The sequence below is a fragment of the Plectropomus leopardus genome, chromosome 17, assembly GCF_026936395.1.
Source record: "Plectropomus leopardus strain MGB_pleo_1.0 chromosome 17, ASM2693639v1, whole genome shotgun sequence".
NCBI classification, from domain to species: Eukaryota; Metazoa; Chordata; class Actinopteri; order Perciformes; family Serranidae; genus Plectropomus; species Plectropomus leopardus.
The window spans coordinates 5,111,336-5,183,424 of NC_142192.1; the positions used below are offsets into that span (position 1 = coordinate 5,111,336).

General features: G+C 39.1%; 1 protein-coding gene and 1 pseudogene across 1 annotated transcript; both read right to left on the minus strand.

Annotated features, from left to right (window-relative positions):
- Positions 1–370: 370 nt before the first annotated feature.
- Positions 371–42,199, minus strand: LOC121957715 (hippocalcin-like protein 4). The gene is made up of 4 exons (XM_042506460.2): positions 42,016–42,199; positions 14,055–14,230; positions 9,859–10,074; positions 371–9,715 (listed from the first exon to the last, which is right to left on the minus strand). Exons 2-4 carry the CDS (start codon positions 14,214–14,216, stop codon positions 9,518–9,520), a joined length of 576 nt encoding a protein of 191 aa, XP_042362394.1. The 5' UTR covers positions 14,217–14,230; positions 42,016–42,199; the 3' UTR covers positions 371–9,517.
- A 17,156-nt stretch (positions 42,200–59,355) lies between these two features.
- Positions 59,356–67,776, minus strand: LOC148186589 (uncharacterized; annotated as a pseudogene).
- Positions 67,777–72,089: the final 4,313 nt, after the last annotated feature.

Genomic DNA, 72,089 nt, shown 5'->3' on the forward strand with positions numbered 1-72,089 from the left:
GAGAAAATTAATTTCCGCAGTCATTAAATTTCCCTGCGAGTCAGCACTCTCTCTCTCTCTCTGTGTGTGTGTGTGTGTGTGTGTGTGTGTGTGTGTAAACATGTGTAGTAATACCAGCGTAAGAGTGTGTTTATGTATCCGTCTTCTTGCCTTGTGGCCTCAGTTCAGTTACCATGAGAACAGCATAAGTGGTGACATCACTGCAGCAGTGTGACATCATTGCTTGGCAGTGACTCATACTCTTGGCTCACTGTTGTGTGTGTGTGTGTGTGTGTGTGTGTGTCTGTCTGTCTGTCTGTCTGTGTGTGAATGTGTGAAGATGCGATCGGAGGAAACGTACGTTCCAATGCAAGACAACAACAACAACAAATCTGGACATCCATGTGTTTTATTCTATGTAACAAAAATAATTACATTGCTTTGTTCTAGGAGCCTAACAATATTGAAAAGAAAAAAGAAAAAAAAACTCAGACGGGACAAAAAGACGTTTACATGAACATCATAGAGAAATGTTGAAGAATAGAATTCTATTGCCAACCGAGCACAAATGATCCCCCTTTCAAAATAAAAGTAGGTTCATATTCAGCTCACACAGCTTTCTGAGAACTGCTGATCATATGTGATCAAAACAGCATCGCTTTACCTGATACAGCCGATCATATTTCAGTTTCCTCGCGCGAAACAATCCCCGTCTTTGGCACAAAATTTTAAGAGCAAATATTGAAATTTTAGACCGCATCAAAACAAAACAAAACTTATTTGTAATCTCAGAGAGTAAAAGACAAAGTGGCTCTCTGGCTCTTAATCGATGCTTAATTAGGATGGACAGAATCTAATCAGCGGAGGAGCGCACAGATCAACACGTTGTGGAGCCACTTTGTTAGCCAATCTTCTAATCAAACTGTTTTACTGTTCAATGTAAAATAGGATGATTAATCGAGCCTGTGACGATAACAGAGTCAAAAACAGGAGAGAACAGAGCACGCGAAGCTGTACAGACGACTGTTTGTACACAGCAAACAATTTGAAAGACCTTTGTTCCGGTTCTCAACCTTGATCTTGTGTTTTTCTCAAAATAGGTGTCAAAAATATGCCAGTGGAGTGAGATAACCTCACTTGAACAAAAGCCCATATGTGATGACTTTGTTATGATTATATATGGCATCTTTCAAATTTCTCTTATGGCCAACACTCCCAACAGAAATGTTTTAGTACTTTAGAACTCTGTCTTTTTTAACATTAGTAAGACACTTTTTGTACTGTAATGCAGCTTTAAAGCTGCATTAATACTTTTTGTTCGTTGGTTTTGTCATTTAGGATCTGGATACTATTTTAATGTAAGGTGTGAAGAGGGTTCAAGACATCGAACACATCCAAAAGTTTTAGTAGTTTTTTTACTTTCACACACTGTTGTTTGCTTAATTAAACTTTCACATAAAAGACCTTTATTCTAAAAAATGAAACTTATTTTCTGAAAATGCTCAGTCTCTTTCATTTATGTTGATTAATACTTCAGAAAATTAACCCTTTGAAACCTGAAGCAACATCACTTTTCTTGTGCTGCTTTAAAACACCTTTCACAAGTATTTAAACATGAACTCTTAGCAATTGGTGTAATTTCTTTCAAAAACATGGAGAAAAGGGCCAGTGAGCAACTTGGTAAGAAATGTTTCACGGATTGCAAGAAATTGGTATATTTAGAAATTGACTTTTTAAAAGTTAAGAAAAACAATCTAATGAAAAAAGAAAAAATGACATTGACACATTGACAATGAACATTGTATTTATAATTACCATAGTTATATATTTGAAATTATGTCACAGAATTATTAAACATTTGAAGCCATATCCTTTTTTGTTTTTTAACTTGCCTTTTCTTTTCTTTTTTCCCATTAATTTTCTGGGAAATTCTTTTACATTTTACCAAATTCTTGCTAATTTCTAGGGGGAAAAAAGAAAAGAACTAGGAAAAAAATATTTCGAATGATCAAAATTAAATATTTTACTGTTATATTTAATAATTATGATACATTTTAAGGACTTTTTCAGGCCATTTCCTTGTTGTTTTTTTTTTAATTTGCTCTTTCTTCTTTTTTTCCCCCACTACTTTTTAGTTAATTTCTTGTACTTTTTTTACTAAATTCTTGCAAAGTTCTAGGGAAAAAATCCTAGGGAGAAAAATATTTATAATTATCATCATTATATATTTAAATTTATATTTTAGAATTATTATACATTTTAATCACTTTTTACAGGCCATTCCTGTGCTTGTTTGTTTGCATTTTTTCCTTTTTTTTCACAATTTAAAAAAATAATAATTTATTGTTCTTTTTACTAAATTCTTGCTAATTTGTAGTGTATGGGGTGGATCTGTGGAAAGTTTTTTTTAAAATAATTATCATAATTTTATAATTAAAGTTATATTACAGAATTATACATTTTAAGCACCTTTACCTGGCCATCTCCTTGTTTGTTTGTCCTTGTTTTTCCCTCATAATTTTTGGGGGTAATTTCCTGTACCTTTCCTAATTTCTTGCTAATTTCATGGGTCATTTCTTTTTTTATTGCTCATTGCCTTCGTCTTGTGTTTCTGAGCGAAATCATGCCAATTTTCTTGGGTTTCAAAGGATTAACTAGAAAAAAAAAGTTTGAAATTATCACACTTCACTCTCAGACATCTGTACTTTTGAGAAACACAGACTGTCACACTGAACAATCAGTGTGTTTACATTATATAACATTGTCAGTTTTGATCTCGAGGCATTACATAAGAAACAAAGCTGTACAGTAGATGAGTTGTGAAGAGATATTATACCTCCATCCACTGGGTGACACTGAGACACAGGACAGTCGTTTTTCTTATTTTGTATCAGTGGCACCGCTTTCTACACACCTGAGGCTTCCCCTGCTAATAAGTCCCATCATCTCTGTCATGTGGTGAAACATCTACGTGAGTATTACTTGTAGAACTGCAACAGTAGGCTACAGCAAACAAAACGACACGTCCCATTTCAGAGACAGTACAAACCGTTTATACCAGCGGACCACGAAAGCAAGTGTAGGTGAGGGTAATAATACTCAGTGCTTCGGTGTGAGGGTGTACACTCTTTACAAAGTTAAACTAGACTGAGGCATCTCTTGTTACACAAATGATACAAATACAAAACACGTGCGGACGCTCGCAAAAGTGTCCCGACATACAGCGCACACTGAGCTTTCACAAGCACTCGCACTTCTTACTCAGGCTCACCTTATCACTCTTACACACACACTCACACAATCACACACACACACACACACACACAGTAGCTGTGTCATCATATGAAATTAGGTCTAAGCTAGTGGTACATTTACATTTACATATTATATTTGTTTATATTCATAAATACGATTACAGTCGTATCATAATGTACATTTAGTTTTATCATTACATTAATCCCACACAGGAGGCCCGTGCTTTAGCTTTAGGGAGGGTGCATGTTCATTGGCTGGCTGAGAAGGAGGAGATGAATCCGATTGACTGACAGGAGGGGAGTCAAATGTTGCCGCAGTGCAGAGATGTCAAATATTTTTGACAGATCCACGGGAAAAAAACTGACCCGATGAGTCAGATTTAATAATAACACCTCATGTGATACAGTATAAAGTCTTTTTTTAAACTTGTGGGATTCCTCAGTGAGGTAACTCACCACAAAGTATCTAATAGCTTACTGACTTTTGTAAATGGTAACAGAGAAGCTATTTGCTGTAATGCAAAAAAAAGGGGCCTCTTTCCTTCATCTTTTTCTCTCAGAGTACATAGGTATAAACTGCACGGGCTTCCAGCCCTGTCGTCAGAAGGAAATTGTTCATGTTGTACATTTATGCAAACCACAGATACATTACTTTTTTATGTTTCATAAGTATCGTATCAATGTTGCGAAAGTCACACATTCCTAATTTCATGTCTATGAGCTGACTTGGTCATTGGGAGGTGGAGGATGGCATGGCATGTAGGGAAGATGCTGCCAAGTTGCAGACCACTGTTTGAAACCTACAACAAAACTGGCAGTTTTATAGCAAGAGACTGCCGCATTTTACGCAGCTTTTGTGCCACCGAAACAGTTTTTTAGCAAGACATTGCTGTATTTTAAGCCGAGACTGTGCCACCAAAACTGCATGTTTTTTTTTTTTTTTAGCAAAACAGCCTGTTGTTAGTGATGTATCACTGCATTTCAAGCTGTGATTTTTCCAACAAAACAGCCTGTTTTATAGCATGACAAGCAGTAATGGTGCCTCCAAAACAGCCTATTGTCTTAGTGAGACTGCTGCATATCAAACAGCAATTGTTGGACCAAGAGCAGCTGTTTTTTAGAGATGTAGGCAGGATCTCTAGAGGCGACCGTGCCTCCAAAATAGCTTGTTTTTAGCAAGTCATTGCAGCATTTTGAGCTGCAATTATGCTGGCAAAACAGACTTTTTCTAGTGAGACCGTTGCATTCCAAGCGGTGATTGTGCCACCAAAACAGACTGTTTTTTTAGCCAGATGTTGCTGCATTTTAAGTGGCAATTGTGCAACCAAAACAGCCTGTTTTTTTAGTGAGACACTGCCGCATTCAGAGCTGTGTTTGTCCCAACAAATCTGGTGTTTTAAAGCAATACACCACTGCATTTCCAGCTGCAATCATGCAACCAAAACTGTGTTTTTAAGCAAGACATTGTATTTCCACTGTGATTGTGACAACAAAACTGGGGATTTGAAGCCAAAACATAATTTTTTTGCCCGCTCTGCCTTTGTGCTAAGCTAACTGTCTCCTGGCAAATGAAAGTGGTCTCTCATCTAACTCTTCATAATTAACACGTAATTAGCGGATGAAGAAAGTGCAACAATCTATCTGTTGAGAAAATTTCTTGTGGATGACCACTTTGTTATTTTTAAGCTGATCCAGTGAAATACAAACATGATTATAAACTATAAGCTGGGAATCACTGACAGAATTACATTTTCCAGTCGTCAGCCATGATTCACATCCACAAATCGGTAACCACATGTAGACACACACCACCCAGGCTTCCTCGTCAACCTTTTGCTCTTTTTCAAATTGATTTTAGATCTGAGCTGAGTTCAGCAAAGTTCCTCTCCCTCCACCTATTATCAAAGCACTTCCTCTCTGACATTTAGGGAGGAAGACGACGAAAAGGGGATAGAGCAGGACTGTGAGGAGAGAAGAGAGATTTCAGCTTTTCATGTGAAACAACAATGAATCACAGAGGCAGGTGTGGCCTTTCTGAGAAATACTGTTTCTGTCATACAGCCTGCAATTACTGCCCTGATTATTCCCACTCCACACTCTTCCAGTGGCTCCTCCTGGAGCTCTAATTGCTGGTCTTAGAGAGGCCAGATCATGTTTAATATTATTCTTTATCTCTTTACTATTTTTGGTTCTGTTTAAATCACGCATGTGTCAGAGTGCTGACACTTTCCAGAGTTAGCTGCCTAATGGATCCCTCAGAGCCGATTTTCTTTTATTGGTGCGGCCACAAATCATACTTATTCAATGCACAAATAGCATCTGTAATAATGAAGAAATGCAATAACTCATTTAAATGTAGTTAAAGCCTCTGCTATAATTAAATCTGTTAATAAAATGATTACCAAAAATAGTGCTAGTGTTTTTCTTAATTAATTTTCTATGATCTATTACAGATAATGAACTTAACTAATGATTACTATTGATGAAAGAGAGAGTTATTTCATTGTAATTTAACCGTATTGGTGATCACTAAATATCTTAGACAGCTTAAATCTAAATCATTCAAAGCACTGAGAGAATATTTTTACTTTGGGTTTTATACATTTTTCCGACCAAGGTAAAAAAAAAAAAAAAAAAAAGGTCATGTTATTTCTACAGCGAGAGTTCAGTGTGTGCTGTTCTCGCTGTGCTCCCCTCGGTGTTTTGAAGTGGGCAGCTCTCTGAACGAGGTGATGTCTCTTATTTTTGTAGACCAGGAACAGACGAGCAATATTTGAATCAGAATATAGTGACAGCTGTGGGGGTTTTCTTGCATTGCTGGGTCACATCTGATCAAAATGCACCCACACAGTCCTGGTGAAGCAGGTTAGTGAAGAGTTTCGATGCCAAACTCTTAATAAATAGAAACTAAGGATGTTTTATTTGATTAGATTTTTTCAAAACTTTAACCTGCCCTGTAGAATTGACGCCCATAATGTTAATGTCACATGAGTTTGACAGTGCACAATGACCATATGTAAGGTTAGAAATAAAATTACTTCTGGTTTTACATGAAATGTATGTAGTTAAGTGATTTAACATTGCAATAAAACATTGACTTTTGGTGTAAGACAGGACTGACCTGTGATGTTGAAGCAGTTTTAATTCCAAAGTCGTCAAATGCAGCCATTTTTTGCAAAGCTTTTGGTGTAAGATTCTGAAGCCAAAAGCCACTTTTCGTGTCTGTATGATACACCACTGAATGTTATCAGCTGACAATGCAGCTAGACAGTACTGTTCACACTGTTATGATTCACCACCACATGACCAGATTGCACCTGCCGCGTACACATGTTACACCACTAGATGGCGTAAGGTTGAAATGCTGCTGGTGACAATGTAATAAAAGGTGCACGAAGGTCTTTATAGGGTGGGTGGGAGAGGTGGTGGATGGATCCAACAAACCCTGGACTTTCATGTAGGAGTCCAGTGTTTGCTTCCTATGTCAACGTGATGGTTTCTTTTGCTACACCTTGCCATGTGCCTCCTTCCCCTGATCCTAATCATCTGTGCCAGCATGTGCAACTGTTGACATCTCGGTGTTAGTTGCCATGTCCTTATGTTGCCTAAACACAACCACGTGCAGCATCATCCCACCATGTGCTTGTGCTGACATCATGGTCAGGGCATCCTGCAACATCAACAGCAGATGCAGAGGGATATCTAGAGCATAATATGTAGACGCGGAAGTCCACTGCAAAGCGGCAATATGGGACGCCTTGGGATGAGAATGTGTTGGTTCTCTTCTGTGATCACTACATCAGTTGCTCAGCATTTAAGTGTTGCTGGGATAGTTTACATTCAACTAAGTTTAAAGCCCGGTGTGTCTCATCAAGATGCTAAAAGTTGCCTGTGGCACGCAGAGGGGTGTGTCAAAGCATAGGTATTTGATGCCCTAGGAATGAGGCTGGCCTGTCTGTGTGCAATGGCAAGCATTACAGGAAACAGTTTAAGCATCAATTTGACTCTCTGATGAGGAGTGTAGTGTGCACCAAAATCAGTGACTAGCAGACGTATCCAAACAGGAAGTGTAGTGAGCATGTTTGATTTGTTGATGTTGTATGTTAGTTATCTTGCAGGGTAACTTGCAGTGGTTGACACAGCACTAGTGGTGGTGAAAAATACACTATCTGCAACAATGTTGTGTGTGTTCCTGTTTACAAAAACTGCACACTTGGCCATGTTTGCTGACAAAACTCTCATTATGCTCACTCTGCTTTCTGTGCTGACAAGTCCACTCTGTGCTGGAGGTTTCAAGTTTCTTTTCAGGTGTTGTGTCAAAGTCTGTTGCCCATACGTCTTTCCCATATTTGAGGATTATTTTTAGCATTAGTGATTTACTCTATCTTGACTGCTGTACATTTGAATTTCAGATTGCAGGAAAGTGCACAGAAATCACCCCTTACCACCTAACTTTGCAGATACTAGGCAGTACAGTCAAGGTCAGACATTTAAGGGGGCATAAAGTTAGAAAAAACACATTTTTGAGTGGAGGGGAACATTAAGATTTGAAGTTTTCAGGGGCTGAAAGCCACAGTGTGTAATATTTACAAATTGCTGATTCTGGTGTCCCCAAGTGTTGAAAATTAACACTGGGAGACAGCAGTGCACTGCACTAGAAACTACACACTGTCTGCCAATTTATGACATTTCATTAAAAAAATAGAAATTAAATAAAAAAATTCACACAGTGACTTTAATTCCAAAAAGCTGACGTCAACTTGATATTTTATGCTATTAATAATGTGGAGATTAATGTCAAATGTTTATTTCCTGTTGCCTCAGCACACTTAAACTACAGCTGACATTCAAATAAAGCTAAAATAATCACAGAGAGCCATAAAGAGAACACGGTCACTGCTGGAGAAAGGCCAGATTACATTATGTGGAAGGACGGGGCTTTATCCTAACCCAATAACATGTCCTTTGAATAAAACACATGTAATCATTTGGATAGGATATTGATTTTGTGAGCACGTGTGGAAGAGCATTAGGCGCAGCCACAAGTCACAGAGCAGCACATCAGTATGCGTCAGCATGCTGCTGGAGGCAGCCGTCTGAGACATTCATCACCTGTCTGCCTCGCACTCAGAGGGCACAGCGTGCGGACGCCACGCCAGAATCTGTCGGGAAATACTTTAAGTGCCATTCAGCTGTTGGTGGTTGTTGAGGAACAAACGGCACACGCGCAGAAACACACGCAGAGGGGGCAGCTGGATCTGAGCTCGTGGAGTGGGTTTTGCTCGGACAATGTTTGCGCACACTTTCTCACATACCCACACACATATGGGCACCATAACACACACTCACACACAGCTCACGCTATTGTTCATCTACATAATTCTTTCTCTATAGGCATAACATTTGCTTTGCCTCGTCGCTCTCGATGGACAAACAACAGGCGCATTGTTTTGTCTAATGCCATTCCTTTCCCTTCAGTGGCATCGATTCTCTCATTTAACTTTGAGAAATATGGCAAATAAGCATTTGTTGATGGTCATTGAAATCCATGTTAATTTACAAAATTTGCAACCTACTTTGCAAATTTAAATCAAAATTTTAAGATCTTGGGGTGACCTCTAGCTCACCTGGTAGAGTGTGCACCCCATGTGGCTAAGCTTCTGGAGCGGCCCCGGGTTCAGCCTGTGGCCCTTTGCTGCGTGTCACTCCCCCCTCTCTCTCCCACCTTTCCTGTCATTCTCAGACTGTCCTATCAATAAAGGGAAAATGCCCCAAAAAATTATCCTAAAAAAAAAAAAAAGTCTTAAAGAGTGGGCAAGCCTGAATACAAATTACAAATGAAAAATTGGGCAAATACGTGTTCTAAAAAGATAGCTGATCTTTGCACCTAAGTCACTTTGCAGTTTATTGCACTGCAGGGTGCTTCGGTCTGTGCAGGTGGAACTGCAGGAATTTCCTCTTTTCACAGATCATATTGGATGTTTAAAGACACCCAGATAGACTGAAGCACAAGTGAACTGCAGCAGAGAACTGCGCAGCAGGGCAGCCTGGGAGAAAAGAATGGCATCAATCAGGGGTCCACTGTGTTCCAAACATGGCTCACTGCCACAAAAAAAAGGAAAAAATCTTCCCTACCTCCTCCACCTCCTCCTTCTCCCCAAACTGCAGCCCTCCCTTTCTTCCCAAACCCTTCTCTTCTCTCATCCTCCTTCCTTCTCTTGTTTCAGTTCAACTCTTCCCCATCCCTCCGCTCCCTCCCTCCATTCCTCCACCCATCCCTCTCTCTACTTCTGCATGTCACACTGCAGCAGTAGGACGATGGAGGGGTCAGACTTAGCGGCCTCTTTAAACTCTTCCAGGGTGATCTCGTCGTTGTGGTCCTTGTCCATCTTGGAGAAGATCTTGTCCACGCGCTGCTGTGGGGTCAGCCCGTCCTCGTTCATACGCATCATGATCACAGTGCCGACCATCTTGTAGATGGCCTGCAGAGGGGACAAAAATGTTACATTTTCTCTTTAAACTCATAAATAACATATATGATTTCTCCTTTTCTAAGAGCCAGTAAAAATATCCAAATCTAATACCAAAATCAAACATTCTCAGGCGCAAACTCACAAACACTCACCTCAATGATCTCCAGCATCTCCATGCGCGTGATCTTTCCGTCCCCGTCCAGATCATACATGTTGAAGGCCCAGTTGAGTTTCTGCTCAAAGCTGCCCCTGGAGGTGATGGACAGGGCGCAGATGAACTCCCTGAAGTCGATAGTCCCGTCGCCGTTCTTGTCAAATGTCCGAAACGCGTGCTGGGCGAACTTTGAGGCATCACCATATGGGAAGAACTGGAGCATGAAAAAACAGAAAAAAAAGGTGGCAGTTACATTTGATGTTATGTTGACTCAAACGAGGGAAAATTGTGTGCCTCTCCACACCAGTCAAGCTCCACATTTGGGATGATAACAATTAATTGATGATCGATTAATTGGTCATTCATCATTTAATCGAATGCGTGAAGTTTAATTGATTAATCGATAGGCTCAGAAAAGCTGTCAAAGTATGAGCAATATGTTGCTGCGAGCTTTGACTGAAGATAAAACACATCTGGTATTGCTGGAAATAAGCAATGTTTTTTTTTTCAAGTAACGATTAATTGATTAATTGATCATTAATTTTACCAATTAATCAATTAATGAAAGTGCTTCCTATTTGCAACCCTATTCCACATACAGTTTGTATTAGGGCTGGGAGATATGGAAAAAAGTCTTATCACAATAATTTTTTATGATATTTTTTATGATATCTGTCGATATCAATATATATCACGATATAAATCAGATCACTGTTTCTGTCAAGCTTAAAGGTTCCCTTTGACTCCTAAGTGAGATATGAAGATGTCATAGTTCACTGACACAGTTTCATTTGACCATGGTGTGTTGGAGTATAATAAACATATGATTTATTATTATTTATTAAACTTTCCAGCATTATATGAAAATTAAAAGCTCCATCTTAAACGAACTTCAGGAAAATTTAAGCATATTATGCTGATAATAGGCCGACTTCTCCTGACTGCAGGACTCTGACTTCAACTTCTGTCAATCTTGTGTGAAACTTCTGTGCTATTAATCATTTTACTTGGGAATTAAAAATTTTTGAGTAGGCCTACTTCTCCTATAGCTGCCAACAGCCTGCCAACATTCCCTGTTAGAGAAAGGTTGAAAATAAGGTAATGTGCCTGTGGCCCCAGGCCTCCAAAACATTACATCTGCCCTTGGTAATAGTAACGAGAGTCCATCCAAAGAGTCCATCCAAAGTCTGACTAAACATAAAACTAACACAAAGTAGTCTGTCTAAAGAAGTCACTTTCCAACTCTGCAAATTTGGCTGTTTCAGACACCTTGGTGCTGTGAGGAGAAGCTGTGCTCTGTTTGTTTGTCTCACTGCGCTGCTGTCAGACCATCAGCTGGTTTGATCCGCGATGATGAAACGCTGTGGAGGCACATACGATCCGGTTGTCAAACACTCAGCTACATTCTCGAGTCAAAGTTGTTCACTGCATTTGGTTCGCCGCTGCGCTATTTTTATTATCATTGCTGTTCGTCTTGTCTGTCAAAACATGGCAGGAATGCATTCTACCGATGTTCTATCGACTATGTCTCATATTTCAATCAAGGAAAAGTTATTTCGCGAAATCTGATTTATTTTCCCTGTGTGATCCAGATGTAACTGTTTAATGACAGTGTAAACAGCACAAATCAAATCTTTTCTCAGATGATAGTCATCTAATTGTAGTTTTTCTTCTCTCCTGCGGTTTGACTGGATGCTGTCTCACTGGTTGGGAAAAAAGTTAATCTAGGGAATGAAGTATTGACCTGCTGGGAATGAATAGTGTTAAAGGTTTTATTGAAATCAATTATTTTGTGGCATACCTTTTAAATAACACACTTTTTAATCTTTGTGTTTGGGGGAAGATATTCAAGTCATAAGGCTCTAGTAGAAGTGAAGTCACGAGTCATTGGTGTCTAAGTCCAAGTCGAGTTGCATGTCGTCTTTGATTTTTTAAAGTTAAGTCTAAAGTTATCAAATTTGTGACCTCTCTGTTTTGTGGCGTCAGATCTCGAACAAACCGCAGCCCGCAAAGTTTGTTTAAAAGCTGTTGCAACTGAAGGTAGCAGCATGAAGAATTTATTTTAACATGTTATTTTTTTGCTGGGTTTTAGTCTACGTTCATATGATATCAGAAGGTCGTAGTTTCTGAGCTGGGAAGTAATTCTTACAACCGTTGTGTTCATGTTCTTTGAGGTTGTAAAATGGGAACAACATGAAAGCTACAAAGAAGATGGGTTACATTTAAGTGCTAAAAGCATTTAAACAAGAGGTTGACAGCTGTTTATTCATGACATTGAAAACTGAAGGAAACAGATAGGGGGAAGCCATGATTTCAAGGATACGTGAGTATTTTATTCATGAAAACATCTGCTTATTAAAAGCAGTTGGGGATATGAGGGGGGATGCTATCTTAAACAACTGATAATATTAACATGTAAATTCAAAAAAAAGGTTCCTACCAATGACCAAATATTGACTTTTGCCTGCCATGTTTATGCATTTTTGACATCAAGTCAGCAACTCAAGTTATAAAATAGTCCCAGAGTTCTTTTTTTCCGACATGAACGACTGTTCATGTGAATTTTTCCAGTGGGAAAGTCGTCATTCCGATTATCACATAAAATTAAAAATAGGCCTTGTTTTCGACATCTTCTTTCACCTGAAGTTATACACAGTCAGCACCGAGTCAACCCCAAGCTCTTCTTCCAGCAGTTTTTCAGGGCGTCATTATAGGGGCAGTTTTTGCAGTGGAGATGTGCACCAGTTGGCGAGACCGCTTAAAACTACCCCCGAGTTCCTGCAGTGGAAATGGGCCTACAGAAATGCTGCAGGGTGCTTTTGGTATCGATATCACATGCCCAGGAGTATGACAGAGCTTCAGCGTTTGACGACTTGGAGATCAGAACAAACTGTTTATAGTACTGTATCTTGGCTCTAATCCTCTGGTTCTGACAGTCAGGAGCCGATGTTGTTTCGTTGAATCTTGGAATTTCCAGCTCAGCTCCTACAATAAGTCTAAAATACAGTGTACACAAAACTGTTACATTTATACTGTTAGGTGCAAAAAATGCCCCATTGAAACCCAATATTTTTTTAGATTTTTTTGAATGATGATTGATGAATCATTCATTCATCATTATGAATGATTTTTGAAAAGTGCATATTGTGTGCAGAGAGTTATTAGTGTAAGTATTTCACACTGCATAAAAATAATAATGTGTAAAAATTGACATTGCTGCTATTTATTGACAAATCCTAGGCTGTGATCATAAAAAAAAAATACTTTGCTTGTAGTATATTTAAAAAATAATAAATTTTTCTTCTTTCCTTTTTTTTCCCTCTAGAAACATAGTGGCATCATGACAAAAACCTGGCCTTTAAAGGGTTTGACATTTTGAAAATCAATGAATATTTGATATTTATGATTAGGACTAATGTTGAGTAATAACTCAATTCAAAGGGTAATAACTCAACGAAAGTAGCAATTTTCATGCATCGTATTTTTTAGAGCTTGATTTTGAAGAGCACATTTTGAGCTCAGAGTGTGTAATATTAAAGCAAGCCCTAAGGGTTAAAAACACATTTTAGAGATAAACTTCTGCAACTGGAGACTTTACAAAGAGGAATTGAGCCTCTAATGCAGGTTAAACTTCAATCCATCCTTTTTCTGCCACTTATCTGTGGTATTTTTACTGCCTGATATGATGATACAAAATTAGTTTAGTTTCTCATTTCATTTTTCGACAGTGACAGATTGCCTGCTACAGCTGATGTATTTGTATGTGAATAAGAGGATAAATGAAACCGATTTTAAAAATATCTTTGACCCCTGTTCATCTGTGATAAATCAGTCAGCGTCTCTCTGGCTTTGTGTCATCTCGAAGCTCTAGAATGTTCTGAGGAAGTTTTGGGGCATTAACAGAAACTCTGGCAATATAAGAAGCTCCGCCTCCTCTCTGTGCCCCAAAACACAAGATCATTAGTCAGCCACAGTAACATAAGCTCTCTATGTAACAAGGCAGCAATGACTCATTTAAAAGGTAACTTTTTTTCATTTTATGTAACTATGGAAAAATAATGAGGACAATTTTCACTGCAGGCCCGAACGATAAAAAAAACACTGTGTGAAGACCCCAGCCCTTCTTATAATCAGCTGATGATTTCACCTCCTTTAGTGTCATTTCCTCTTTTCGTGCCTGTGCCTCCCCCTCACCTTAACATAGAGCTGCTGAAACTCCTCCAGGTTGAGGATGCCTGAGGGACAGTCTTTGAGGAAGCCTTTGTACCACTGCTTGAGCTCTGCCTCGTTGAATTCGGTGTTCTTGGTCAGGTCATCGAGGACCTCCGGAGCCAGCTTACTGTTGTGTTTCCCCATGATGCTTCACCTCTCTGGGAGGAGGGAGGGAGATAGAGAGAGAGCAACAGGGTTAACACACAGGTGAGGAGTTGCTAGACAAAGCGCAGCAGCAGCAGTAATGCTCCTGTTGTTGCAACAGCACGGGTCTCTGAGGACAGACGCATGAATTGTCTTCCAGTCCCTCGGGTTTATTCTCAATGTGGAAAACCTGCCTTGAGTGTTTGTGCAGCAGACACATGGATTATCTAACACGTTCTCAACACTCCCACCACCTCCGGACGATTCCAGATAAGAATCAACCACTTCACCTCAGTGTGCAATTATTTCCACTGAGGATTGTCCTCCTCCATGTGTTTAACCCTTTGAAACCTGGAGCGACATCACTCTTCTTGTGCTGCTTTCAGATGCCTTTCACAAGTATTTAACCTTTAAACTTCTGAGGAAATTGGTGTGATTTTTTTTTTTTTTTCAAAAACATGGAAAAAAAAGTTCCACAAATTGCAAGTTGATATTTTTTTAAAAGCTAGAAGAAAAAATGTCCAGGGAAAAAGAGTAAAGCTAGGGAAAAACTCTACACATTTATTACACATTTAAAATTATTTACAAAATTCTTAATTTAATAATTTATAATAAACATTTATAATTTTTACATTTATTAATATTAATATTACAATTTATTTATCATTAATGCCAAATTGAATGAACTGGTGGAGAAACACGATGAATAGAGATGCCTCCACACAGGTGCTCTGCGTGACAAAACCAAGTCATTAACATCCAGTCATGCACTGTGGCATGTATGAAAATGATTTGTCACCAGATCTCATTCAAACTGAACACCTAAGGGTGATTATGGAGTTGAAATATTTGGGTCTTTTCACACCAAGCGCCAGCAGTTCTTAAGAATAGATCTCATTTCAAGTTAAAAATCTGAGCATGTTTATTCCTATGAGCCTAACCACACTCGATGCAAAACTCAGGGGGATTTTGAATATGCTGGCATGGTGGATGTTTCCATACACATTGTAATAGTGGAGCAGGCAGGTCTTGAGTAGAAATTAGCATATAGCATACTGGGGATTCTGAAGGCTGCAACAATTTCTGTCAGTTTTTTTTTTTTTTTCTTTTTGAAGCAAACAATCTTGCAAATAATGACCCTGCAAGACTCCCAGTCTTTGCAAAATCTCATAGTCTGCAACTTATGACTCATTGTAGATGTGAGAGGGTGACACATTTAAATCTATTCAAAGTGTTTTCAGTCTTTTCAAAGTATTTTCAAAGTATTCTAATGCATGGTATGACTTGCTGCATAGATTATTTTAAAATGCACTGAAATGCACGACACTTTACATATCCGAGGTGGCACCAAGTCATTGTTTTACAAAGTCACATGTAAATTTCAAGTTTTTGCACTGAAGTCCCAAGTCAAGACAGGCAGATCCCGAGTCAAGTCCCAAGTCCTAAACTTTTTAGTTTCGAATTTCAAACGAGTAATAATGCGCTCTGAAACAAATGTAATGCTATTTAACAACAGAGTAAAAATTTATTAAATTTACAAAAATAATTCATGCTTTTTCATTCTATTGAAATTTGTACTTATTTATTTAAAAAAAAAAGTTTGTTGGCAGTTGTCAGTCTCCGGCGGTAATTTTTGACATTTTACATACTGTAGTTCATTTTATGTTGACTATTTACCTCATAGTTTTTGTAAACAAATGAAATAATCCTCGGGATCTTTTTTTTCCCAACTGTTGCTCAATAATGTAAAGACAGTTCTTCATGGTTCTTTCCTGCAATTTGATTGGATCCTCTCAGATTGGTTCAAAAGTCACTTTGCTGATTCAGCAAAGTGACTTTTGGCACACTTTTTAGATAAAACACCTTTTAAGTAATCTTTGGGCTTTGGGAGAGATATCAAGTATTTTCAAGTCAAAAGGCTCAAGTCCAAGTCATGAGTCCCTGGTGTTAAAGTGCTAGTCAAGTTGCAAGTCTTTTTTGATTTTATCAAGTCGATTCTGAAGTCATCAAATTTGTGACTCAAGTCCACACCACCAGTGAAGCGATATGATAAAGCATGCATAATTATAGATGCATCAACATGTTCTCCACTTTACTTAACACATACAGTGACAATTTATTACACTGCGCAGACCATATTTTATGAGTCCTTACTAGTATGCTATGTTATAACTGGTAAAAAGCATCCATGAGACACTTATAACTCATTTCAAATTACATCTATGTGCTATGACTGATGATAAAGTGCATCAAAAAAACATTATGTATATTTATGAGTGCATTCGTAAAGCATTATGAATGCATTATTGATGTGATCTTCATAGAAAGAAAACGACTTTGTAAAACTATCAAAAAAATCTGCATTAAACAAGTGGAACCATCTATTAAAATAATTTGATGAAACAGTCTCAGCAGTATACATAAAATACAGAACAAAGGTCACTTCTACAAAAGGCCTTCATATTTCTAGAATGTCTCTAATAATGAGTCTACCTTAATAATGACCTGGTGTGAGTAAAGCCCCAGACAGCATCACTGCTATTCTGCCATAAAATGGCCCATTACCCAGACTCCTCGCCGCACACTTGTCCACATGGCCGAGAAGCGTTGCAGTGTCCTCATGACGCCATCCCTGACTCATGGCCCCGTCTGATGGCTTTCGCACTTTGACACCAGGACGCGGCCGAGCCAAGCGGCCACAAATCCCTCTAAATTGCAGAGGGAGCGCAGGGCCGTTTCAGAGGCTGAAATATCATCCTGTCATGCTTTATGCCGAGTGAGTCATGTAGACGGAGGCAACTGAACCCCAAGTCACTGCAAAGTGCACAGATATTTTGGACTTTGTATTCCTGTGACAAGTGGGAGGCTCTGTAGGAGAGAGAAGAGCTTAGAGGGAGAGCCGTAAAGGATATCAATAGGAGACAGGATGTTCCAGCTGTAACTTGTTTTGAAAAGGTCACCTGTGATCAAGTTGAAACGAGGAAAAGGATGTTTCCTTTAGCCCTGTCTACACATGTACATATTTTCTTAAATGGCTATATTCATTTGTTTTGGCTTCTCATCAACATGCAAACTAAGTTTTAGGTCACTAAAATGCAGATTTTTTTGAAAGTGGCTTCTAAGGTGCATATCTTTCTTCACAGGTTACCTTATATCTGTGTGGATGATTAATACAAAGCATTTTGGGAAACAGTGAGGAAATCTTCTCATTTCCTGCATGCCCATTGTTGCTTTGTGTAATGAGCATACTGTACCATACCCATGGCTACTCGGGCTGGCGGATATTGCTTTGACCCTTTGAAACCCAAGCAAATTTGCTTGATTTCTTTCAAAAACATGGAAGGAAGGCGATGGGCAACTCAGGAAGAAATGTCCCCAAAATTTGCTTTTTTAAGTACAAGAAACATACTTAAAAATTTGCAAAAAAAAAAAAGTAAAAATAGAAATCAAAATGTATTGGGGGGTAAATGTCTTTGTCTTTGGTAAGTGTTTAGTCAAAACTATCCCTTTCAACATCAAATACATCAAGTTTATAGCAACTTTTTATAGTCAAGTGAAGTTTAGACTAAAAAATGACTAAATAACAAGAGCTCCCTGAGGTTTTACAAAATCAAAGTTCCTCCCATGCTGACACTTTCTTTCCTCTTTTTAATGAATTTTATCGGTGATCATTAAAATTAAATGGCGATACAGATAATCAGCAAAATGCCAGATATCGGCTCTAATAATCAGCCAGGCCTCAATCTATCGACCCCAACTATGGAGCATGTGCAGAACATGAAAAAGTACATCAAACCAAACCGCATTATCTAAGCGTGTTAGTACGACTTTGCGAAACTCAACTAATATGATTTCAGTTGGACTCACATGTTTACATGTATTTTAACCCCTTGAAACCTGATATTGGCTTGATTTCTTTAAAAAACACGGAAGGCAGGCAATGAGGGACTTAAAAAATGACCAAGAAAATAGTAAGAAATTAGTAAAAAGTTACAAGAAAATAACCTGAAATTAGCCAAACAAAAACTGAAAGAAAAGTAATAAAAACAAAACAGGACATGACCTGAAAAGGTGCTAAAATTAAATGAAAAAAAAAAAAAAAAATACAGTTGCAATCAGAAATATTTAACCCCCTCACCTCAAAAGACATTATAGTGATGTGGATGACAGATAATGAAAATAAATGACAAGAAACCTCATTAAACAACAAAAGATATGTACTGATACAGATTTGAGTTATTTTGACAACAGAAGTTGACTTAACTTTGAAGTTCAAATAAATAATGTAACTCTTTTAACACGTGCATGTGCAGTATAATTATAATTCAACCCCCGGTAAAATATTTCGGATTGCACCTGTATATATAAATAACTATTTCAGCTAATTTTTAAAGTAATTATCTTATCACCTTTTACAGTTTTTTGCAATTTGTGAGATATTTCATGCAAAGTTGATTATTACCCTTTTTCCCATGTTTTTGAGAGAGAGTTTTTGTCTCAAAGATTTAAATGCTTGGGAAAGACAGAAGAAAATAGATGACAATCCAGTTTTCAAAGGGTTGAAAGTCCAGTTTTAGCCAGACTAACACAATAATTCAGCTTTTCTAACATCATGTAAACAGACTGTCTGATAGTGGGTCAGAAGTGATAAAGAGGACGGATTACTTTTGTGAGTCTTTGCATTTTTATTGGAAAAGCCTGCACAGCGTACCTTTAAGAAAAGCAAAGACAGATTGCTGTCCAACAAGAAAATGAAAACAAAATGTTCCTATAAACTGAATGACAAATATAAAAGGTGCAACCAAAGCCTGATCGCTGGATGGGTCAGCTGTGTATCCATCTGTTCGCTGCACATTTCAAACATCTTCCACTTTTTTTTCAGTCATTGCCAGAAGAAAGCTCCCACTTTTAGCGTGTTTATAGCAGAAGCCAGCATGTGTCAGCCATAAAAGAGCCATTCTAAGTGTTCCATCTCCACAAAGGACTCTGTTTTTAAAACTGTGCACTAACACAAATGGATCCCGTTAGAGATGACTCAGGATTTTTTTTTAGGTGAGGAAACTTCCCGGGGCCATCTTTGTCAAATGAGCAAAGCGCTTGTCTTTGTTTAGACGCACACACAGTTTGACAAGGTTAACTACTGCAGGATGGATGCAGACAGATGTTTGAGGCAGCAGGGGAAGGATCATGTTGTCGCAGCATCACCTGTAGCGCCATTTTCCCCTGAGAAGCAGGAGGTCACTGCGGATGGGCCGTCATTAAACTCAAAATATTCTACTTGGTATCTGAAATGTGTATGACTCTGCCTCAAGCAGCACACACTCAGAATGAAAGTTTAACTCTCCCTGAATCATTGATAGTGTCCACTCAGGTAACTATGGAAATCACTGACTGCATCGACAAAGACACCACAAGCGGTGGGTTTATTTTGGCTTGTACCCTCCCGGGCACACACACAAATACACATACACGCTCCATAGAGTTGCCAACGTTGTGTCTAGCCTCTGACTGAGGCAGATGAGATTTTATCCCTCTGTTAGGGAGGCAAATGTAGCAGATAATAGAGTTTCCTGTGGAAGCCAGCGAGGGGCGTGAGCAGCCGGGCGAGCAAATCCATTGGAAACTTACCCCATCTGAAAGAGTCAAAATAAACACTGCTCACGCCAGCAAAACAGGCAACCCGTAGGTTCATTCTAATCATTCCCGGGTCGGATGCTGTCTTCCAGTCGGGTTGCTCGGGTCCCTGCCAGCTCGTCTCACCGAGGCAGAAATCTATTGTGGGAGACTGCTGAGGTGTCAGAGGTTGTCTGGAGATAACCCTGGCTGTTTCTTTTTCTTGCTTTAGCAAATAACTCAAATCTCTGGGGGCGTCAATGAGATGCATTCAGAATACAGATGAACTGGCTTCAATTCTATTTCCTCTCTTCGCCTGCCTTGGAAAGAGCGATACTTATCTGAATGCATTAACTTATGCATATGATGGTGCACATGCATGTCAAACTTGCTGTGTTAAGAAAAACAAGGAATGGAAAGGCAGACATGAATGCATAAAATATAGGCGCTTGATGTTCCTGTTTATGTAGCCTGGTTGCAGGATGAATTACTCTGTATGCGACATTCAACGTTTTATTATAGCAGCAAGCCACTATTTGCTATGCAAAGATATGGTGGAGTAACAGCATCCCAAGCAGAGAGTGCAGTCACGTTCCCTCTGTGTGTGTTGTAAGCTGAGCTTCTCTGTGGTTTGTTGTGCATGTTAGCCCACTGGTTAGCTCATCGCTGGCACTGTGTTCATATGGGGTTTACCACTGATATCAGAACAGCATCATCGTGGAACGGTAGCACTAGTTCAGCAGAGAGTAAAGGTACACAACCTCTGTGTGTGTTGTAATCTGAGCCTCTCTGCTTTTTCTTACATCGCTTACCACTGATATCAGGACGGCACAATCATGGATGCGTAGGACTAACCCTCCATATCACCCCTGGTTATCTTTTGCCCTTTTTACGCAGAGGATGCATTTTAGAGGCGTTATAAAGTCCCTTCTTTTATGCTGTCTTTGCATTTTTTCACAGAACCAAACAACGGCAGCATCGTGCCACTGCAGTGTGTGTGCTTTCAGACAGCATGCCAGCATTGTGGAAACAAAAGAGGCACAACAGGCATGACGTTTAACACAACCACAGCAGCTTCTAGTGCGACATATAACATATGTGTCTGTAGCACTCTCTAAACAATACACAACATAACATGGCAATAACAATTATTTCCCATTTCTGTCATATGGCGGCTGATCTTGTCCTCGAAGGATTCCTGGGTCTCGCTGTTGTCTCAATTTGATATTCTTCTTCTATGTGTAACTGCTGCTAGTGGCTTTTTCAGTCTCTAGCCATTGGATGCATAAATAAGACATTGTCAAAATGTTACTCCCGTCCTGCTACTCCTGTTCCCTTTTACACAGACACCGCTGCAGTGATGTAACTACCTCTAATGCTGGTTTAAAGTCGAGACATATCTGTCCCCCCTTTCCTCGATTGTACCTTTTTATACGGAAACATGCAGTATAAAAAGAGATAGAGTTCAGTTTGTCAGCACTGTTGCCATTGCTTAGCACTGTTTATGGAGTTAACACCGTTAGCTGCTAGCTACCAGCTAAACCACCTTCATGTTGAGAACTTTGCTGCATTCATGTGAAGGTCTTAGTTTCTAAGTTTGGAAGTCGTTCTTCCGACTTTGTTGTGTTCATGTGCTTTGAAGTTGTAAAGTGGGAAAAAACATGGAATTTTCATATAAAATGTTTACCTTTCCTATAGTCACCACCCTACGTTATGTAACTCGCTACTAATTGGTTAAAGCAAAAACACAAAACAAATTATCATAACCTCTTCACGTCTACCAGCTGACTGACATGATGTGAGACTGAACAAATTAAGTAACAAGTCGGTCTCATTATCAGGCTCCCTGATTCTGCTGATCTTGATTTTGCTGCACACAGGAAATTAGTTTAGAATTAACAGATGAATACAGAGGTTAGCAGCAATCATCTGGCTTCTGTCAGCTATCAACTGCTTTAGTACAAAATGACCAATTTCAGTTTTGGCTTTGATAAACCCATAACAGCCCACAAAGGATCTAATCCCAGGGAAAAAAATGTTTACTCCCTCTCACGCCAGTACATTCAATTTCACTCCCTCTGGTGCAAATATAAAATAGCTTTATTCCCTAACTGCTGTAATTTTCCTCAAATATACCATTCAACTCTGAACAACTGCTCCTCACATCCAACAAAGGGATCAATAGGCTGCTGTTGTGCATGGTGACGTCTTTGACAGTCCGTTCACGTCAACAGACGAGGGAGGCTCTAGCATGCGCATACACACACACACACACACACGAACACGAACACGAACACGAACACACGGCAGCTATGACCAGGACATATTAGTTCCATCACACACAGTCGGTCTCTGAATTTTTTTGCGCATATTGACACTCGCATAAAGACATGAAAAATATAATGACATAGAAGGAGAGAGGACAAGCGGAGAAAAGGAAAAGAGGATGTGTGTGGAAAAAAAGAAATCGGACAGGGAGGATGACTCAATCTTCACACCTCTGAGGGAGAAGACAAATAGACAGACATAGAGAGAGACGGGGAGTGAAATGGTGAAGAAGACGGAAGGACGGTGAAAGATGGGAGGCGGCAGGCAGATAAGCAGAGCTTGTAGAAAATTGTCCCAACAGCCATTCAGTGGAGAAGGACATGTATCTTATTGAGTCTGAAGGGGCCTTAACGCATGTTCATTCCAGCTGTCACACTAAGAGTAAACACAAAGTCTAATCTGGGTTGTAAATGCGTGGAAGATTGTCTGTGCGTGCATATGTGTGTGTGACAGTCCAGTTAGGTTGCAATGTAGCGGATAAGTTTTCGTCAGTAGCAACAACGCTTACGCTTTGATGGCCATTTTCTCAAACTCAAGGCACTTTATTTTCATTAGAGTGATACATTGAGTGGTTTTCTGACAGGCGGGTTTCCATTAACCCTCAAGTTGCACAAATCTAAATTGGGAATACAAAATACACCTAATGGAAACACGTTAATTAAAAAAAACCTCCCATTCAATGCAAATTTTTTTATGCTTGCATGAGGTGGTATTTCAGGTGATTTGAAAAAGACATATTTTGCAAAACTGCAATACTTTTTCCACTGTTTGGCTCACTCGGGCATGATGCAGCAGGCACTAGAGGTGGTGTTATTGCATCACATAGCTCTTCAAAAGTTAAGCGGATCATCCGGAGGTTTAGAATCCACAATTCCTCTGTGAAATCATGGGCTATCCCAGGGATGACAGCTAGTGCAGTGGCTGTCGCCATCGCCATGCTTCTTGGAACGTTATCTCAAGAGGAGAAGTCACATAACATCACTCAGTGGAAACGCAGTCATCTGGCAACTGTGTTTCATCGACATTTCAACAATATTGCTTAAGTTTTGCACAAATCTGTAATGGAAACCCCCCTGGTGGCAACAGAGGATTACCACAATGAAAGGTGGAATCATTTAATTTGTTGTAAGCAAAAATGCCAATCATTTCTTGGTTACAGCTGGTAATGATTTAAATGTTTTAGAATAAGTTGTAAACTGAATAGCCTCACCAGAAAACTGATGGATAGTATCCCTGAATTTGTGATTTGATAAGGGGATGGTTGTTATTGAAGCCATGAAATGAATTAAAAAAACAATTAAATATGATAACGTGATAAAAACTGGGAAACAATCGAATAGTGTCAAATAGCAAGGGGTGTTTAGGATATGACTTTAACTCAAATAACCTTTTTTTTAGTTATTGGACACTCGCAGCGAGTGGCAACACGAGGAACAAAACAAGGTTGAAAAGCAGTTGCCCTCACTTTCATTATTATGAGGCTCAGGCGCTCTTTAACTGTACGAAGCCCGGAGGGGAAAATGTGTTGGTGTCCCTGTGACTGAAAATGATTAGCTGGCAAAAGCTGTAATTGAGTTGGAAAGAGAGCAAAAATGGGAAGCTGGGCCATACAATAGTCATTTCCTGTGTGTGTGTCTGTGTCAGTGTCACTGTGTGTATGGATGTGTGTTGTGTGTTTGCAGTGGCAATAACCTCTGTGAGAGTGGAAAAAGTACAATGGACTGTAGCAGCAATGGGAGAACAATCAATAGGATACCAGTCCAATACCAGCCCAGGCTATGAGCTACACTGTGAAGCACGTGTGTGTGTGTGTGTGTGTGTGTGTGTGTGTGTGTGTGTGTGTGTGTGTGTGTGTGTGTGTGTGTGTGTGTGTGTGTGTGTGTGTGTGTGTGTGTGTGTGTGTGTGTGTGTGCATCAGAGAGAGAAATACTAGAGTATAGAAATCTGATGAGAGGTGGATGGACAGCGCTTGATATGTGGATGATAAACTGCACCCTGATTGGTCTTCGTGGCAGCTCACCAAACCATCAAAAGTGACACGGAACAATTTGTTGCCTTGACAACAGTTGCCCGGCTCACTGCCAGACAGCCGCAGCGGCAGCAGATGATGCCTATGGCCAATCGAAACAGTCCATCTGCCAACTGGACCTGACCAACTGGCTCACTGATATCTGGGCTTGATGTGAGGGTTTATTGAAAATCTCAATATTGGCCACAGTCTTCTCCATCCCACATGACGCACTGTGTTTGATTAGATATTTAGTGTGGAACTGAACAGTTGAGGTTGTTTACAAGAAGCAACCTGATTTAATGCAATTACATTTCTAGTGCAATTAGTGTATACTAAAAGAAGTATTTTACCAATATAAAGATGGTCTTCAAGTAAAAAAGTGACATCTATACAAGACAAAAAATACTTTGAGCAGAGAAAAAGGACTATTGCTCAAGAGGTAGAAAACCTACAACTACCAGAATGCACACCAGACCAATAGATGCTCCCTTTGATGGGTGACACAATTCGCACTCATCTGTTTGAAAAATCAGAAACAGCATCTTGGTTTAAATTTGATCAGTGCCCCTCTCAGGGATGTAATGATTCACTCAACTCACAATTCGATATGATTCACGATACTGGGTTCACGATACAATTTTCTCACGATTTCTTTTAAAATAAAAAATGAGATTGCAGAAAAATTATGGCTGAAAAATTTTCTGTCAATAATTAAAAGCAAAAATAATTACGAAATACTGCATTTTCTCTTTTTATTTCTGAGGTAGGGTATAAATGCAAAACACAAACTATGCAATGAGTGCATTTCTGGACATTCTCAATGTCCCCTGTTGTTAAAAAAACAACCTTTCACTTGGGACAGAGGTGGCTGCTCTGGAAAGTTTTATGCTTTTGTTAGAGGGGAAAGCAGAGAGGGCGGTTTGAAAAACTAAGTTGGCCATTCCCCACTCGTGGCTGATAACTTGGACTGTCTCTTTGGCTCTTACTTGTTTGGTTTGGCCGAGTGGTTCGTTTTTTGGGGGTTTTTTTGGCTGTGTAGTCGTCATTAAGGAGTAACGTGCGTAGGCGGAGCTCCTCACTATGATGCCAGCTCACATCATCTTAGTTGTACTAGTTATGTAGTTCAACACCCTCTCACAGTGTTTTAAGACTGTTTTTGTCTTTTCCGTTATCTCGCATTTATTACTATCTGACTTAAGGAAGCTCAAATGCCGCCACACTTCCAATTTAAAATCGAAGGGTGCATTTTCTCTTTCAATATCGCCTGACCCGGAGCTTTTGCTTCCTCTTTTTTTTTTTACGTTGGCGAGATGTCTCTATTCTCGGACATGATGTAAGACATTGAACCCATAGTAATGTGACATGTCGAGCAAGTGAAATCAAATGTAGATTACGGCCTCTGCTGTTCAAAAATAGTATTGCGGTTCATTTTTTATTTTACCGATTTGAATCTCACATATTTTTTTAATGATTTTCAAGTGTTTCGCGATGCATCAGTACATCCCGAGTGCCTCTTTAGTTTAACTAGTGGATCCAAGTTTTTTCAGCCTCCGTTAGTGTTTTCACTTTGCATGATGCAATATGGGCCCACTTCCTGTTCACAAACTATCCCTATACAGCTTTGGGAGAAAAATAGGCATTGCAGTAGCATAATTTTGGTTTATGTTTTATCAGCACTGCCTCGGTTTAGGGTTTAATCTGATTTTGGTCTGCGTTTGAGAGAGAGAGAGAGAGAGAGAAAGTGGTGGTGTCTGTCTCTCGGTTCACTTTGAGTCTGTGGTGGCGGCGTGGGTGGAGGGCTATTTGAAAATGCATAAGTGCAGCCAGTAGATCGAGCAAATACGTAAAGTAGATCATTCGGCTGATATTGCAGGGGGATATCTAGGCACTGGTTAGTTGGAGGGAAGTTTACCAGAGTTCATTATGCTATCCACATTGTTTTGTCACAAAGCTGGTGGAAAATTGGCAAACTATCATAAGTATGGATACATGTCTTTTTATTAGTGCTGTAGCGGCAGGACTGAGCAGTGATTTAGTATTAAAAGTAACAGTATCGTTTTATGATGATATGATCAGACATTTCAGACAAGTCTGCTGTCCAAATTAAAGATTCCAATTTAAGATACGATGTAAGAAAATGAGTTGTTATAAGTTTATTATCTTACAAATTCTATGACAATATATAACTTGAGACAACAGACATTTTTCAGATAAAAGACATTTTGCCACACCTTGGCTTCTTCTAGGACATTCCTCTACATTTTCTCTGTAAAGATGTCAGTATTAGGCGAGCTAAGTGGAGTGATGCCACAAGCAGGAAACCAGAAAGGACTCCTGTTGAGGCACGCTGTGTTTACTTCTTGTTTTGCTTTCGTGATAAAAGTCAAATGTCGAATGCTTGTTTGTGACCTGCTGAAACATAGTGTAGGCCGACAGCAGGAAAACAGAGTGGACATAAAGTCAGTGAACTGACTCAGTAATGTCAGTGTCTACAGGGGCTAAAGAGCTAGAGTAGCACAACGCAGAAGCAGCAGCTTCAGTCCATCTTTATCAACAGAGGATGCATGGCAGACACAGTTTGGAGTGTGGATTACCCTGGTTCTGGCAGAGTCCAATACAAAAATCACTGTGCTTATACACACACAAAAAGAAGCAAAAAGACTTGAGTAAAGCCTGAGCCATTGCATAGCCTGTGTAGAGAGCTGGATTGATTAAAATAGAAGTTTATCTGCTCTGTCAGACATGCAGACCAGAGAGGGGTACCAAACCCTACTGCATTATACCACCAAGTCTGGCATATAATGAGAAATAGTCAACCTAGAAATGTTGAGTAGCCCAAAGTTTTATGTTAGAAATGAACAGTATGGGTCCCCAGCATTAAGAAACTGCCAGATGCTAACTTGCATATGTTAGGCAATTTGCATAATTTGAATAAATGTGCATAATCACATACATTGACAGTACTTCAGCATCTGCTTGGCCAGTTTGGACATTATATGTGTGGTTTTGGAGGTTATTGAGATCCATTTCTGATATTTTCAAAATTAAAAATGGACATTTTTAAAACCAAAGTCTGCATAATTTAACTGCAGTTGGGGCCGATTTGGGTTAATTTTTATTCAACTTAGATGTTTTGGAGGACACTGAATTGACTGGATAAGACAGGTAACTTAATGTTTTTTTATGTTTGTGAAATTAACATTTCAGTTCACAGATCATCACACTGAGGTGATGCACAATTGGTAAATGTAAGAAAGGCAAGTACACGGCAAAGGAAGTATATTAAAGTAATGTTGGTGGGATACACAAGTCCTGAGAGTTTTGGTTTTTTTTTTAAATATAATTATACCCAAATGATCAGAAAAAGGAACAGTAATTGTACACTAGTTACATATGTTAGAACAGCAGCTAAACTTCGATGGCAGGAGCACCTCCTATTCCTCCCCACCGTCAGAATCCACTGGCATGGTAGCTATGCAAATTGCACAATGCAAGTTAGCATCTGGCAACTTCTTATTTTTGTGGACCCAGACACATTTTTTAGTCCCTGTTAAGTCCGCTTGCCAACTTGTGCATATACTTTAAACAGATCGTGGAGTTTCCCAAACTAAATAAATACAGCAGATATAAACACAGAAATGCTTAGCTTACTCAGTCTTGTTACCACTAAGATATCTGTGGACAAAAATCAAAAATCATGTTCCTGCAGCTATGGTTCACAAACAGCGGAGTGACTTTCTTGGTGCTGAGGCAGGTGTGCTGTTATGCAGATTTGAGCATGTTCTAAATGTCTTGTGCACAGTCACATTGCTTGGTCGGAACTATCAACCCATCCATTTTCGTCCGCTTATCCGAGGCCGGGTCGCGGGGCCAACAAGCTAAGCAGAGCACTCCAGGTGTCCCTCTCCCCGGCAACGGTTTCTAGTTCCTCCTGGGGGACCTCAAGGTGTTCCCAGGCCAGACGAGATATGTAATCTCTCCAGTGTGTTCTGGATCTGCCCCGGGGCCTCCTACCAGTAGGACGTGCCCTGAACACCTCCAGCAGGAGGCACACAGGAGGTATCCCCCAGATGCCCAAACCACCTCAACTACTTGTTGTATAATGTACATTTATAACATAAAACTTTGGGGTACTCAACATTTACAGGTTCACAATAGTGCTATATAGGCTGGCAAATACCCAAGTAACAGCTGTATGTGGCATAGCCAGAAGTGCTACATGCAAGCATGGGATGTAGAGAGTGATAGAAGTGTTGAAACTTCCTCTGTGTTTCGGAGTTTTCAACACAACACACATTAGAAACATAAAATGTAGTAAATCCTGATGAAATTTCAGCACTCAGATCGGATTGTGGGTAAGCATTTAATTTAAAAACTTGGCTAAAGCCAATTCTAAAGTTATCCTTAGTTTTGACAATATTTTCCTGCTCTGCAACCAACTTTGCAATGAGTCGATAGCAAATTTCTTAAAGGCAGCCTCATAGTAATAGCCATATACAGAGAGAGACAGAGCAGGACTACACCACCCCTGCAGCTTGTTCAAGTCACAGAGTCCGGGCAACGGCGAGCTGGAAGTGGTTGGAGGTGTGGTTACACTTTTCAAAACTCAACACTTACTGCAACATTTGTAATCTGAAGTATGAAGCTGTCTGATTCAATGCGTCCCGTTTCTAGACTCCAGGCTTTTACTCACACGTCTAATGCAACGCATTTGCTCTTATTTTAATCAGCTGTCTGCGCCGGCTTCATGCAGGCTCACGTCTCAGCTGTGTCTCTCTGCAAACTGAAACAATTGTTCACACTTCATGTCTATTTTTTTTTAGAATACATGTGTAAATGTGATACCCAGTAAAACACTACTACTTTACTACTACAACAATTAACAGTGCTTCCTCTGAGACATGTAACAGGGTTCTCACGCTATGCCCTGGTGACGGACTGACAGGCTGGAGGTTGCAGGGAGTAGTTAGGGAGGAGAGAGGCAGGTAGGAAGGGGTGTTAATTTGTGTGGTGTGTAAAATGAGGACTTTTTTGTAAAAAGTGAAATTACATTTTTGTTTTTTAAAGAACTTTACTTGAGAATTTAGAGTAAAATGTTTCAAGTATCAAATTTTTGACCTTGAAAAATTCTAGAATGGCAGGTTTTCCATGAAGTTTGAGTCCATAACTTGACTTAAAGTCTTTCAGCACTGCCTTGGGAGGACTACTTTCAAATAGTTAGATACTGAGCCACAATATTTGCAATTTATGTGCAGTTTTCTTGAAGACTTGTTGCGAGCTGACTTCCACTTGCCCTCAAAGACTTGAGACTTGACATTTGTGTTTTCATGATACTGGAATACCACAATACCACATTGTGCAATACCACAATTCAAATTACATTTGCAGTAATAAAACATTTTATGAATAGAATAATATATATAATTGATTTCAACCATGTCATTATAGCCTGGGTAGCACTGATAGTAACACTTCTGATGTAGTGGTAGCAGCCTATAGGGGTGATGGGAAGAGTTAACACAGCATAGTATTGTGATATTTTTTGCTTGGCAATATCGTATTGATACATGAATGGCAATTATCCTTTTTATTTATTATATAAATTACAGAACTGTGCAAAAACTTTTCAGCCACCTTAAACATTGTTATTTTACCAAGGTTATAATGATCAGACATAATTAATCTAATCTCTTTACAAAGGCACAACATAAACATACAGGAAATATGTATACAGCATTGATAACGTAGAATAAAGGGCTACAGTTGTAAGTATTTAGTATGACCCCTTTTTTGCACTTAGCATGCCTTAAACTCTCTTTGGCAAAAAATATGAGATTTGTATTATTGATCTACTTAAGTATTTATATCAAGTTTCATTCAAGACCTTTCCAAAGCTCAATATTGACATTTGTTGCGGCTGTGCGACTCCAAGTTTCATATTAAATATTGACATCAGTCTGCAGAAGAAGCTAGCTAGTTCTTACTTTTTTGGTATTTTAATGCATCTAAATGTTCCCTGAGATATATATATATATATATATATATCTATATATATCCTCATTACTTTGCTAAGACAACAAATCTATGGTGGCCTAAGACTTTTGAACAGTAATGTATATTAACATAGCACATCCAATGTAAACCTTTGGTATCCAGTATAATATTAAAATTGTGCTTTTTTCAGTTCACTAGATACAATTTACTGTAATAAACTGCTCGAGGTGAGATGAGCAGATGGAAAACTATATCTTATACAACAGATGCTGACAAAGTCTTCCTTTAGGGACATAATTTGCAGTTAATTCATTCATTCATTCATTCCGTTTAATTTCTGTGATTTGTGGGATGGTGCTGCGTTACGTAAAATGTTATTGTGATCACTCACTTTGGCGTTTAATGCTGTCATCTGTGGTTGATCTATGTTGTTTGTTTATAAGATTTTTTTTGTGTTTGCATACTGATTGGCTCTGATTCCAGAGTTTAAAACTGATTTGAAATTAAAAATTGGATTAGATTAAGTGATAAAATAAAAGTCAGATTAGTTAGATATTTGAAAAGGGCATCAATATTACTTAAAAGAGCATAAATATCATTTAAAACAAAACATAAATATTACAAAACTGCCATAAATATATTTAATAGCATGGCCCAGCATGAATTTGTTGAAATTAAATATGGTCTTCAACATGATACATTTTTTTCCCATTTAACAATTCTATTAAAATCAAGTGATTTTACTTAAGCTATAGATCGGTTGTTGTACGTGACACGATTTATTATTAATTTATTGGCTGAATTATCTAATGTGATTTCTTTTTCTTTTTCTTTGAGTTTTTTTAACCTAACACTCGTACTTCAATGATCATCACGTCGACACACAACACTCACACATATTGCAGCAGATCTTAAGTGTATCACATCCTGGGGCCTCTGATGATTCCTACCCCTGGTAGCCTAGTAGGAGTTGAAGAGCCAGTAATAGTATTGGTAGTTGTAGTAATTGACTTCTCATGGTTTATATGTATTATAAATTGATGCTTAAACTCAAATATGTCAGAATAATATCGACTTATATATAATAGTGAAAGCCGTGGTGATATACAGAGAAATTGTATGGTTACATAAGTCCTTGTTATAAAAGCACATGCTGGTGCCGAGGTGTTGCTTCCTATCAATATGATCTCCATATTCTTCTAATCTACATATACCTCTGCGAGCAGGAATGATGCATCGCTATAGAAACGCAGCTCACCTCAGCGCAGTTCAAACTCTAATTTAAGACCAGGCAGCATGTCGAGCCTGGGGAGGAACACGGGGGACAAAACGGCTGTGTGCGCGTGTGCCCTTATGAGTCAGCCTCTCATCTAACCTTTATCTCCCATATCTCCAAAACATCATTTATTCACCTCGGCATGTATTCATTGCCACAGTGGTTACATATTTACTGCAGTCCAGGTGACTCATGTCTGAGTGCTGCTCTAATTGTCACCTATTGTTTCTGTCTGGGCCCTATCAAACCTGCCTGTGAAAATGTGGCTAATAATATTCCGGCGACACCTTTAAACTAAGGAAGAGGTGGAAAGATGCCAGCATGCACACACATGTACACACACAGACACACACACACACACACAAACACATGCTAATATGTGCAAACACACAAACAGACACTTTCCTGTATTGTATAAGCCCTGGTGGAGAGTTGTTTGGTTGTAAGGCTCAGGTGTTCCAGCACCACACACACGCCCGTGCATACAGTAGTAGTGTGTTTATTGTGTTGACAGCACTGTAAGAGACCAGGGGAGCCTGGGACAAATGCCTGCAGCACTCAGCCCTGCTCCTGTGCTCAACGCTATCCTCTCATCACCACTTTACTGTGTTGGAATGAACATTTAATGTGTGCTGAAACAAAAAAGTGGTGGAAGGCGGCCAATCAGCACCTAACATCCTGCTGAAGAATGTCAGAACACTGTGTTCAGAGCTGCTGTGTGTGCAGCATTTTAACTTATATAATGAATCACTCACCCCTCAGCTGTTGCCAATATCTTTGTAGAACTCTCTGTAACAAATAGAAAATATACATTGGGTAGTTTATGAAATATGTACAAAGAACTAAAGGGTATGGTTTCATAATCTATGACGTCTTTAAAAAGTCTAATAATTCTCCCCCGTGTCATTTTGAGGGTGTATTTTATTTACTAATTTTAATTTTTTATTTATTTGTATATTTTTTATTTGTTTGGCTTTTCTTGCCAGGTCTCTTTTTGCATTTCTCCCCGTGTATTCAAATTAAATCAAACTAATTGCCTCAGGTTTTAATGCTTGTGAAAGGTGTCTCAATGCAGCACAAAAAACCTGATGTAAATCCAGGTGTTAAAGAGTTGAAAGAGTTGTGTTGCACATAACTGTATAGGTGGATTTACAAATTTTTCCCCTTTTTATTACAAACTGTTCAGTCATTATTTTCATATTTGAGACCTCATGTATTAAGAGTATATATATAGCCTTGATATGGAGGTTTTTGGTCATTTTGCCAGTGTCTCTGCTTGTGTTGGCACTGATCTGGACTTCACAAACTTTGGCCCTGACTTATTTTGACTTTCACTTATCTTCTGGTAAAACTTTACCCAGGAAATTAATTTAGTACAAAAATGTGACACACTTTCACACATTATGAGTTGCAGTTCACTACCTGTCATAACTGAGAAGATCATCTTATGAACACTAAGTTTACTTTCAGTACGGGCGGCACCCGGGTTAGAGCATGCAGGAGGCAATGGGCTTTACTGATAGAAGTTCCCGAATCTCGTCTCTTAGGTAAGACGTTTTCTATCAAGTCTTTGAGTAACTGACCATACTTTTTCACTCTTGGATGTTTGTTTTCTTCATCCTCGGATGTTTGATGTCCGGTTTCACTCCATTTGCACTACAGAAACATCATCGACATGCCCACTCGCTGGCTGTGAATTCTCCAGACAATTACCTGCTCTATTCACACGTGGGCTCAACTGGACATTACATGAACTTTGTACTAGGGAGCTGGCAATGTAAACTCAGTTTCATGTCCGAATCAATTGATCAGACTAATCAAGTTCAAGGTTTCAGTGCATGTGTTTAAGACTATTTAGGCTACGCTACTATTTACAGAGTTTTAGGTCAAAATGAATACAAAAATTTGGGTCAAATGCAATAAAGGAAAGGTTGGGGGTGCCTTGTTTTCAACAATTGAAAATATCCACCAAAAAATCTGAAAAAGGAAGCGCAAAACAAACATAACTGACCCCCATATAGCCTACAGAGCCTGAAAAACAGCACTGAGCTTAAAACATGTCTGCTGGGTGTTAATAGGCAACAGTTTGCTATCACATTAGGTATAAGCCACAACATTCACACACACACACACACACACACACACTTTCGAGGAGTTATGCCATGCATTAACACCTCTTGTAGCGCCGGCTGCATCATGCCCAAGGGAGCCAGGTTCTACAGACAAGCACATAGTAATAGCATCATGTGACCTGTAAAAGACAAAAAAGAGTTTCTGTTGCAGTTTTGCAAAATATGTTTTTTTCAAATTGTCTGAAATACCACCTCACGGGAGCATAAAATCCTTTTTGTGATAAATGAGAGTTTTTCCGAAATTGACTTGGTTCCATTAGGCGTATTTTATATTTGCAATTTCAATTTTAGTAGTTTGAGGGTTAATGGAAACCTGCCTAGTGTGTAAACATGAAAGGGGGTGAGAGAGGAGGGATGACATGCAGCAAAGGGTAGAACTGAAACACAACCTGCGGGTACTGCGGCAAGAACATCGCCTTTGCACGTGGTGGGCACCTCTACCCACTGAGCTACAGGGTGCCCACAAAATTGGCAAAAATTATATCACACATGTAGAACAATTCCAAACGTATGTTAAAACCCTCAGCTAAGTATTTCTCCATATCTCCAGTAAATGCTAGAAAGCTTCCTCTTTAAAGCAGCTGCAGGAAGTGTTCAATATACATTAACAAGATACACTGTAAACATGCCATTCTGCAGCTGCCTGCTATCTGACAACTGTTGCTTACTTGTCATGCTTATGTTTATTGATTTTCATGCCACCACAGCAGACGCGTTAAAAAAAACACGACACTACATCAGCTTTGCTAGACAAGGAAAACCCAGTTTACAGAAAAATATCTGTTAAATTAAATATTGCAAGTGTAACAATCCTTGTACCCACTGTTGCAACTGAAAATCTGTGTAATTGATTGTATGAAGGTGTTGCATCGTCTATTGATCCACCATTTCTTCTGAAAAGCTTACCCTGCTCACAGGATACTGCAGTCTATCCCAGCATGCATCAGTGTGGAGGCAGGGTATACCCTGACAGCTTGTCAGTCTATTACAAGGCTGACTCACGCAGTATAGACAGACCAATGCATTCACACCCACGTTCGCACCTACAGGCAATTTTAGTATCATCAGCTCACTTTAGACTGTGGGAGGAAATCACTGCACTCAGACACAGATTTGAACCCGTGACCGTGTCTCTGTGAGGCAGTGCCTGAATATATGGTATTTTAATGTGTTAGAGACAAAGACAAATCGTGCATGATTCAGCCTAATATGCGTCTCCATCTAATCTTTCTTCTAAATGTCTCATAAAATCAAATGGGGCTGGTCAAAATGGACAAAATCAAATACCACAATACTTTTGACCAAATACCTCCATATCCATATTGCTATCATACTATAGGCTTGGCTATTGGTGCTTTCACAAAATATTTACCCACTGAGATTTTTGATAATTGTTGGTAATGTGGATGTAATGATTAAGTGAATAAAGGAAAATAATAGAGCAGCTATCAGTCTGGCAACTTCAGAAGATTACATCGTTTAACTGTTAAGCAGCCTTTAAAGCCATAAAAAGACAACTCCTACAATATTAGGATTCCCAGAATCTATAACGATTGTCTCATATCACAATGTGAACATATTATCAATCTAATGTCCTGCTCTAAGCCAAAATGTGACCAAATAAATGCAAGATGAAAGGAATACTTCATCTGCAAAGTAGGTTTAGGTGGTATTATAGTATACCAGGGTATATAGATATTCCAAACATATGTTTTTCAATACTGTCAAAAATACAGGCGCTCCTCTTTCTATTAAAATATTTGTATTTAGTGCACAGCACGCACCACCAGAGCTCAGTGTCCGGTCTCTACTGGTGGAACAGGCAGCTGAGCTGAAAGACACCACAATACCTAGTGGAGGAGGGAGAAGTTACAGGACTGTAAACGGCCAGCAGGCAGAGAGAGACTGTGGGGAATAACAGCATGTTTTTGGTGTCTAAATTGCTGAATTAAGGATTTATTTCAACCAAAACTTCAGCACTCACGATGCAGACTTGTGCCTACACCGAATTACAGCCATGATGATATACAGTACAACATCACTCCCTCTCGTGTGACATTGCTTAATTTAACTTCATTGTAACTGCAGTTCATTCAGTTTTTGTTTTTTTTTAAATTTTAGTTAACATTAGTTTAAACATTTTTTAAAATACTGTAATATATCGTGTATCTTGTAATAGCCTTGAAATGTCGCAATAATATTTTAAAGCCATGTCACCCAGCCCCACTTGCATGTATTGCTTCTGGCTATGTGACATACAGCTGTTCCCTCTTCGGTACATTGCATTATAAAAGTGCTTTATTTAACTTCCTTATACCATATTTTATGAAATGTTATTCTAATAGTAGTGTATTCAACTTTATTATATGACAGTTGCTACTTTTTTTTAACTTTATTGTGACTGCAGTTCATGCGATAATTTTGTATTTTAGTGTTTGACATTAGTTTAAAGGACATTTAAAAATATCGAGATACATAGTGTGTATCGTGATATAGCCTTAAGATAGCAATGTTATTTTTAAAGCCATATCGCCCAGTCCTGAAGGTAACACGCAGTAAATGATATTCTAGAGATCATTTTGTGGGTGAAGTATCCCTTTTAATACATTCTGTGTTAGATGGCTTCCTCCCCACGGTCTCTGGTGTACGTTACCTTTCCATTTTACTACATTGTTTCTGTCAAGCCGCTGGAGGACTCTCTGTCAATGGCATCCACTGATAACTGTGGGTGTTCATTAGTTACCTGCCAGTGATGCCAAAGTCCTTCACTCAACATTCCTTTGTTGTTGCTCAACAACCACTATCAGCTGGTCCATGGGCTCACAGGGGCTCACACACACATGCACCCATCCTTATATTCCCACATCTGTCTCCACAGGTAATAAAGCATGTGGCAAGAATGGATGAATCAATCAGTCAAGGGACACGCGCGTGCAGCAGCTCAGGCAAGCCACCCCGTATACACACGCGCAGGCACACAATGAGCCAGTGATGCATGAGACAGATGCATAGTACACCTGGCCACAGGCTTACGACAAAATGGAAGTGATACAAAGGGAGGGAGAGAAAGAGAGATGGTTGCGGGTGACATCGCATCATTCATCTACTTCTATGGACAAAAAAAGGAAAAAGAAAAGACTGGAAAAATAAACAACACACAAATGCACAGACACACACAGGAAATTTTAGTGTAACATGTCGCTCCAAGCTGATATTACTGTACTTTACAAAATATGGATCAATAGGTCTTTCCAGAGAAGAGGAAGTAGCTATAATCAAGTGTTTTCCCATCCAGTGATCTGCCAGTCAGCCGTTTACTGTGTAACTGGAGCCTCTCTCTACATCGGATCATAAATAACAGGAAATAACAGTTACTGCAAAGACCAAGCAATCAACTTCATCTTTGCCATTTATTTCAGAAAATAGCCTGTCATATGTGATGAGAACACAGACACTAAAATGATCCATGCGTTTCCGTGGTGGATTGCTGTAGAAGCTTTAAAGCTAAACAATATACACCGCCGTCGGATTTATTTAGAACATACAATAACAACATATTGTTTTGAGATAAATTAGAAAATAGCAACGTGAGCCGGTGTTTATATGAATTCTTGAATGTACAGGTCAATGAGAAAACACTAAAATGCATTAGTGTAAGCTTTGTCTTCTTTATTTGGATTATCACTCAGCAGCGTGTACTTAAGAGTTTTAGTGCGGAGGACTGGAGCCTGACCATCAGTCATGACTCAACAGTTAGAGGTACAATCCAGGATTTAAATATAAACGGAAGGGAGCTTCAACATCAGCATTTAAAAAATTTGAAATACAAAATAGGAACATGGCGTGAGAGGTCTTCTAATAAACAGCAGGATTTCCCATACATTTGTTGTTTCTGGCGGCCCACCACGATCAAAACATCTGTCGACACAAAGTTATATGGGCTATTTTTGAAGCTGGACAGTTCTTTCATAGCGCTATTAAAATATATATACTGTTCAGTTATGCATTTCACCACACTCCCGGAGCACAGAGTGTACTCTGGGCACAAATGGTGCAGTAGAAAAACAAGAAAGTAAAACTTAAATGTTAATTGTGCTGAGTCTAAAGGTCTGTCGCAGCTCCTTCTCATCCATGGATCTGATCAGCTCTAACCGCATTGACTGATCAATTATCCACCCTGCAACTAAAACTCCTAAAACTGCCACTAAATAAAAAAACAACTCATGAAAAGTTCCGCCTGCACTACATTCATGGAGTTGAGTTTAGAGAACACACACAACACACACGATTTTGGGAAAAAAAAACCCCCCAAAAAAACAGGAAGTAGCTGCCACCTTATTTAAGTTTTTTTTTTTTACAGTGAAATAAGGTGGTTTTGTATAGAGAAGTTCTCATTTTAATTCCCCGTACATTGTGGCATTTTCAGAGCAAGGCAGTTATAAATAGAAACAGAGTGTCCAGTAAAAGTTCAGTACAAAACGGCACTTTGCGTAGCTTGCAGCCAGTCAGGACACCTCTTTTTTTCAGCTTCAAGTCCAAAATGTTTTTAGTTTTAGGGTAACTAATTCTCCCCTGTCTCTCTTGTTGCCCAAAAACAACACATAAACTTTCTCATTAACAAACACAACTAGGGATGCACGATACTAGATTTGCCAATATCTGATATGCCGATTTACAACAACTCTTTTGGCCATAACTGATACCAGTATCGATGTATTCTTTTTTTCCCACCTTATTTTAGTGATCATCAAGTCTCTTCTTTATTGTCATTAACATCATAGTATGCATACCCTTAACATGATGGCCCACCAGCAGATGGAGACATTAAATACAATGCTTTTCAGAGTATGTTAATATTCATTCATCGTGCAAAATAAGAAAAATACTTCAACTTACGGTTTATGCTTTGCACATGTTCACTTTATCAAAGGAAAATTTAAAAAAAAAAATGATTTGTGATATAGGCAGAATGTTAGCCAATTACGATATTTCATTTTTGAGCCAATATCTGCGGATGATGTGGTGATACTGTAATGCTTTTCCCTCCTCTGACGTCTACTGAAATTTGATCTCCTTCATGTTGCTGTGCTTGGCTTATGTTAGTCAATTTCCAAACAAACATTACGTTAATCATGTTGTCATATTGATTATTACTAATGCAACAAAAGTTGGATTTAGCACCATGACACCGTCAGCACAGGTTGCTGCTGTAGGCTACTTTTTAATTAGCCAAAGCGTGCCATGATGACAAATGCTGGTTTAAGCCAAAAGACCAGACTGGCAAAATCAGAGACTCTATTTGATATAGTGTAAAAGTCAACTCTATACATGTGAACAACAATTCAAATTTATACTGAAAACAAATATTTATTGAGCATTTAAAGGTATTCAAATATAAGATAAGTAAACAGATTACAATGTGATTAGGGCATTTTTGGAGGCAGTTATACTAAATAAGATTGCAATTATGCCACTTGTAGCTCCCTTGTGGGACACGCAGCAGCACTGAAGACAGCCTGACTCTGGAGAACTATCCTCTGTCTGCTGAGAGGGTAAAAACGGGCTGCAGCAGAGGCAAAGCAGAGCAGAACCGGATGTACTTTTTGGCCTAAATAAAAGCCAAGTCTGCAAACAACATATATACAAGATCCGCTGCTCACTTTTACTCTTTGAAACCTTGGCAAACTGGCTTGAATTAGTTTAAAATGTGGGAAGAAGGCAATGAACAATTTGAGAACAAATGACCGACACAATTGCAAGAAAATAGTGAAAAAAATACCTGAAAATAGCAAAAAAGGAAAGTAAAAACCAAACAAGGAAATGATAAAAAAAAACTGCTTTAAAAATAATAACAATTCTAAAACATAACTTTAAATATTTCTTATGATCATTCTTAATATCAAATTCTGAAAAATTATAAAATTAGCTTTTAAAAAAATAATCTTCCAAGTCTGTAAAATCTTGCACTTTGTGGGACATTTCCTGCAAAGTTGCTAATTGCCCCAAAAAATGGCAAGAAATTAGTGAAAAAATACCTGAAAAATCATGCAAAAAAAGAAAGGAAAGTAAAAAAACAAACAAGTAAATTACCTGAAGAAAGTACTTTAAACAATAATGACTCTAAAACGTAACTTTAAATAGGCTATGTAATTATGGTAATTCTAAATATAATTTTCTGAAAAAATGTAATATGTAAAAATAGAAAAAAAAAACAAGGAAATGACGTGACAAAAGTGTTTTAAAAATAATAATGATTCTAAAACATAACTTTAAATATGTTATTATGATAATTCTAAATATACTTTTCTGGAAAATTATATTACATAATATATAATAAAAATGCAATTTGCAGCACATTTCCTGCAAAGTTGCTCATTGCCTTTTTTTTCCTCAGTGTTTCTGAAGAAGAAATAAGATGAATTTGCTCAGGATTTAAAGGTTTAGATACTTATGAAAGGTGTCTGAACGCAGCACAAGAAGAGTGATGTCGACCCGGTCTTCAAAGGGTTAAATGCTGGTAGCCAAAGGGCTACCGAGCCCAACTGAGAACAGCTTTCTGTCGCAGTCGTGCCCATCATTGGTGCGTTTGTGCATTTGTTTGTGTCTTTCCATTATCATGGCTTTGTATTGTATATGAACACAATCAATGCGTGTTATACATAGACCCAGCAAGGCACACAAATACGTAGGCACGCACGGACGGTTGCTATGATGCAATAACTATGTGGCATGACCCTTTGATGCACAGGCGCCTGAAGGCCACCGGTAATGTGGGCAGGCTCACACACAGCACACGCTGGAAGCTGCTGCTATTGATTGTGTGGGACCTGGTGTCATTCACAGAGGACTGGACTGTGCAGATAGAAGTCGACCACTTGTTCAGCCTGCTGCTTTTGACTGTGGGATTTTGACTGGGATAATGCAGATAGTACAAGCATAAAGTATGTAAAAAACATGAAATAGAAATACAGTAACAATAAGAACAATTATCACAAGTGTGTGAATGTTAGAATTCTAAATATCTATAATGTGCAGGGTGTGTAAATTAGGGATCGACCAATATTGTTTTTGTGGGGCCGATACCAATTATAAGTACTGAATGAAACCGTTGATCAATATCTGTAACCGATATGCATTTACAATAAAAATGAAAAAATCTTTCTGTCTATATTTAGAATTTTGAATATAACAAGCTCTAACACAAAACTTTATTTAAATGCCTTTAGCAAATGTTTAATCAATACTGAAACTATAAACGGCAAGCTTCAAGCAACGTTTTTATAAATTCACCTGAAAATTAAAATAAAAAAAAATGATTGAATAAAAATAGCTCCCTGACGTTTTACAAAGTAAAAATTCCACCCATGCTGACACTTTCTTAGCACTTTTTAATTAATCAATAATGTTATTGGCGCTCATTAAAATAAAATGCCAATTCAGATAATCTGCAAAGTGCCAAATATTGCCCCCAATAATTGGCTGGGCCGATAATCTGTCAACCCTAATAGAAAGTGGAAATAAGCACAAAGTATGTTAAAAACATAAAATAGAAAATAGAAATACAGTAATAAGGAGAAGAATTAGCACTGGTATGGGAATTTTAAAATTCTAAATATGTATTGTGTGCAAAGTGTGTGAAAATATAGCATGTATGATGCAACAATGCACTACACAATATAAACATAAGTAAGAACACAATACTAGCTCATTTTGCAAGCACGCACACTAACTCTTCATCTATATGCACTTATTATAGTTGGTGCACCACCCACATCTGCACCCTACAACTGCATCCTGCGAGCACAGCCACAAATAAACACACATTTGATTCAGTTTGCACGCCTCTGTCATGCTTATTTATGCAGAACAGAGAGCCAGAGTCCACTGTCAGTGGTGCGACACACAGGTAGCCTTATTTCGTTCATGCATTGATCGCTCTCAGAGCATGAAGGACAGTCTGGCACAGACTTCCCCAGCTGCATTTTCACATCAGTGCAGGAGCAAACAATTAAAGCATCCATCCAGCATGCATAGAGCAATATTTTTAGAAAAAAAAATCAAATGTAAATAAAGCAAACAAGCATGACATGTTAGAGCAAGAAAGTGTACATATTTTCATTAAAACAGGGGGTCCAAGTGTTTCTGCAGCCCTGAGTGTCCTTGACCGAGACACTGAACCCCCTAACTGTTTAGTAAGACAGTCCAGTAGAAATGAAAGCTTGACTTATTTCTAACACTGTCAGGGTTGAGGGCCCCTTACTGGTGAGACACCTTTGACAACACACCAGTAAATTAGTGTCCACGACTTCCTGTCTCATCACTTATTGCTTTTCTCAGTTTAGGAATTAAGGGCAAGTAAATGAATACATTTTGACCCACACTTGGACACATTAACGTGACAGCAAAAAGATAAAGAAATTGACCAAAAAAATGTCCTCCACTTACCCTGTAATGTTTGGAAGAACAATAAGCCCCTAAAACAAACGCGTCTTCGTTGGCGCTCAGCTATTCTCGCGGCAGTGTTTGGGTCCAGAGCAGGTCCTCCCTCATGTAAAATAACCTTCGCGTTAACTCGCCTCTCTCTCTGGAAGAAGATGAATGAACCGCTGCGTCTCCCTTGCCAACACATTAGCATAGAGGCCGCCCCTCGCGCGCGACAATTAGCCGGGCTGCCGTTTAAAGGCGGGTCCCTTTGATCTGATTCGACGGAGCCGCGTGTCAATTAAAAAAAAAAAAGCTCGAGCTCTGACCGCGCGCGCGCCTGTGTGCCCTCGCGTCCTCCCTGTGGCGCGCGTGGAGAGAGAGGTGTTGAGAGAGTGGGGATGGTTATAGTGCAAAAAGCAAAAAAGAAAAACAAAGAAAAGGAAATGCTAAAAACAGCAGTCAAAAAAATTACACATCATGTTTGCTACAAGTGTAACATCTTTGGTACCTCTCGTTCAGATTCACTTAACCCCAAAGGGGCCACTGTAATATTACACAAACTGGTGCCCTATTCAAAATCAAGCTTTAAAAATATTACACATAAATATTATTTCCCACTTTAACTGAGTTAATTTTTAAACCAACACAAGCCCTAATCATATATATCAAATTCATTTTCAGATTTTTTTGTGATGATGCCATTATGTTTTGAGATGGGGAAAAAAAACACAAAAAATGAGTTGGTTGAATATGATAAATAAATTCAAAGTATATTTTATCATTTAAAATGTTATTATTATTAGTAGTAGTAGTGGTAGTAGTGTCATCATTATTATAACTAATAATTTTATTATTACTAAAATAAGTATTTATTTATTTATTTATTTACTATTTATGTGGATATGTTAATTATTTGCAGCAACACTGATTGTGAAATTGCACCTTGTGTAAACAGCATTTATTTTCTCAATATGTCAAATATGGTTTTAAAAAAATGAAATCATTAATTTTAAGGCAAAAGCCCAAAATGACACCCATAAATAATACCATGCATGTTTTTATGCTTTGGTGGCTGTGGAATTAAAAAATAGAGTTTAAATGGGTTTCAATGGCGTATTTTTGCACTTAACAGTCTGAATGTAACAATTCAGTTTCCACAGTGTATTTTAGACTTATCGCAGGAGCTGAGCTGGAAATGCTAACATTCTAAAAGATTCATTTTGCCATATGCATGAACACAACAGAGATTTAAAAAAAAAAAAAGAAGAATGAAAAGCAAGTAAAATGCATCAAATAGTCCCTAAGGGTTAATTTCACCCTAATAAGATTAACTGAGCTCAAAACTGCAATATGCATGGCTGAATTAACCTGTTAGGTGCCCCTGGGCAGACACTTTTAACCCCATGTTCCTATTGCGTATTCAATATTAATTAAAGAGTATAAATTATATTACCATATAACTGAAATGGTGTAGGACTTAAAACTGGATTAAAAACAGGGACTTACTTATTTTTATACAGGTCTTCAAAATTAGATGATAAAGAAGGTTGTCTTTTTTAAACTTACCAAATATTCAAAATGTGTTTTGCTTATTGTTAGTACACTACAGTTTACTAACTTAGTATTGTCTTTTCATGTTACATCATATTTGTACATCACTACATTTCAGAGGGAAATATTGTACTTTTTACTTCATTTATTTGAGCTACTTCACAAGTTAAGGGTTTTGCATAAAAAGACATAAGAAAAGTTAATAAAATATGAGGTTTTGTTATCAGATAATCTCCCCAAAAGCTAATACAAGATTAAATGACTGCTCAATCAATCAATCAGCATATTAACCAAAAATTAAGTAATAAGAAACATTTTTCTTTTTTTTTTTTACTTACTTTTGGGGTGTTTTTTTCTGCATTGTGTACTATTACTTTTCATACTTACTAACACAGTGTGGTGTAACTATTTTTACTGAGTAAAAGGAGTGAGTAGTTTCTTCCACCACTGCATCTGTGTATCTGCAATCAGTGTTGATTTTGTCAGCTATTTTGTATTAATCTTAGTCCTGTGTCAAATGCCCTCGTTGTTTTTATCATATGTAGTCAACCTTATCCATTTTTTATTTTCTGTGAAGTTCTAGTTGGCCAAAACATAGCAAACACTTGTATGTGGGCCCCATGCGGGTCGTAAATAGGCTGAAAAATGGGTCCTATATAGGATTGTTCACTGGTTCCATGAAGGCCCCATGCCATGGTTGGTTTACCCATGTGGGCTTCAGATAAGATGCCCATTTTGGGTCCATACCTGCTTTGGTACCCAGGTAGCCATAGCATAACCCATGTGGGGCCAACTTTGGTAAACCCACCCATGAGGGCAATTGGCATGGGGCCATTGTGGAACCTGTGGACGATCCCATTTTTTAGCCTGTTTACACTCGGGCCCCTCATACATCTTTGCGTGTTGGTCTTATCTCACTCACTCTCAAACTATTTTACTATAGTTTTATTCAATGCAAACTGTTGACTTTTCAGTCCTTTTTTAGTCATCATATTATATTCAACATTTCAGTCAATCTGGTCCACCCAAAATCAAAACCCTTTAACATTTTTGTCAAACTTATTTCACAAAAGATTTTATCATATTTTATGTATCATCATCTGGCGAAACACACAGGATGAATCATAAAGAATGCAGCATAAAGTGTTGGGTCTATGCTGCTCTGATGGTATCAATTGATGGAATACATCCAGATATAGAACATTTGCATTTTTAATTCGAACCAGCACAGTTCTTCAGCCATATTTAACCCCATCTGATAAAGCCATGTATTCAGGGTTTTTTAGCTTCATGGTTAGGGTTGTCCTGGTTAACTTCAACTTAAATGTGCAGTGTGGAGAGTTCAGTGGCATCAGGCGGTGTGGTCACAGGACGGAAACTTCTCCCATGTGCCGCATTGTATATTAATTCTGTATATGTGGTATTCATTCTGTCAGTGTTACCTGCTTGTGCTTTGTATGCACCTGCTGGGGGAAATAATTAAAGAATTTCCTCTTTCTAAATCAAAAGGTGAAAAAATCTGTCAATGTGAACATAATTACAGAGTGCTGGGCTGCTTTTTTAAATTGTTTTATTTACATTTAAATGTTTTTCTTAATTGCCACATATTCCCAAAGACATTCTATAGGAAATGAGCACAAACCAACACACAGTAAATGTGAAACTTTGGGGGTTCTGAAGCAGTTGTTCCCCAGTTAGTCAAACCAACCTAATGAGGTTTACAGGCCAAGAGGAAAGTTCAGGTGTCACTCGGAGACAAAGAGTACTGTCTCTACTTTGTCTCTTAATGGCATGAATGTCAGTTAAAGGGAGAAATTGTGATTGCTGTGAATTATTTTGTATGTTATGTCTATCATACAGGGGCAGGGAATAATGCCCTGAGTGGTTATATAATGATTTCAGCTGTAGTGCATGTATTGATTTCCCTTTGTGCTGACATGGTTCCACACTCTGTTGTTGTTATTTGCAAAATCCATTGATCATAGCATCCATGATCATTTTATCTGAGTTCATATAAAATACCCATTCTAACAATAAAGCAGATTTCATCCCAATTACACATAAGTGAGCTAAATTTAACAGAACTCGACACTTAACCTCAGTAGCCCTGTTTTGAAAAGGGTAGTTTGGATCTTCTGAAGTGGGGCTGTTTGAGGTACTTATCCATAGTCAGTGAATCAGTGGGGGGGGGTGGCATGTATATTGCTGATTTTATCAACTTTTGCATTATTTTAGTATTCCTTCTCCATTCATTTGCTGTCAGTCAACCATTTGTGCTCATAACAACTTAACACCGACATAACAAACACTTTCATTATTGTTTTTTTTTCTTCACAATTTCTAGTCCAGCTAATAAGTAAAACACACACCCCAACACTTTTTTAATCACACAGAAAAACAAGAAACCCTCGCCTTGCGATCATATCTGTCTCTGCAGCGGTCGGACTGAAGAGTGTGTTTGTGTGAGCGCTGTAACCTTGAGCCTACAGAAGTGTGTTTGGGGAAGGAAGCAGTAGTAGAAAGACTGAGTTATAACAGAGAGGTGAAAAAAAATCTGTCACACTCTGATTAGCCAAGGTCAGCCAGAGCCTCTCATTGGGAGTGTCATAATCTCTGGCACAAGGTAAATGTCCATCACTCTGCAGGACCACTGCAACACACCCTTATTATGATATAGAGTGTCCTTCGCTCCAAGGTAACCATCAGTCACTCTGAAAGAGTCAGATAACCATATAAAATAACCAGTTTCAGCCTGCATGTGTGAAACTGCACGGCAGTGAGAGGTAAAGCGACTTCTTGAGACTACCATTAACCACTGAGAGGCTGAGACAGGGACTAGTGAACACCTATATGACTCGCCGCATATGCATCTAAAGATTTATTGTCTATTTGAAATTGAAATAAACAATATCAAGTACATGAAACTGATACATGCTCAGATAAATGTGGGTCTGCAAGATGTGCGGTTCAGAAAATGTGAGAACCCCCCAAAAATTCACCCTCTGTCTCTTCTGCCATGCAGGTGAACAGGGAATAACTAGACAGTAAGCAGGTTTCCATTAACCCTCAAATTGAACAAATTAAAATTGTGAAAATCAAGTAAGTCTAATGGAAATGTCAATGTCAGAAAAAAAACTTCTTATTCATCGCAAAAAAGCTTTTACGCTCACATGAGGTGGTATTTCATATGATCCAAAAAAGCTATATTTCGCTAAACTGTAATAGAAAATTTAAAAAAAACAACTTTGTCTATCGGTTCACTTCATTAAGTTTTAAGCAACACATACACGTGGTTAGGTTTAGACAAAATAAAAATTGTGTGGGTCAAGTGAGTACGTTACAAAAGCGCTTATGTTGTTACAATGTTACAAAAGTGATGTAAGTTCACGTGACATATGTCACATGATATATGTCACAAGCATAGTACGTTACACAAACTAGCACACTACTTTGTTTTTACATTAACTCGATTGACTTTTGGTTTCACACAGGAATCAAACAGGGAAAGTCAGGATTTTGTTTGTTTGTTTGACCCATCCACCTCAGCTCCCACCCATCCTATGCAGACTTTGATGATGCCACCCAGTGCATCTCATACTGCTGCCAGAGGGTGCTTCAGAGAGTCTGTATCTGACGCCAAAGGCCACTAACTAGGGTTGGGTATTTGAAAAGTTTTGAGTGACACTGGGTTGGTAGCTTTCCACATGGACTGTTACCTGCAGGCAAACAGAGCCTGCTGATATTGATATTGTCAATATCTTCAATACTAAAGTAAACAATATGCCTCCCATACCAATATGTTGTCCCAGTGCTTACAGAATCTTTATACATATGCAGATATCTGTATAGATTATGCTACACTAAGCTAACCAGCTGCTCAATGTATCTTTATATTTACAGTCATGGCACAAGAGTAGTATCAACCTTCTCGTCGAGAGAGCAAATGAATATTTCCAAAATGTCAAACGCACAATCCTTTGAAACCTGGACCGTCATCAGTTGTCTTGTAATGCATTTACATGCCTTTCACAAACAAACCATTGAAAACTAAGCTAATCGGTTTGAGTTCTTTAAAAATCATAAAAAAAAGAGGCAATGAGCAAGAAACTGGTAAAAGGTGACGGCTGAAAATGTGCTTCTAAAAAGAGAAAGAAAAATCATCAGAAAATCATCCAAAAAAGGGGGAAATGACCAGAAAAAAATATTAACTATTATTATAAATATAAATTTAAATTTAAATTTCACTTTTTCATTTTGGTATTTTTTTTCTTGTTTATTTTCAAATAATTTACTTGAAAATTCTTACTATTTTTTTTTTTTTTCCAAATTTTAGGTTGCTCATTGCCTTCTGTCCATGGTTTTGAAAAACTAAGCCAATTCTCTGTCTCAAAGCGTGAGGTATTATAGCAAGTTCTCCTCCTCCTCTCTCCAATCTGTCTTTCTGCCTCTCCTCCCTCTAATTCAAATATGTATAATTGAGAGCACATTACTTGATATAAAATGAATCTCTCACCCTCTAATTGAAATATGCTTCATTGAAAATGGCATGAATATAGCATGAAGCTCTCTCCCTTTTTACTTCTCTGAATATTCATGGGTGTGTGTGCGTGTGTGTCCATCGGCAACAGAGGGTTGCTACGGGAGACAACCCATCGAGCCTGTCCTCATCCTCTCATCCCTCTCTTCTCTCTTTCATCTCTCCTGTCCTCTGTCACCATGCTGCCATTAATCTCCGTACTTTGGCACTGTTCGCTGTTGTACTTTCCTCCATCCCTCTTTTAACTACTTCTGCTGTTGATGGTTTTGGCCATATGTGTTTGTATGACAGGGGAAGAAAACTGACTTGTCAGTATGGATATTTTTTTTATCAGTCTGCTGGTAAAAGGGAAAACCTGGAGGATCCCATGTGTGGATCTGACCTCAGGCCTATTCCCTCAGAGAGAGGTGATATAGTCTTATTCATGCTAATTGATGGGCGAGTCTGATAATGAAATTCAAACCTCCATTCATGCCGTGGTGTGCGTCTGAGGTTGTGCGTGTGTAATTCTGAGCAATGGCGGCCCGTAAACTGTCTAATTGACCTTTCCACGCTCCACAAAGGACGGCTCCTCCACCCGCCTCCTTCCGGCTGCTATTCTCTCCCTTCTCCTCTTTCTGCCATCCTCCTTTTCCATTCTCCCTCGACACCTCCGCTCCCGCCGTCCTCTAGTTTCTCCTCTCCATTTTTACCCCTCTTTAACATTCATGCATTCATTTGTTGGTATACAATATGTCTGGCATTACTGCTCCCATCTTAGAGGATTGTTTAAAAATGAAATATTTTGCCTGACAGGATGCAACAATTACATTTCAAAAATTATATATTTTATTTGATGTATTTTTTCGAACATGTAAAAGGAAATAGAGAAATGATTGTACAAAAACAGACAGACAAAAATAAGTAATAATTACAGACAATGAAAAACATAAAGCAAAAGAAATGGTCAAATAAATAATGACTTGGTTTATATATTCGAAAAGGAGTGAGATATAGTAAAAATGTATGTAATCCAACCCCTTCTCCATAAGTCATTCAATTTTAATTAACTAGCTTCCTTATTCATTTAAACCTATACTATAATTAATTAAATGTATACATACATCCACATACTCAAAATTAAAAATTTGTGATTATTCATTATTATTTATAGAAAAAAAGAGGAAACAGTCAACAGATACTGTCCTAATCAGAAGACACTTCTAACAGATCCCAACACCAAAAGCAACCTTTCATGTCCACATGATACACCATTGGTAGTCAGCTGAGAACGCAGCTGAACAGAGCCATTTTCAGTGTTATTATATACCACTGGACAACCAGATAGCAACTGCTGTGGCAGCAAGATAGCCGAATGGCTGGCGTCAGTTGAGAAGGCAGCCAGAGAGAACTCATCATGTCTGCATGATACACCACAGGAAGGTGTCAGGTGTAAATGCTGCCGGTAACGGCATAATACAAGGAGCATGAAGGTTCCTGTAGAGCAGGTGGGAGGGGCGAAGGATGGCTCCAACAAACTCACGTGAGAGGTTTCTTTTTGTTTGTTTTGTTTTTTACATTTTACCACGTGCCTCCTAAGCATGTGCTTTTGTTGACATCCCAGTGTTAGTTGCCATGTGTTTTTGTTGCCTAAACATAACCAGCGCAATCTCACCATGTGCTTTTGTTGAAATCACAGTAGCAACATCCTGGAACATCAACAGCACATGTAGAAAGATACTTAGAGTGTAATATGCAGACATGGAAGTCCACTGCAAAGTGGTGATATATAATGACTTGGGATGAGAATGGGTCAGTGGGGCAGACAAAGCCCCGGACTTTAAGACTACAGTCGGTAATTTTTTTGAAAATAACTGTGTCAACATATTTGAAAGTCTAAGTCACATACAGTCCCAGTGGGTGTTGTCTTCTTCAGGGATTGTCCCTTGTCTCTGATTCTGTTCGTGAAATTCATGGACAGGATCTCAAGGCACAGCCAAGGGGAGGAAGGGGACCTCTGAATTGCATCTCTGCTCTTTGCAGATGATGTGGTTCTGTTGGCTTTATTACATCATGCCACTTCCAGCATGCACTGGGGCGGTTTGCAGTCGAGTGTGAAGCGGTTGGGATGAGAGTCAGCACCTCCCAATTCTGAGACCATGGTTCTGTGCCTGACAACGGTGCATTTCCCCCTCTGGGTTGGGAAAAAGATACTGCCACAATCGAAGGAGTTCAAGTACTGTATCTCAGGGTCTTGTGCACAAGCGAGGGTGAAATGGAACGTAGGATGGATAATGGTTTGACGTGAAATCAGCAGTGATGATGATGCTGCGTCAGACTGTTGTGGTAAGGAGGGGACTGAGCTGGAAGGCAAAGCTTTCGAAGAATGAGACCACAAATACATGCAGCTGAAATTAGTTATCCCCGCAGGGTTGTCCGTGTTCAGCATTTGAGATTGGTGAGAAGCGCAGACATCCTCACAATCAACATTGGATTGCGTTGTTTACGTCAAGACAAGTTTTCAGTTTCCCTTATTGAGTAACGATAACAGTCTGCTGGTATGGAAAGTTATTTTCTCTCACAGAGGCGCAGTCAGTCAGCTGCAGTCTGTTCAGGTGCAACTTTCTCGCTGAGACGATGCAACGTAAGGTGACGCAACAGGCAGCTTTCATCCCTGCTAGTTCTTCGATGTTGCATGAGTGTATCTAGGCCTTAACCCTCACTGTTGTATATTTGCTGCAACCACTCTCTTTTCCTAACTCTAAACATACTGTAGTTGCCATGCACTGATATCATAGAAAGCAAGATTTTTAAAAACTTTGGCATTGAACGTAATCCTTTTTTGACATCCTGTTTATCTCGTTCCCTGATGACTCTTCTGCCAAGTTTTCTATCTGCATTCTTGGTCATATTGGCTTTTGCAGACGAGGTTTTGGACCTCAGAGGCACTCCTCTCTGTCTTCCGCTCTACCTTTCCACCCTCTTCCTCTTTTTATTCCTCCTGCTATCAAGAGACTGTGTGAGAGAGAGATGATGACTGAGTGTCTAGAAGACAGGAATGTGTCCTTGCAGATAATTACCAGCACTGATGATTAAATACACCGTGTGTGTGTGTGTGTGTGTGTGTGTGTGTGTGTATGTGTGTGTGTGTGTGTCTGTGTGTCTGTGTGTGTGTGTGTGTGTTAAGTTTCAAACCTGCTGCTGTGTCCGAAACAGAAACAGCCGTTGATTTTGTGCTATAAAAAACAAAATTGAGTTGAAACAGAGTCCAATGACCTTTCAAAAAAACCTGAAGACATTTCTCTCATCTCTCCTTTCTCCTTTGAATGACCCTTCTATTTCTTTTCATCTGTCCTCTCTTCTCTTTACTTCGTCTGCTGCGAAGTAATGAGATTAGGGAAAATGTCTTGTGATGACCTCCCCATCGCAGGTCAACATCTGCCATTTTGTTTGATGGTGGAGATGGAAACTTGGAATGCCTCAAGCAACAAAAGTACTGTAGAGCCAGTTCAGAAGAAGAGTTAGTATGCCTCATGTATGCAGGTGTTTGTTCAGAATGATTTTATTATTCTGACTGAGTGCAGCTGCCTCCTTCTAGGCAGAAAATTAACTTTAAATGAGCTTAGATCTTAAATCTGCTGATGAGAGAATTCATGCCAGTGTGGATGTGTTCTTTCCAAGTCTGTCAATTTTTTTTTTACATCTGCACTGAAACACACTTTTAGGATTTCAGGGAGTACTAAAGCCTTAGTATGCCAAGGTCCAAGTAGCACTACTTTTCCTCAAATATCACATGAAGTCCTCCAAGGTCAGTGAAATGTGATACTGTGTCCTTCAACCTGTGCACTATAATTTTATCATCTTTTTTTCTTTTTTTTTTTTTTTGCTTCTTCCTATATTATTGTCTGGCGTGTTATGAGCGTCCTTTTTCTGACGTTTTTCTGGTAATCCATGGTTTCTGGTTGTAGAATGATTGAACTGTAGTTTTGTGCTTAGTTGCTTCTGTTGTTTTATGAATTAAATCTGCCACAGACCGTGTGAATTCACTAATGTACTTGTAGACAACAACAGTGGTAAACTGTAATTTAAGGCGACAGTTTTGAGATGACTGACTATGGGACCTCTCCAAAACATTTTCATGTTTTCAGAAACATGTTTTAGCTTACTGTTTCACTGTAATACCGGCCGCCATTGTTTCACACAGATCAGTCCGTGAGTGACCTCGCCCACCGGCAGGAGCGTGTAGTGGTCTGCTGCGGTGCGCTGCATTCTGGTAGCTGTTGGTTTCTTCCCATTGAGCCTGTAGCACCAATTTCCAAAGTATTTGCATCTTTCTACTGCAGAGACAGTTTTATGTGAGGACATCTTTACAGCGATGATATGCTCCTTTAAGTCCTCTATGGTATCTCTCACTTGAGACTCGTAAGCAGCCAATGCACTGCTCTTTGGAGCTGTCTTTCCACATTTTAAGCACAAGTGACTGATTCCATCCATCTGTGTTCTCAAGTGATGTTGCCATCTGCTGGCATATGATAACAACACCACCGGTTATGTATGGCCGCCTTCTCAGTTGACACCATCCAGCCGTGTTCCCGGTGGACGCGGGAGGTGGCTTTTGGCGCACTGACAGAGCAGACGTATTTGACGAGTTTGGAATGACAATAGGCTGATCTGACATTTATCCCCACTTCATACAATGAATAGTCAGCTTTTTTGGATAGTTTTACAACCACATCTGTCACTGTTGTTTGTATGTGTACAGTTGAGTACAATGCCATTTTTGTCTTTTGGAAGAGACTTTGAATATGTGTGTCATCATCCCCTTTGCAATTTCCCTGTCCCAGCTGATTACATGTGTTTCATTTTTGTTGTGAAAACCCGGACCATGATGCAATTATAACACCTCCTTTAAATTGTCACCAAGCTGTCATGCAAAACTGAAAAACTACGTTTTCAGAACCCAATTATTTTCCAAAAACACAGAAAATATTGTAATGATGAATTTCTTCTCTAAATGCACTCATAAGTCATTAGTAACAAAAAAAAGATTCATTATGATTTTTCTGTCCATTCCGATGGATGAAGAATGTCATTGCAGAAATCGCCTTAAAGTAAAAATGAAAATAAATGGTCTTAACAGACTTTACTGACAAAACATGTGGGATCATTTATTTTTCATTAATAAGTAACACATATCAGTGAATAAAGTGATGATTTAAAATACATTTCATACATAATTTTTTATCGCATTTGTCATTGTGATTCAAAATATCAACAATTTCTGTATCTCCTGAAAAACCCATAGAGATAAATGTTCCATAAACCTCATCAATAAGATGCAATACACACTGATTTTATCACTACACAATCAAATCTGAACAGTACTTCCCTATTTAAACAGTATTTCATTCATTTTCTGTTGACATTCAAATCTACCGTCTATTCCAATGGACAGATGTGTTTAAAAAAAATCCTGAGTAAAAGCTGTACATCTTTCATATGATTTTTTTTGACATGTAAAAGTAATATTACATCTCAAGTGCACTTCAAAAACTGTTCAAACGCAAATTATATACTTCAACAACATGATTTCTAGACTGAAACGTGCCTTGTGCTTCATCCTTGCCTTACGGTCAGCCATGCTTGTTAAAAAGGGGGTGTGGCTCTTCTGAAGTCCACTCTAGATGATGCGGCAGTCTCTTATTGGTGTATAAAGATTGCATCAAATAAGTCTGTGCATTTGGGAGATGTCAGATGGCATTAATCATGGATCTACACACCCTAAAGAAGTTCTCCGAATGGACAAAGGAAATTGCACAAATTGAAATTGCGCATATAAAATATGCCCAATGGAAACACCTCAATTTAGAAGAAAATTCCATTCAAAAGTTTTTAAGCTTGCATGACATGGTATTTCAGGCGATTCGAAAAAGACAGTATATTTCTCAAAACTGTAATGGGAACACATTTTTGGCTTTTATAGGTCACATGATGCACAATAAAGTGTCTGTAGGAAGTGGCTCCCTCAGGCATCATGCAGCAGGTGCTACAAGAGGTGTTATTTCATCACAGGACAGAAAATTTGAGCAGATCCTCCAGAAGTTTTAAATCCACAATTCCTCTGTAAAAATCGTAGACTACCACCTCCCAGAAATCTCTCATATGTGGCTGCTCCCATGTATAAGGGGCTTGCCTTTCCATTATCTCTTGCATAACATGCCTGTGTAGCCTTCAATTGGAAATGACAGTTAGTGTGGTGTCTGCAATAGAAATAAAGCTGCTAAAGATTTGAACATCCATCACCATGCTTCTTGGAATGTTATCGCGAGAGGAGAAGTCGCATAAAATCTCGAGAGAAGTCGCGTGACATCACTCAATGAAACGCAGTCATCTCTCAATTGTTTTTTATCGACATTTCCAAAACATCACTTAAGTTTTGCACAAATCTGTAACAGCCTAATGACATCTGAAGGAGTACTAACGCTGGCTACAAGCACCTTCAGTCTTAAAAAACTGACATCACCAGTGGCCTTAAAAGTCTAATGTTACCTCAGGCTTCCTACATGGCTAATTCACATTACAGTATGAACTTTGAGTCAGCTAACGACTCTGACCTCGCTGTAGATGGAGTTGGCTGGTGTTAATGACCCTGTCTTTAAGCAGACCAATGGATGTACCACCCTGGGCACTGAACTGCTTAATCATAAGGGGACAAGAAAAGAGATCAGACAGAGAGAGATAAAGTGAGAGGAAAGCAATGGGGCGGTGGTTCAGGCAACCATGACGATCACCCTGAATCGGACAATGATCCCATACCCCTGAGTTCACATGGCAAGACGAAAAGAGCAAGGAGGGGTGATGGGGAAAGGGAGCTAGATGAGGAAGAGGTAGTCTGACAGATCCTTAATTAGCTGCGGTAATGATTAAGAGAGGAGAGGGGAAGAGAAATCAGTGGGATCGTCAACACCTTTGTGCATCTGCGAGGTTTCGTTATGCACAATGTTGCTGCGCCTGTCAAGCGCTCCGTTCGCACATATTCTCACAGTTTAAAAAGATAACAGTGGTGGTTATTTTTGTGGGCTCTTGATTTCAGATGGGGGCAGACAAAAGCAGCCTCTCATTTCTTGTAATTGATTTTGTTGGATGTCAGATTTTATCAGATGTAGCTAGCTGGCAAATTTATTTTAGCTAATGTTGGGCTGTCTTTGACTTTTTATTGTGTCTCGCTGAAGGGTCCTGTAGAACAGTCTTAAACTCTTGGGAAAGTTTGGTTCATTTTATGCACTTTTCATTTGTCATTTTTGATCCTTTTAATTTTTGGCAAGATTGTGTATTTTTCTTTAATCTTGGAATTTCCAGCTCAGCTCTAACAATAAGTCTAAAAAACACTGTCTAAACAAAACTGTTACATTCAAGCAGGTGTATTTTTATAGTGATGCTCAATTAGGAGCATGTTGTGGCAAAAGCTAAAACAAAAAAACAAAACAAATATGATAATAATAAAATTTACCACTAATCAAACTCTGTAAATAGTATCTCTCCTACCACAGCCTCATGCACACACTTGAATATGTAGAGAAACCCAAAGTTGGCAGGCCAAGAGTATCTTGCTAATGTTAATTGTTAAGCTATAGTTGGGAACTCACTACTGAGAGGGGTGTAACAATTGGACATAATAATGTCATTCTGTAATGGAATATTAATATAATATCACTATTTTCAAGGCAATGCTGGGTTATACCAGCGTCAACACAGTATAGTATGCAAAATGTCTTTGTTTTATAATGCAATATGACTCTGATGTCAACATTATTGCAAAGATGGCTAATATGATGTCACTATTATAGTAAGGATACTGTTATTGCCATGTTATGTCAATATCTTCAGAAACTGTATTATACCTCTCACACACATTTAACACAAATAAGCATACATACAAACACACGTGCAGACACCTGTTCGCACACTTGCCTTTCATCTCCCTGTCTGTTTCCAGAATGCCCCCAACCTGCACACACATGTCACTGTCACACACACACACACACACACACACCAATCTCTGATTCACCACACGTGAGCAAACACAGACATGCACACACACATACCTGTTGCAGGAGAACACACATTGCACTGCCATGGCTACCATGAAGCTGACCCAGTTTCCATGGCGACAGAGATGGGGTCGGTTGCTGGCTGCCAATCCCCAGAACACACCCTTTTTTCAGTAATACATGGGGGGGGGGGCAAAGAGAGAGAGGGAGGAATGAAAGTGTTAAAGCAGCAATTGAGAGATAATGAGTGATGGAGAGAGAAGGATAAAGAGATAAGAGAGATTGAGGGAACAGATGGACAAGAATGGGAAAGCAGTTAATTAAAAAAAGGGAGAGAGGAAATTGTGCGTGAGGAAAGTGGAAAGATTGATAGAGTTTGAAATAAAACTGTAAAAAAAAAATGTAAGAAGATAAATTATGTCGGAAAAAAAATTGACTGAGTAGTAAACCAGAGCAGACAGTATTTGTATTGGTGCCAAACTATGAAATTTAGATTTCCAGGTTGGTCACATGACACCAAGAAGGGACAAAAAACCTAATCCTATAGACTTACATTGTCGAAGAGATGTCTCTAAATCAACGGACAATTTTTTAGGTCCATCAACTTACCAGTCAAACACTTAATTGGCCCTTTTAAATCATTATGTCCAAAAAGTCTGAAAATTTGCTAAAAGCCAAATCCTATTTTCTCACTGTCATTTATGTATATTAAAGAGAGGTTGAGACCAAGCATTTGGGAGGCAGAGTTAAAGAAAACACAAATGCACTATTGGCCCATGGATGCATAAGATCGGGTAATTTTAAAACCCAGAAATGAACTTTTTAGGCTTCATGCGCTACTGAGCAACGTTCATAGATAGAAACTAACTAGATCCCAACTCGTCACATGGTGCCGCTCTGTAACTACTACTTATGATGTTTTTGGTATCCTTCTGCATCAGCTGCTTACACTCCGTTACCGTGATGTCAACAAATGCACATGGTGGGATGAAGCGGCGTGATCATTATGTTTACACAACAGCATGGACGGTCACCAGATTTGGGATTAGGCAACAAAGTTACAGACTGTTAGGTTTAGGCAAAAGAAGCACTTGGTAAGGTGCAGGGAAAAAAACCCACACATCCACATTGGATGTGTGGGGCCCATCCCATAAACGCACTCCTTATATTACGTGCTTACCAGCAGCATTATTACTTGATGCTATCCTCTAGCGTTTTGTGTGCATGCAACCAGTTTCATCTGGCCATGTTCTCAAGTGATGCCCCCAGTGAGCGTTGCATGTGGATGTGCTCGGTGCCATCAGGCCGGCTGCCAGCGTATGATCAACAACACACAATTCTGTCCGAGCATCTGACGACGTCCACTGTCGTTCCGGTTGGACAAGGAAGGTGGCTTTTGGCATCACACTCGTACGCCAACAGCACTGACTGAGCCGTGCTATTTGACGAGTTTGGAGTGAGCACAGGCCGAATGAACAGGCTGCTGCCTCAAATGCTGTATCCAGTTCTCTGTATACATCCATGCTCTGGCCCGCCTGGACAGATTTTTAGCAGTCTGAGACCATCTGGCAGATTACAAGTTAATCTAATGTGGGGTATAATTGAGATGAACACCGTAAAGAAGAGCAACACTGAATCACTTTTTGGAAACAAGACAGCTGCAGCTGATGTGGAACTATCTGTTAAACATGCTTTTGCATTAACAAAGTGGACGCTTTATTTTTGTCAATAGAACAATGAACTGTACGTAAAGTGTTTCTCGAGAAGAAAGATGTGTTTGCATTACTTCCATTAGTATTGGCAAAAATGTTTTATACCAACTAATAATACATTGCAAATTAAAAACAAGCAAAGAATAGAGAAAAGTGTGAAAAATAATTAGTGCTGTGCAGCAGATCTATGTTTGGTCTGATCTATGTTTTTCCTGTCCCGGAGATCATCTTGCAACCCCTCAGCATGATGGATTACTGAATGGGCCCAGAGTGTCAGAAAGAGACTCAAAATGACCACAAAAAGACGGGAGATGCAAAAGAACTGCAAAGAGACAACAAACAAATACAATAAAGACAAAAAACAACCACAAGAAGACACAAAATAACTACAAAGCAACACTAAAAAACAAAACAGACTCAAAATTACCTTACAAAGTTACCTTAAAAACACACAGAACAACTACAAGGGTACACAAAGTGATCACAAAGAGACACAAAACCACAAAAAGACACATCATGATTACATGATGTTTTTAAAAGAAATCAAGCCAGTTTGCTCAGGTTTCAAAGGGTTTAAAATGGACCCTTATAGCTTAAATTCATCGAGAATTTTTGTTCTTTCTGGATTCTTGGAGTCACCGAGGAGGCTTGCCAGAGAATGAATAAATGAATAAATTCTTTACGAATTCAGCGTAACACATAGTGAGTTACTGATATGCAAATAGTCATTTTGGGGACGAAGTCTTCCTTTAACACAGGGCAATGTTAGCTTATTGTATGGATAAGGTAGATATATTTATTCAAATGTTAGATTATACTTAATTCTCAGTGTGGTGACAAATTAATTGTGGATAGTGAGTGCATGGATAGTATACAAATTATTATTACAAGGGCAGCAGGTTTTACATATATATATATAGTGATGATGGGCGCTCCAATTGACAAGCAATGATGAAAAAAAAAGAAAAATGATTAAATCTATATTACATAAAAATCCGTAGTCCTTTCTGCCTCCTCCCCTGCCGACCTCTTCTTCACGGCTCTCTGCCATGACAAGACTTCTGTGGCAGAACAAAGCTGGAAATCAGTTTCTATTCTTGTAGATATAAATGTATTACAGCAGACAGAAGGTGATGTATGTTACACAGGCCCTAAAATATCTGCCGGGGTAAATTTAGGCACAGCTCGCCTCAGGCACAGTAGAACAGAATAGAATATATGAATGAGAGCTGGGCTGCTGGACAAGCTGCATGTCTGTGTTTACTATGACAAAGATAACAGGTGGTGGTCATTTGTGGTGTGTTTGTGTGTGTGGAGAGAGAGGGAGTGAATGAAGGAGAGCGAGAGGCGAAGGTGACCGGGATTTTCACTTCAAAGCCAGGCAAGAGCACAGCGCAGATTAAAGCGCAACAGGAATCAAAGAGCCTCAGGTGGTCAGCGACACACAGGTGTCCCCCCTATATCTGTGTGTGTGTGTGTGTGTGTGTTTGTTTGTGTGTTGCAAAAGAGAGCACCCATCTATTTTTACCTCTCATCTCTCCCAACACCTCTCTGGGTTCTCGCTCTCTTTGGTTTGTCTGTGAGATTTGTGGCTTTCAGTGTTGTCAGAGATGAAGGAAGTCTCCCGCAGACGAGAGCTGCTCTCACTGCGTTTGACCTTGTCCACAGAAGATGCAACGTTTGAGGAGACTTTTACAGTCTGCAGCTTCCTGTGTTGCACAGAAAAGTCAGACTGCCGCTATTTGGGATAATAGTGCAACTACTGAACACGAGAGACAAACAGGCCCAGTTCTAGACTGTTTTTAATAAGGGGGCAGTAAGAGATGTTGGTAGGTGATGAGATGAGTTCGTCTTAAGCACATGCTTAACTGTTTTATGTTTTTGTACAAAGCTTTTTGATGAACAAGCTCAGTTTTGTGCCTTTTTATGCACTATGGCAGTAATACTCAACCCACAGCACGCAGTCCAAATCTGGCCCCCCACAGGGTGCCAGGTGCCCCCCCCCAACCATTTTCTAATTCAAAATGAAAAAAATAGAATAGAATGATTCACACTGGGAATTGTTTTTGTACTTTTAGTATCCTCAAAGTAGAAGCACCATTTTAGTGTCCTAAGATCCTAAAAATGTCCTAAAATCCTAGAAATGTTCTAAAGTCTGAAAAACATCCTAAAATCCTAGAAATAGCCCCAAAATCTGAGAAATGTCTTAAAATCCGAGAAATACCCTAAATTTATTAAAATGTCTTAAGTCCTAGACATGTCCTAAAATCTGAGAAATGTCCTTAAATCTTTGAAATGTTCTGAAATCTTTAAAATATCCTAAAATCCTAGACCAAAATAAAATCTTGAGCAATGTCCTAAAATCTTCAAATCGTCCTAAAATCGTAGAGATGTCCTAAAATCCTAGAAACACGTATAGGGCTTCAGAAACTGGCCCCCAGCCTCCTGTCATTTTGCAAAAGTGGCCCCCAGGAAAAGCAAGTTGAGTATTCCTGCCATAGTGACGATAACCATTTAAAATGAACATTTTTCATTGCTAAAGATACCAATGTTTGGCATCCACCCCATGCCCATGCCTAGAACCGGCCTAGGAGACAAACAAACCTGAAAAGTATTATTATAACATAGTTATAAAAAATATACACTCAATGGGAGTGTTATATTATAATCTAATCTGTATAAAATACACGGCCCCCCAAGTCAGTATTGCCCTGAAGATTAGTCAGTGGCAGGAGGAAAACAGAGCCAAAAGGAGTGCAGAGAGAGAGAGAAAGAGAGAGAGTGAAAGAGAGAGAAAATATGAAAGGGGGTGTGAGCTAAGAAGAGGAGAAAAACAGGAAGGACAGGTGAGAACTGTTAAAGGACAAAGTAGGGACCAAGACAGTACATGTCCTTAAACAGCACGCATTTCAAATCTGTCTTTTTCTTGACTCACTCCTCACAGAGCTGACACATCTGATCTGATATGTGAAGGTGCGTTTTCTCACCGAGGAGAGGAAACCTCTATCAGCCAATCACACACACACACACACACACACACACACACACAGAGCATCTTCCCTTTAAATATCAAAAGGATGGATGGATGGATGGATGGAGGGATGGACAGACTGTTGGATGGATGGACGATGGATCGATCGACAGACTGATGATGGATGGATGGATGGATGGATGGATGGATGGATGGATGGACAGACTGATTATGGAGGATGGATGGATGGATGGACAGACTGATTATGGAGGATGGATGGATGGATGGACAGACTGATTATGGATGATGGATGGATGGATGGATGGACCGATGGATGGACAGACTGATGATGGATGGATGCATGGATGGATGGACAGACGGATGGATGCAAGGATGTGAGGATAATGAGAGGAGAGGGGAAGCCACTTTAGACTACTGACATTTACTTTGGATGGATGGACAGACTGTTGGATGGATGGACGGATGGATCGATGGACAGACTATTGGATGGATGGATGGATGGATCAATGGACAGACTGATGATGGATGGATGGATGGATGGATGGATGGACAGACTCATTATGGATGGATGGATGGACCGATGGATGGACAGACTGATGATGGATGGATGGATGGATGGATGGACAGATGGATGGATGCAAGGATGTGAGGATAATGAGAGGAGAGAGGAAGCCACTTTAGACTATTGACATTTACTTTGTTTCACCTCGTAAGTGAAGTGTGCAAAGGAGGGAGAGGGAGAAATAGGGCAAACAAGTGTCCACACCCTCATGCAACACACACACACACACACACACACACACACACACACACACACACACACACACACACACACACTAATACACTCCGTAAAGTGCTTCTCCCTTGCCGAGTGCTAACCATGCAGACAGCCATCAGAGGCCGTCCCTCCCAGTGGAGAGCGACTGGCGAGGGTCACAGGGCTGAATCTCTCAGCTTCCCACTCGTAGCCAGCCACAGCTCTCCACACACCCACTCTGCACTCCAACGCGGGGGAGAAGAGTGTGTGAGCTCCATTTACCGCCCCAACTGCTGAAGTAGTATCGTGCAATGCTAAAAGTGTCTCCGTTGCTTACACTGTGCAGAGAGCAGGACACATCAGCTTAACACACTTTTTTCACCCTCCCCTCTCCTCTCCTCTCCTCTGTCTTGGCAGTCTTCCAAGTACACATTGCCACACATATGGGTAAACACACACACAAACACACACACTGACGAGTGTCTGCCTCAGCACAGGTTGCCATAGCAACACGGTCAGCAGCGTTCTTGCTCTTTGGCTTTGCCGAGCATGACAGCGAGGCTATCTGGTATTTGAAGTACACTCACACATGCACATATGTACCCACCTTTTTACACGTGCACACACACACACACACACACACATTCACGTTTAAGCATGCGTGTTTACTAAATAAAAAACTAGGAATGTAAGAGATATATTATTTTGCATATTTAGTCTGATTCATTGTTCTATCTCTGGTGGTGTTAGAGCTGATTTGGTGGCTGTCAATTTTCTGAACATGATAAAAGATCAGCAGTGGCAAAATTAATAAACACTGCCATCCACAGCACAAACTCTGCAAATGCATCAACAACCACAATGACCTCATAAAATAAACAATAAATAGCCAGAAGTATGTTAACATCTGAGCACAAAATATATGGAAACGTTAATCCTTTCAAATCTGGATCGATCAGTTTTCTTGTGCTGTGTTCAGACGCCTTTCACGAGATATATGACCCTTTGAAAACTGTGGTTGGTGGTTGGTGGTTTCATTTGATTTGAAAGATGGGAGGATTATTAGAAAATAATGCAAAAAAATTAAGGAAAATGTCCCAAAAATTATGTTTGTAATAATAAAGTTAGAATTAATATACATATATTTCCTAGGGCACTTTCCTTTTTATTTTATGTATTTATTTATTATTTGGCTATTTCAGGTGATTTTCTTGTAACTTTTTTTCCCTTTGTCTTGAAAAGTAGCTTGATTTAAAAAAAAAAAAAAAAAACAGCTTGCTTAAGTTTGAAAAGTTTAAACATGTCAATTCAAAACCACGGGCACAACTGTGCTGCTATATAACAGCCTCAACTGCTCTGGTGTGAGACCTGTCCACATACTTTTTGACACATACTGTTGGGTTTTTTGTGTAAATCTAAGTATTTATTGTGATTGATGCTACAATCACCCTTACTCACACATACAGGTGATGAACTTTGAAACTTCAGGACCAAGATCAGCGACACACAGAATCACTGTAATGAGCACATGTGACCACTAGAGGGAGATATGATTCAAATCAGCAGCTCTGTGACCACTAAAAGGTTATCAGTGACTGTGCCTTCTGGGCCTTTTCTCATATTAGCACTAGTGTTTGCTGGTGCTAATTCTGTTGATCGTCAAGACACTGAACTCGTGGTCACTGAATGACTCATCAAACAGGCATTTACATAACCACACATGTTTGAGGGTTATGCACATGAGTGTATGTAAATGTACAGAAATGTTGTCCTCAGTAAAGCTGGTATCATTACACTGATAGGCTTTAAAATAAAAGGGGAACTATGCCCATTGAGAAATTCATCTTGTTACCATTGTGTAACATGAAATCCAAAAGCGTGAGTGCTAAAATTAAATTTGTGATGTTATAGGGCAAACAGGCTGGAGCTGCTACATAGATGGTGAAAGATGTTCTAGATCAGTGGTTCTTAACTAGCAGGTCAGGGTCCAAAAGTCGGTCACAAGTCCGTCCTGAATGAACGAATGTGTCACTTAAAAATAAAAGGAATTATTTTTTTTGTAGTACAGTGAGCTTTTATTTTGAAGTACAGTGAGCTTTAGCTTAGTGCTTTTTCCTGCTGCTGCTGCTGCGTGATGCCTACCTGAGCCATTATGCGCATGTGCGAGCGGTCCGCCATTCTTGACAGGTACCTACGGCAACTCAACTTGGACAAAACAGATGTGTGAGTACCTGATCCGTTTTGCATTCATAATGAATTAGGCCTAAAGATCCTTCTATGACGCTATGAAGTTTCACAGAAATAAGTGTTATTTTCAAACCATGTGTAAGGGAATAGCATTTTATTTTAATAAAGAATATCCCTGTTGTTCCACAGAAAATATTTATGTTAAGAGACATGATGCTTTAAAGTCACTGACCATGCTAAAGCGATGACTGACCATACTAAAGCATGTCTGTTATTTGTAAAGTCAAAATTCCAGGGTAACCTACCTATCATATTTCAGCAAACACAAAGGTCATGGTATAATATTAGTCCCGTGTGAATTGGCATCTCTGTCATTTGCAGGCGATTTGGGGTTGTTTTGTTTTTGTTTGTTTTTTTTCTCCCTGAACCCTGAATACATGTGATATGTATGTTTTTGGAAGCACTACTTTTTGTAGAAAGATGTACTAACAGCTTATGAGGACAGCCTGAGAGAATATAACAATTAGGTGGACTCAGTAAGAGAAAATGAGAGAATGATTGTACCTAGAAGTGGGAACGACATATATTTTCTAAACTGGTTGAAGTTTGGTCTGCTAGATGGCTGTGGGATATATTTTTAATGTAGTACATTTTTTGGGTTGTATAGAATTAAAAACAACCTGTTCAACTTAACTTATTGAAGTTTTTATTCAGACATTTCTTTATTTATCTTTATTTCTTTTGCCCCTTTTGTACTTGTTGCAGTTTTTTTCTTTTGGTTATAGGTTTAGATCTCGAATTTTGATAATGAAAATAATGATAATAGTGGTGTTTATGGTCATAAAAATAAAAATGTATAGATGACAGGGAAATGAGAAGAGCTTATCCTCTTATTTCTACATCAAAGACAATGTAAAAATCTCAACAATCAACAAACATGAAGTTAATTTTATTTATTGATTCATTTTATTATTCGTATTATTAATATTGGATTATATAACAATAATAATAATAATAATAATAATAATAATAATTATTATTATTATTATTATTATTATTATTATTATTATTATTATTATTTATAAAAAATATTTTTAAAAAAATAGATAAAATAAACAAACTAAAATTAGTGACATCACATAAAAGTAACATAAACTATACATGTAGCTGAGGATGTTACAGTGGGCCTCACAGACCCAGATCAGCATCAGGTGTTCAGCCCAAGCTCAAGGAGACGAGGAACAACTCGCCATAACCCTTCGATCAACATCAGGCAAAGACCATTCCAAGGGAGATCACCTCTCCTTGGACAGCTGTGTGTGTATGTGTGTGTTTGGGCACTGGTGGGTGAAGTGAATGGCATTGACCATGTTTCTATGCAATTTCAGAGGGCCCAAGTTTTGCAGCATAACATTGAAATGTAACAAATTTATCCATGTTATTTGCATCATCCAGCATCCCTCTTATACAGCGAAAGATCTCATTTTCAGCTCAGAGATCAACGAGCTCCCGAATCTGATTGTTTTCTGCAGACATTTAGGGTGATATCGGCCACTTTTTGGTAAACTTAGCTTGGGACACTAACAAAAAACATATATGCCATTTACATGTGCTTTTATGATTAATAGTGATTGTTTTTGATAACTTTGTGTTGAAAGAATGTAATAAATTACAATTATTTAGGCCCTACAGGTCTTGATACCTCAGCCGTGCCAACTTATTTTCATGAGCAGTGTTCAGGTAAAATGAGCCAGCAGATCAGGTAAAATGGGCCAGTCAAACTGGGAAGAGAGTCATTTCGAGTCATTTATCATCAACATTAATTTTAAAATACATCTGCTAATACAGCAACATAACATTTAAATTGTATAAAACCCACAAATTACCCACAAAATACTTAAATTCATTTTCAAATAGCATATATTATTGATGAACTGATATAAGTGGAGTGTGTGTGTGTGTGTGTGTGTGTGTGTGTGTGTGTGTGTGTGTTAAAACAACACATCTATAAAGACAACAACAACACATTTATCATTTCCAAATATCAAAGCCAAGATGTCAGCTGATGTCACTGGTGTGTGTGCGCATGATGAAAAGGTTTTTCAGACACAGTCTTTGCAAATGAAGCCATCATCATCACAAATACCATTCTCTTCAGCACAGCTCTCATGGAACCAGGTGTAGCCTTCGGATCACCTTGGTCACCGTAGTGGGTCTTGCAGACTTTGCTGGGTGATTTCTCCCTCTTATCATTCTTGTTGTCCTGCTTTTTTTCTTTTTGTTGCTCGCTGTCTTGTTTCTTTCTGGCTAGCTCTTTTGTTCTGATATATTCAATGTGTTGCTCACTTGTGAGGTTGTATGATGGTGGCGTCATTCTCCTTCTGATGGCCCTCTCCCTTCGCGGCTCTGGGATCAAGTCAGTAAATGTGACCGATCTCACAGACTAAAAGGAAAGAAAATAATTCCCAGAAATAGCCTATGTTAAGAAATAAGACATTAAGTGTACATTTGATAGGGACTTTATTGTTTGTGTATGTGTGCGCGTGCGTGTGTGTGCGTGTAGCCTATGTTTTACAGTAGCTTTGTATAAAATATCACTTACTGTGGAGGTGGAAGGTCCCTCATCCTGGGAGTGGGTTTCTTCCTGAGGTGTAAACTGACTGAAAAGGTCACCATCTTCCTCCAGCACAAACAACACCTCCTCATGGTCATTTTGGAAAAAGTAGAGTGGTTCCACAGGAGGTAGCAGAGGTGTCAGGGTAACAGGGGTCTGAGGTCTGGCTGGCGGATCGGCAGGCGACAGTGGTCTGGCTGGAGGGTGGGAGGGCTGATGTCCAGAGGGCTGGACCGATGGCTGCAGGGCAGATTGGGTCGAGGTCAGCAGGGGCGATGGTGGTCCAGTGGGCGGGGGTGGGAGAGTGGATGGCACTCTTTCGTTGGTATTGCTGGGGGCAAAAGCTGTCACAGGAAGGATATCTTTGTTGAGAGGGAACATCCCCATCCCCCGGGACCCTGCCTGGGCATTTTCAATGGTGGCAGCCTTTGCCCAAGCCCTGCTGAACACTGCAAAAAATTCCGTCCTAGGCAGTTTCTGTCCAGCCATCATCCTTGTCCACTTCCTCCCCTCCTGGTCCCAGTGGTGTTTCAGACTCTTGAAGATGTCCTTGTCTGCCGGTTGCAGCGCGTGGGTTGTGTGGGCAGGGTAGCACATAATGTGCACGCTCTTGCTCTTCAGTAGCCTCGCTCTTGCTCTTCAGTAGCCTGATGAACTCCAGGTTGCACATGTGGCTACTGTGGCCATCGAGGAGGAGAAGGCGGGGCCTGGGGTCATCCCTAGGGAGGGACTGAATGAACATTTGACCCCACTCCTGGCAGAGGTCAGAGGTAATCCAGCCATTGTCTGAACACCTTACGCTGGTGTTCTCCGGGCATCCCTGGAGCCACTCCTTACGTACACACTTCCCCTTAAAAATGACCATGGTGTGGCTGTATGTTCCTTCAGCGTTTAATGCTGCCAGACAAGTCATTGTCTCCCCCTTCTCTCCGGCACACACCTCCACACATGGCTGGCCGACTTGTCCAACAACTTTTGTTGAGCTGAACTGGTCCTGAAGCCCGGACTCGTCGCAGTTTCATAAATGTGAGGGTATGTCTTCAATTCCTAGCCCGACCAAAAGACTCTCATATTGGTTAAACCACTGACCACCACTTTGTTCAGGCCAGCAGCCCGTGCCGCAGGCAGAACCTCTGGCTTGCAAATCCCGAGCTCTGGGTTGCGCTTTAGAGAGTTTGAAAGTTTGTGTGTGTGTGTGTGCGTGCCTGTGCACATATGTGTGTGCATACACACACACACACACACACACACACACACACACACACACACACACACACACACACAGGTATTTGTTTGTGTGTTAGTGTGTGACACAGAGAATGGCCCATTTTAGCTGAAACCATGTGGCCCAACTTCCTCAGTAGGTTAAGGTAAATTGAGCCACTAACATAAGTCTAATTTTTCCCAAAAATATGTTCATATGGCACACTAAAAGCATTATTTCTGATAAATATCATTAAGATAGATATTATGCATCATTATTTTTATATGTACACCCGTTTTTTATTGCTTTATCATCCTTCCATCATTGTTGAGTAAGATTTGGTATGCCATGGTACTCACCATGCAGGTTTCTGGTGCAGCATTGAGCTGAGGCATTGCTCCGCCCACCATAGCAACCATAGACCAATCAAATCAGTTGCTACCTGTCAAGTACAGTTTGAAATCATTTGCAGTCATTGGCTCTAAATTCCAGAGGGGCAGGGACCCCCAAACTTTAAATGGCCCATTTTACACATTATAACACATCATCTAATGGTCACACTCATGCTAAATATGACCCCATCCTGCCCAGCTGTAATGTTTTCTACAGAAACTGCTTCGGCTCTGTTAATGTCTCCTGTGGTGATTAAAGGAGAGATTAAACGTCCGCCCAGTCTGTGATTGTATGGTCTATACAGATCAGCGAGGAGGTATAATGGAGCGAAAGTTTCAGTTTTCAGCAGGACATAAGCTCAGACATACTAGCTGTGTTGGAAACTCACCCACTCACTCTTCTCTATGTTGTGTGTATCAAGTGAACTATACAGGGAATAACCAAGAGATTTCAGGCACTACGCTAGAATTATCTTCCTCCAGAAATGCATTACTTGATTGCATTGTTGTATGCAGGAGTAAAATGTAGGGTACATTATATGTATACTCTATTTATTTATATTGCACTACATTGTGGATGAAATTATACGCTCAGAATTGGAACACCACTACAAAATGGCAAACAAATTATATAGTGCACTATGTTTGTGATAGGGAACAGTTTGGAACAAAGCTGCTGTTTCAGACAGAGGTGCTGAAGCAAAGGGCAGTATGAGACATGATGTGTTTTGTTTTTGAACATTAATGCATGAAAACCTATTCTAGTAGGCCCCCAAAATACAAATATGATCCCGAAAATTAGCATAATATGGCCTCTTTAAGCTAAATCAGTTTATGTATGGTGAAAGCACACCCACTGTGTCATGCAGGGCAACAGATGCTTAAGTGCATGATAATTGAATCATCATACAGTTTGCATTTAGCAATTAATTTTATATATAGCACATTTCTTATCCAAAGGCTATACAGATTAATCAAGTCAAAAGTTATTATAGGCCAATCACAAGGCATGATCCAGGGGCTGCACAACTAGTAATTTCAATTTATTAAATCCAACTTCACAAATCACACTTAGCCTCGAAGAGCTTTACAACACAAGACATGTCTGTCCTTGGACCTTTACAGTGGAGAATGAAAAACTTCCCCAAAAAAAACAGCCAATGCAGAATAAATTCCAGCACCATGATGATTTGAATGGATCACGAAGTGCCTGGATCCACAAGGTGGTAATTATTATACATTGGGGGAACATACATTATACATATTGGGGGAATGCCCCCACCCACCCAATATAACTAAAAAACAAATTTGCTATGCTTTAACAGGCAACCGCCATTTGAAAAATTATCATCAGCAAATGTAATCATAATCATATATAAAATAAAAAAATGTTCTTATTATTACTGGTACACTACAAGTAGTTCACTGCAGTTCTGCATGTGGTTTGTCCAAGTGGTGTTGCCATACCTCAGGACACAATCAATGTCAAACATGGAACTGTGTCTCGATTTCATGACATTCAAATGTTTAAAAAAAATGGAAAACTACAGTAAATATAGAGTGTTTAGGTCTTAATCATTGGATATTTGTGTAAACTGTACAGCTTTACTTGCTTTTTTTTTTTTTTCAATTATCTTTTTATTTAGTTTTTAAATTTCAGAACATACAATCAGGGAGATGAAGAGAAAAATACACAAATAAAATAAAAGAAAAGAAAAGAAAACATAAAACATAAGAAACTAATACATGACAGACAACAACAAGAAGTACAGCAGAGTAAATTAAATCAGTCCATGGTCACAGTTCATCCTCTGAAAGTAGTATTTGAGCATGCCAAACCCTGATGATGTGTGTCAGAGGTCCATAAGTGGTTCCCATATCTTCTGGAAGGCATCCCCCTTGTTTTTTAGAGTATATGTGCGTTGCTCCAGTCTTAAAGTTTCATTTAAGATTTCTTTAAACAAGTCAAATGATGGGGGTCTTTGTTGATTCCATTTGAGCAAGATGCATTTCTTTGCTATATAAGATATCATGGTAATCCTCTTCCTGTGTGTGGCGTCCAGTGTCTTGTCCAGTTCCGTACCAAAGAGGTACTGTGTTGGTGTAATGTCCAACGGCGTTTCCACAACCTTAACAGTTAAATCATGTATTGCCTTCCAGAAATATTTTAATTTCCTGCAATCCCAAAAAACATGCATTATTGTCCCTTTACATGTTTTACAACAATGACATCTGGAAGATGAGTTAGGAAACATTTTACATAAACGGAGTGGAGTAAGGTATATCCTGTGCATGAATTTATAATTTTGTTCAATTATTTTATTGCAGGACAATGAGGAAAAAACATTCTGGCAAATAGCATTCCACTGATCTTCATCAAAAGCACATCCCATATCCCTCTGTCATATGTTCCTAAGTGGGATCAATGAAGAGCTGTGATGGTCTAATAAAGCATTATAAATTACAGAGATTTTTCCTTTTAATGTTGTAGATTTCACCAAAATCTTTTCGAAATTTGTCAGCTCCAAGGACAGACGATTTTCTCTTTTCAGGGTATTAAATAATGGCGAATTTGTAAATATTTGTAAAAGTCCTGTTTCAGAATTCTGTATTCTGACATTAAGTCTGTAAAAGATTTGAGTGTTTCCTTTACAAACAAATGTTGGAGCTGACATATACCCTTCTCTCTTCACTTTGCGAACAAGGAACTACCAATTGATGGTGGTAGATCTGGGTTTGAGGATAAGGGGGAAAACCTGGAGATTTTGCCAAAATTGTGTTGTAAACTACATATGTTTTCTTTATTTGATGTAGTGAACTTATATTGTTTATGAATGGTAGCCAGGATGTGGAAATAGGAGTACAGAGTTCTTCTTCTATATCTATCCAATGTGCGTTATTGCGTTTTTGCACCCAGCTAATCAGGCCCTTTGTCTGGGCGGCCCAGTAGTACATCTGTAAATCTGGTAATGCCAGTCCTCCTTTCTCTCTAGACTTTGTTAAAGTTTTAAAAGCTATTCTTGGTAGGGAATTCCTCCAGATAAAAGAGGTTAACATTTTATTTATAGATTTGAAGAACGTTTTATCCAGATAACAGGGCAGTGACTGAAATAGATAGCTAAGACGGGGCAGAACATTCATTTTAATTACATTAATTCGTCCGAGAAATGAAATGGGGAGCATTTTCCAATGTTCTAATTCTTCCTGAATCTTTTTAAGCAATGGAATGTAATTTATAGTGTAAAGATCTTTAAGTTTTATAGCCACGTTCACCCCAAGATATTTAAAGCTGTTTTGAGCCCAGGTGAATGGTAAAATGGCCCTGAGTTTACTAGAGACTGATGAATTAATTAATAAAGCTTTAGATTTTGTCAAGTTGACTTTATAGCCGGATATTGTTCCAAATTTAGTGATAAGTTCTAATACTGCTGGGATTGATCGCTCAGGGTTGGTTAAATATAGAATTATATCATCAGCATATAACGAAATTTTGTTCTTTGTTTTTCCAATATTGATACCAGCAATCTCTTCATTAGCCCGTATGGCTTCTGCGAGTGACTCAATTGCCAGGTTAAATAAAAATGGAGATAATGGGCACCCTTGCCGACAACCTCGAAACAGATCAAATGTTTCGGTGAGGGTACCATTTACACATATTTTAGCTTTTGGGTTGCTATACACAGATCTGACCCACCCAATGCATTTTTCGCCAAGGTTAAATTTCTCCAAAACGGCAAACAAATATGACCACTCGACCCTATCAAACGCTTTTTCTGCATCAAGCGAAAGTAGTAAAGCTGTTCTGTTATGTAGGGCCGAGTGGTCAATTATATCTAATAACCTCCGGATATTGTCAGATGCATAGCGTGCTTTCACAAAGCCGGACTGGTCAGAGTTAATGATCTGGGGCAACAAGTCTTCCAGCCTACGTGCAATTAATTTTAATAATATCTTAAAGTCAACTGGGAGTAACGAAATAGGGCGAAATGACGCGCATTCAGCAGCATCTTTGTCCTTCTTATGTATTAATGATATTATTGCTGTCTTCATGGTGTCAGGAAGAGTTCCATTTTCAAAGAAGTCTGTGATCATAGGCATAAAAAGTGGCTCAATTTGCAC

Bases quoted from the DNA above. Each gene is read 5' to 3' on its own strand.
- LOC121957715 (XM_042506460.2), bottom strand. From the start codon at position 14,216: ATGGGGAAACACAACAGTAAGCTGGCTCCGGAGGTCCTCGATGACCTG. The intron at 10,075-14,054 runs GTGAGGGGGAGG...TTCATGCTCCAG, and splicing joins TTCAGCAGCTCTATGTTAAG to TTCTTCCCATATGGTGATGC. The intron at 9,716-9,858 runs GTGAGTGTTTGT...TCCCCTCTGCAG, and splicing joins AGATGCTGGAGATCATTGAG to GCCATCTACAAGATGGTCGG.